The following is a 50,821-nucleotide window of genomic DNA, read 5'->3' on the forward strand; positions in this document are numbered from 1 at the left end:
ACCTATTTTGAGTCAGGGTCAAAGAGCTATAAAACTTTAAAGAACAAACTAAATTCCTCCTTGGACCCTCCTCATTCAACTGAGAGCATTCTAAACAAAGCAGGTTTTCACAGGATTTTACATATTCTTTCTTAGGCCTGATCACCTGGGGAACCTGCCATTTTTAGCACAGAGTTGCACCACCCTGTCATTGTTTCAGGCTTAGGTGGAGCAAGGGAACTAAGGCAACCACGAGATAAGGAGATTTCCTCCCAGACAATGAGAACTCAGGCTATGTCAAAGCCGAGGAGCTAGGGTCCATCACCGCCTTTTGCTGTAGCCCCCAAAGTCCTTCTTTTGGGGGCCTCCCACGTGATCGTGCCAGTCTTAGATTGTTTCCCTCTTGGGGAATCTTACCCATCTTTGGCTAACTGACCAAGCTTTTTGGGGTTTGATTGTGAATGAAGCAGCAGAAGCAGCATTCCTGCCAGGGAGATAAGCTTTTGTCTCTTGCTGGTTTACAGGTCCAAGGGCATTCCCTCAGCCTTAGCCTAGGTGAGGGTTACAACTTCTGATACCAGGCAGGGCAGTTCCCAACAGGTTGCTGGTTAGATTGCCAGTCAGGGCACATGCCTGGGTTGTGGGTTTGGTCCTAGGCTGGACACATATTCAAGGGACACGTTTGAGAGGCAACCAATGTTTCTCTCTCACATGGATGTTTCTTTTCTTCTCATTCTCCCTCTCCTCCCCTCTCTAAAAGTGAAGAAATAAAATCTTAAAAAAACAGCCAGTCTCTATGTACTTGTAAATTTTCTGCTACTCAACTTAGGGCTCAGTCTGTGATTCTTTTCCAGGTCTTTGCTCAAAAGTAACCAACATGCAAAGTCCTTCCCAGACCCATTCTGTCTGAAGTAGGTAAGATTCTGAGGTGGACCCCATGATACTCACCCCCTGGTATACTCTCCTTGTGCAGGTGGAACCTGTGATTTAATGAGAATCTAACTCTCATAATTAGGTTACTAACCCTTGGCTGAGTGGACATTACCCTGGGTGGGCTTGGCATAATCAGAGTAACCCTTAAAGCAGAAGAAGTCGTTACAGACATTGTCCTTCTGCCTCCATGGGTTCCATGCATGCAAGGATGGAATCTGCCAACAAACACATGAGTTTGGAAGAAGATCTCAAGCTTTGAATAGGACTCAGCCCTGGATGACTCTTTGAGTGCAACCTGGTGAGACTTAAACAGAGAACCCAGTGAACACAGGCCTTGATTCTTATCCATGGATAATGTGAGATAATACATTTATGTTGCTTTAAGCCACTAAGTTTGTGGTGGTTTATTATGTAGCAATAGAAAACTAATACAATGTCTAAAATACAGTCTCTAAAACCATTTGCTGTTCCTCTTTCCTGTATTATTTTTCTTCATAACATTTTTTGCTACCTGAGTTTATATTGAGCAGTTATTTCCTTGTTTATTCTGACTGTCCCACTGGATGAAAATCTCCACAAAAGAAGGAGCTCTGACACTTTTACTACTGACTTCCCAGCTCCGGAGAGCACTTCTTGGCACACAGCAGGTGCCAATAAATATTTGGTGAATGAGCTCATAAACAAATATGTGCATATTCAGTGTTTACCTAATTTTAAAAACAATTCTTACAGGTGTACTTCATTTCAAGCACACTTGGCTTAGGGAATCTCCATTTATGTATAAAAAGTTACTTTTGGTTTTTATTTTTTAAAAGAATATAAAATATGAAACAATTTATCAAAAAATGCTACCTAGGAACAATATTTTAGTAGCATATGTATTGCACAAAGTAAGGTAAACCTGGCTATTCAACAGCCTCATCACAGTTTCTTTTAATAAATGTTATTGCATTGTAACATCGAACATATAGGAGCAGGACAGAAGACAGATGATGCTGACAATGTGCACTTATTGAGGGACATCTCAGCTAGAAAAGCATGTTGAGTGGATGGAATGATAAAGTGCTACCAATGCAATTTAATGGCTCAAAATTACTTTAAAAATAGTTAAGTGATGGAAGTGCCCAGAACATTTTAATGAATTGTTTATAATTTTTATAATGGTCAATTGCTTTATGAGTTAAGAGCTCATGTACAAATGTAAATAAACAAAATAAATTTGTTAATACCCAATGCTTACCCCATTTGATCGTTAGTGATGCTTGATGATAAACTGGTATAGTCATTTTCACTTATTTTTTGAGAGGGGAATAAACACATGGCTAAAACTATGAACAAGAGAAAAAAGAGATGTTTGCTGCTCTAAAAAGATTTCCACTGCAGTGGAGCTCAGGGTGGGTGCCTTCCACTGGCCAGCCTGTTATGGCCCTTCCCTTCCTGCTGTGTACCAGCAGCAATGCTGTGACAGTATAGATTTGCCCTGAAATCATGAGACATTTCTCACAATAGAGGTGGGGTTTACAAAAGCACAGATTACAGATGTTGACTTTCAGTCTGACTGCCTGGGCTACTTTGTTTAGCCCATAGCTATGAGTAGGAGGAACATGAGATCTGGCATTTGGGCCACCTGTGGGGTGAGAAAACCATCCATTTCTCATTTATGTCCATGATTAGTAAATAGCTTAAATAAAACATAAGTGATGATATCAACAAAAATATATTCATCATTATTTGTGTCAAATATTGGAATGTCCTAAACTCATCTTAATCTCTTACCCAAAACATTCCCTCAATGTGGTTTTTACTCTGTATGACTTTTATATCTGCTTCTGGCATAATTTTGCTAGAACTCTTACCCTAATCTGTCTAGTTTTTATGCAGTACACAATTGGGTTCATCAGTGGAGGCACAAGGTAAAGAACATTTGCCATGAGAACTTTGAAGAGAGGAGACAAATGCTGGGCAAAGCGATGGACAATGGAAAGAGTGATGATGGCCAGATAGAAGATGATCACTGCACAGATGTGTGAAACACAAGTATTGAGGGCCTTGAGCTGCTCCTTCTGGGATGCAATTCCCAGCACAGTCTTGAGGATCAGGAAGTAAGAGACAGCAATGAGCATAAAGTCTACCATAACACAAAGCGCCACAAAAAAACCATAGATGACATTAATTTTGTTGTCAGAGCAGGCCAACTTCATAACATCTTGGTGGAGACAGTAAGAATGGGATAATTGGTTTTTCTGGCAATATTGCAACCTTCTCAAAGTGAAGGGGAAGGGAAGAACCAGGAGGATGCTCCTAAAGGACAATCCTATTCCTATTTTGGCAACTCTGACAGTAGAGAGAATGGAGCTATATCTCAAGGGGTTGTGGATGGCTAGAAAGCGGTCAAATGACATGATCAGGAGCACTGAGGACTCCAGTACCGTGAATCCATGGATGAAGAATTCCTGGGCAAAGCAGGCATTGGCAGAAATTCCAGGACCATTGAACAAGAAGACCCTCAACATGGTGGGCAGAGAGGATAAGGACAAACCCAAGTCAGACAGGGCCAACATGGACAGGAAATAGTACATGGGCTCATGCAAGGAGGGCTCTGTCTTGATGACAAAAAGGATGGTACAGTTTCCCAGAAGAGCAACAACATACACACTGCAGATGGGGATGGAGATCCAGATGTGTGCATATTCCAGCCCTGGCATCCCAACCAAAAAGAAGGTGGTGACTTCAACCTGTGATGTGTTGATAATAGACATGATGCAGTGAGGGCCCTGAAATGAGAGAGGAAGATGTTGAGTTGACAAAATATGTATATATCTGGAAATTTCACAGGAGGAAAGGCAGTTTTTGACATTTCTGGCCTTATGTAGCACTTTTGACAGGGCAAAGCATTTACATGGGTATCATACTTAGAAAAATACATACCACATTTAGACTAGAATCTTCAGATGTCACAGCTTGAAAAACTACTTCTGGACATGTTTTTTCTTAGAGAATCTATTTTTATTTCCCATTCCAATATGTATTTGCATTCATTTTCTTTTTGTATGGTGTTGACTGTAAAATAATAACCTGAAGTGAACAATATCACAACTTAGGAGAATGTAAATTCTGCTGAAGACTAATTCCCTGAATGGTGAATAGTTCATTCACGTAGTCACTGAAGAGAACAATTTTTCCTAGAGGAGTGACTTCTGAGGTGTTTCTCTGCTCAGTATGAAGCTCTAAGTGGTTGATTGCCGAAAAATAAAAGTAATGTAAAGGACAAATAGATGAGAATATAAGAGTACTTACCAGACAGTGTATACTTTGGAGAGCACTTTTCAAACTGGCTGTATGATTAAGCATAAAATGGCAGAGGTGATTGAGTTTGTCTGCCACCAAAGGCTTCTGCTGATATATGAGGGATTGCATGTGTTTCCTCCTGCAGTCACCTGCTACAGGGACACTAGACTCTCTCGAGATTGCAGCCAGGTTGGATCTGTCCTGGGAATAAGAATAAACATGGACTGATACTGGAAATCCACAGAGACGGTTAATAGTAGGGACCTGAAATAAGTATCTAGTCCTTGAATTAGGGACTGTTTTGGTTAGAGAGAGGTCCTTAATAACAAGGCATGGGAGAGATGTGGCAAATGTTGTGCACAACCTCTGAAACTCAAACATTACTCCCCTGCCTGGGAAATAGTCAATGCACGGATACCATGAGTCTGCGCATTTAAAGAAATGATAAAATCAAACACCCAATGACACATACTTTTAACCTAGACTTTACTCCTCAAGCCTGGATTTATCTTTCCACACTCATCATAAACTAAATATCCCTTTAGATCAACATTTTCTAATTAGATTCCACTTCTGCCTTCTGAAATCTGCCTCTTCTTATGGCCTCTTCATAATAAACTTTTATGCTTAACATTTCACAAGCCAAAAATCTGAGCATTTTAATCTCTTCTTTCCTACATTTTGTACATTTAGATTGCTCTACTTACTGAGGCTTGTTTACTACTAGATGTCGATTTTGAATCATTTAATATTTTGAATAATAGTAAGTATTGTTATTACCTTCATTTAATCAATGAAGAAAAGTGTTTCTCAAGGAGGTCAAATAATCTGTCCAAGATCATATAGGAGATGCATGGTAGAGGAAAGATAGGAATTCAGATCTGTCAGATTCCCAATAACTAAACACATGCTATGCAATCAGGAAGGTCAGTCAATATTTGGGAAGTTACGAACTGAATGGTTGTCTGGAACTCTGTTATTTTCAGCATTCTAAACTGCCTGCCATCTTATTCTTGGATATAACATCATTAATCCTACAGTTCAAAACCTGTGGGACAAGGAAAATAATGCAAATGTTACGAATTTTAAGGAAAAGCTTCTTCAGGAGGAAACAAACACATACTCATCTTTATTTATCAATAGTCTAGTAAAAAGGTGTTAAGTAGACCAAGGAGAGGAAGCATAACAAAGTTATACTATAACCCTTCATCAGGATCTTTTAAACTTTATTATGATTAGTTTAGATTGCTAAAGGGCTACCATTTGCATCCCCCTTGGTGTTAGAGTCAATCATTCAGTCCCATCTACTCTTACTTTGTCTCTGAGGCTTTATATATGTTCTTGTCCTTAAAGAAACAGCTGAGGCACCTTGGTTCTTTTCAATTATTTATTGCTATGGTGTTGTTATGTGTCCTTTGGCTCAATGCTCAACTTTGGGGACTAAGTTCATTTGTTCCAAGCTACACCAGGGCAAGTAGCACATTTATTTTGTTAATATTGATATGTCCAGTCACTAGCACTGTGGAAGGAATATGGCAACTTAGTAAATGTTTATTGAATGAATGGATTGCAGTTTTTAAACTGTCACCATAACATATGTATTATCTTTACCTTTATTATTATTCCCATTTTGCTATGTTTGCTATAGAATAAAAGAACAGATTTTAGACATTGTAGCATGTGCTCATGAATGTTTACATATTAATATAGTATTATACCTATTTTACATGTATTTAACTTACATATTAGATGTTGAAAAATTTTTCTATGCAGATAATGCATGAAAGTTTTTTGCATATAAACCATATTTAAAATACATAATATTAGAGATAGTAAGTTATGTGTGAAATATGATTATTAATAATTTCTCAAATAGATTTTAAGTATTTTCTGTGTAATACAAAAAAAAAAAAAGAAAGAGTCAGTTGATGTTTCTTTGACTACCAGACCCCAATGATAATGAAGATATGGTGTATTATGTAGTTGGGCTTCAGCTAAAAGCAGTACCTCTACAGATCATTTTAGGGTAAGTTAATTTATTAAGAAATAAGAAGAGGTGACCATCTAAAGATATAATTTCAATTTCAGGATGATAATGAAAAGGTGAATTAAGTCAAAAATGCAAAGAAAGGAATAAAATAATAAGATTAGAGATCACTAAGATATATATCTGACATAATTGGAGAAAATCAACAAAGCAGAAACCTGGCCCTTCAAATTTTTATAAAATTTGAGAATTTTATAAAAAAATTTATCTAGATACTATCAAGAATAAATATTAAAATACAAAATTTATATTAATAATGAAGATAGGGAATATTGGTAAAGATATCACCAACAATGAAAAGATACTAAGTACATATGATAAACAACTTTTTTTCTTTTTCCAGTAAAATAATAGATAACTTAGGGGAAATGGACAAATTATTCAAAAGGTACTAGTCTTCATAAAATAAAAAGAAAGGGAAAAGCTGGGTAGTTCTTTATCTGTCAACAAAATTTAATGCACAATTTTTTTTCAAAAACCTCAAAGTAAACTCCAGGTCAGAAAGCCAAATTTGTGATTTATTTTAAGTATTTAACAACAACACAAAGACCAATATTATAACAGTGTCTTGAAGAATAAAACATTTCTTTATCAGTTTCATGTGTTGACATCTAACCAATCACACAGTGAGAAACAGTAAACAATGGTTAATGTACCATGTGATTCTAGGTAAAACATAATAAAAATATCAGGTAGAGCACAGACTACACAAAATATAATATCATAACCAAGAAGAGTTTATCAAAGAATATATATTTTTCAAAAGTCATAGATATACTTCCCAGTGTCATGGAGGAAAAACTACATGATCACTTCAACAGATAAAACATATTTTCATCCTAAAATCTCAGAGTAAAATAGAAATGGGGGGTACTACCTTGAGTTGACAGATTTTATATATATATAACACACACACACACACACACATATATATGTATATATATATATATATATATATACATATATATATAATATGCTATAACTAGCACTGACAGAATGAAAAGATATTGGACATTTTCACTCACTGATAAGTAAAGGTCAGAATGTACCCATGAATACTTCTATTCAAAATTGTATTAGATGTCCAAGACAGTGTAATATAGGGAAGAAAAAAGTATAAAAATTTGAAAAGATAGTATAAAGATGTTAATTCACAAATAGTATGATTGTTTATGTAGAAATTTATAAATATTAATATAAAGATAAGTGAATTTAAAAAGTAAGCCAGGTAAAAAGTAAAAAAGAAACTAAATATCCACATACTTGAAAAAATAATCTGTGTAAATTTAGAATACCATTTACCTCAAACAATCAAGATGTTAATTAGGAACATCAAAAATGTAAAAATAAATATAATATCCATTAAAATATCTAAACTAAAAATTTCAAACTATTGCAGAAAATTTCAAAAGACCTATAGGCCATGTTTATTGAGTAGAGAATTCTATGTTGTTAAGATAACAATTCTTCCCAAAGGAGCATAGTGACAGCACAATTTTACTCACATACTAGTAGGTTTTGTTGTGGAAATTGACAAGTTCATTGTATACTTCATGTGAAAATGCAAGAGGCCTACAATAGGCAAGAAAAGGAAGACATTAGACTACACCACTAGGTCTTAGCACTAACTCTAAAGCAACTTTTATCCAGCAGTGTGGTATTGACACAATGTTGGAGGAGGTAATTGTGAGGTCACGACCTCCAGTGAACCACAAGCTGGACCCACACAATCAGAACCTCCTCACCCCTCCTCTGTCCTTAGAATGTATGGTCTGCCCACAATTCCTACAGTGGGAGTCATTTTCAAGGAGGTATCTCTGAGTGAGTAATGTATTATTGAGACCATCAGGACAGTACACGTGACTGGACCTAGTGAAGGCCTCTATATAAACTTAAGGTTCTTGCAAGCAGGTGTGGAGATACACTGGTCTTGTGGCTGCAAGACAAACCTCATACATGTTCCTTTGCTTTTTAAACCTGCCACCCACCATTCTGAAGTGGTCTGCCTCTTTCTTCTATTGCTCCTTGTCATTTGCATACAGAGGCCATTTCCTGATATTCCCAGGAAATTCCCTCAGGTTGCAAACCAGTACAGAATAGACAAAATGACAATGACAGAATTCAACAGAATTTTTTCAAAAAATGGTGCAATTTATATATAAAATAAGGTAATTACTATTGAGCTTTATCATAAATTGATTTCATTTGGATCATTACCTAAGTATTACATGTAAAAGAAAAAAATGTAGAAGAAAATTATAATAACATGTTCATCACCTTGGATAACCAAGGACATAAAAAGATTAACCCTGAGGTAATGATAATTAATCACTTATAATTAATTAAAAGAAAGAACTTCTATTTAGTGAAACACAGTTTTAAGAAAATGAGAAGACAGACCTCCCCCAAGGAGTAAATATTCTCATTTTACATATCTGCCAGAGAAAATATAGAGAACTCCTACAAACTAGTAGGTAAAATAATAATTTATTTTTTAACTGAAGGAATTTAAAAGAAGATAATCCAGATAATAATCAAAGTTTGGTTAATTTGTATTCTCTGACTGTAAGGAAAAGCTGATGAGAGGTGGGCAAGAAAGAAAAATTTGTGGTAAGCCATATTATTCTCACCTCAGAGCTGATGAGATGGGGTCACTTTAGGAACTCCCTCATGAATGAATATCGATTGTAACGTGAGTTACTCACATTGTTGTTGTAAACATTAGGTATCTTTCAAACTTGTGAAAAGTTCAACAAATCAGAACTGTTGTTCCTGGGATATGTAAAATAAGGTGATGGCATTATTTTTGTATTTATTTATTCACTTAATAAATATTAATAAGCATCCATTAGATACCAGGGACCTACCTGGTCATAAAAGATGTGATCATAAACTAAATAAGACAGACTACTTCTGTTAGTGGAAATTATAAGTGATAAAAATAAAAGATGATCAATAAAGTAAGTAATATACACTTATATAGACTTTTACAGTAGTATTTAATGCTATAAACATTAGCCTAATTCATTTTTTGGTTGCATCCTAAACCTTTTGATTGTTCATTTCCTCTCTACTTATTCTATTGGATACTGGAAAAGGAATCTTGAATTTTTAAAATATATCTGTGGATTTGGCTGTATTTTCTTTCAGTTCTATCAGTTTTCCTTTGTGTAGTTTGGAGCTCCACAGTGATATGCATGGAACATTTAGCATAGTTATGTCTTCTTAAAGAATTGATTCTTTCATCATTATGTAACATCCATCTTTATTTTTGGCAATGTTCCTTATCCTGAATTCTACTATGACTATGTTAATATCACTTCAGTTTTTTAAATACTATTTGCATGACTAATATTTTAACATCTATGAATTTATGTATTTTTAAAGATTTTATTTATTTATTTTTAGAGAAAGGATGGGAGGGAGAAAGAGAGGGAGAGAAACATCAATGTGTGCTTGTTTCTCTCAGGCCCCTACTGGGGACCTGGCCTGCAACCCAGGCATGCACTCTCCTGATTGGGAATTGAACTGGAAATCCTTTGGTTCACAGTCTGGCCCTCAATCCACTGAGCCACATCAACCAGGGCTAAATTTATATTTAAAGTGGGTTTTTGTACACAACCTGTGCTTGGATATTGCTCTTTTATCTGATCTCACTATCTTCATCATGCATGAATGTGTTTAGACCATTTTCATTTGATGTAATTAGTAATATAGAGGGAAGGGAGGGAAAAATAGAGATTTCAAACATAATCCAGAGATCCAGTCCTTTCTTGCTCCTTCCCATTTTCCTTCCTCCATACTTTCCTCCCCTCCCTCCTTCTTTCCCTCCCTCCCCCTCTTCTTTTCTTTTATTGCCTGTATAACCTGCTCTATCCCTGCTGTGTGCTTGCCCTCTAATCAATGGAAGGAAAGAAGAGAGGGGAAGTTTTTTTAGAGAATTGACATGATATAGGTCACATCTTTAAATTTTGACTCCTTGTTTCAAGTTGTCTGATTTTCTAACTTGCTAGGTAGTTGTCTTTGCATTTTGTCCAAGTTTTGTTTTAATGTGTGGGAAAGATTAGTTATAGTAGACTCAATGCATTTTAGCCCAATGGACTGACTACCTTAGAAATCCAAAGTTTTAAGCATAAATATAGGTTAGAGATAAGTGCTAAAGGGGGGACAAAGGAAGGGGAATGAGACAGCTGCTGTATATGTAGTAGAAAGTATATTCACCAGAATATTTAGGGTTGCAGATGATATGTGAGTGGACATTTGAAGACAACAAATTGTTTAACAAGGCAATCCCTGATAAAAGAACATTGTATGGTGAGGAAATAAGAAGGCAAAAGCACTGAGGATTTTACTGTTCTTAAAGTCTGAATGAAATGACTTATTTCACTTAACATAATGCTCTCCAGAAATGAGGAAGCCAGTATAGTTTGAGAATGATATGCAAAGGAAAAAAAGCAGGACAGAAAGTTCAAGGGTATTTCATGCACCCAACATATAGAATACCCAAGTAACACTAATACCTTTGGCTTATAATATGATTAAGAATGGCAGTCATTAGGGATTTTTTAAAATGCATTTTGACAACTTGATTAATGTCTCACATACAACAAAGTAAACACATTTAAATTGCACAGTTTAATATGTTTTGCTATATGTATTCAATGGTGAAACAATTGTCATAATAAAAGGTAATTAACATACCTTTTATCTTCTCAAATCTCCTCAGTTGCCCATGAAAGACATACCTATTGTCCTTCCTTGAAACCCATCCCACCTCTCCCCAGCAATGACTGCTTCTGTTTGTTAGGTTAATATTTTTACAAGTTTACATAGATGTAATCAGAACATATGCTTCTTTTCTTCTGGCATATGCTTTTTTCACTAAGCATAATTACTTAAGGTCCATCCATGTATCAGTTTATTTCTTTAAAATGCTGAATTGTATTGTATTATGTGGATGTGCCTAAATTTGTCTATAGTCATTGCTGATGTATACTTGAGTTGGTTTCTGTTTTCAGGTATTATGAATTTCAGATATTATTATGAATAAAGCACCTATGAATTTTTGGGTACAAGACTTGGTGTGAACATAGGCCTACATTTATCACAAGGAAAACCTAGAAGTAATGAGCAATTTTAGCAATGTTACAGGATACAAAGTTAATATATGAAAGCAGATCTTTTTCTTATACAGCAACAATGAAGTGGAATTTGAAATTAAAGACATAATATAGTTAACATTAGCAATTAAAAAATAAATGTTTGGGTAGAAATTTTTAAAAATATGTAGAGTAGCAATATGAGAAAAACTATAAAACTCTGAGAAAATATATTACAATAATAAGCAAATGGGAAAATATTGTATGTTCATAGGTAGGAAGACAGTATTGTATTGATAATATTGTATTTTTCCCAAACCGATCTATAAATTTAATACAATTCCAATAAAAACACCAGCAAATTATTTGTGAATATTACAAACTGATGTTCAGTTTATGTGGAGAAAAAAGTAGCAAACACAATATTAAAGGAAAAGAATAAAGTTGGAGAACTGACATTGGACTTCAAGGTTTGCTATAAACATACAGTGATTGAGAGAGAATGGTATTGGCAAAAGAATCAACAAATAGATAAATGAAGCAAAAGCCCTGAAACAGACCTATGTAACATAGTCAATAATCTTTGATAAAGCAACAAAAGCAAAACAATGAAGCAAATACTTTTCAACAAGTAATTCTGGAGCAATTGGGTATCTGTGTGCAAAAACCCTAAAGAATTGCATGCCTTTGAAATCTTCTGCCTTGGCTGGTATGACTCAGTGGACTGAATGCTGGCCTGTGAACCAAAGGGTCACTAGTTCAATTCCCAGTCAGGGCACAAGCCCGGGTTGTGGGCCAGGTCCCTAATACTGGTGTGTGAGAGGCAACCACACATTGATGTTTCTCTCTCTCTCTCTCTTTCTCCCTCCTTTCTCCTCTCTCTAAAAATAAGCAAAATCTTAAAAAAAAAGGCAATCTTACTTCCTATCAAACCTCACATAAGTTTTACTACTGGCATGGAAAACATCATTGTCCCACACACATTCAATATTCTCATTACATCCTTTGCTTAGCCCTAAATCTGGTTACATTCAATGAGAAAAAAAAAACAGTTTAATTGATTGAGAGACAAATTATCTAAAGGAGCCACTGAGACTGAGTTTAGAAGATACTAATAAAGGCTGAAGTAGTACCTGAGTGTTCTTTACATAGTCTCAATTTTGCACACCCTGAGAGATGTACAAACTAAAGATTAGCCTGAAAGAATTTATCAGTTTTTAAATACCTTTGGAACACACATTTTTTTTTTAGATTTTATTTGTTTTTAGAGAGAGGGGAAGGGAAGGAGAAAGAGAAGGATAGAAACATCAGTGTGTGGTTACCTCTCACATGCTCTCCACTGGGGATCTGGCCTGCAACTCAGGCATGTGCCATAGACTGGGAATTGAACCAGTGACCCTCTGATTCATGGGGTCAAATTCTGATTCTTGAGACCCATGCTCAATCCACTGAGCTATGCCAGCTAGGACTGGGTCAGACATTCTTTACAAATATTCTTTCAATTTGGTCCTGAATTTGCTTAGTCCTGACCCCATAAGTGACTGGATTTAAACAACAAGGAACAACTATATATAGATGGGCCAGCAGAATGTGAATGTAGCAAGGGACATTTCTACCAAACCTGTGAGTGAGAAAGGAGAAAAACACTGTTGTGTAAAAAGCTAAGATGATGCAGACATGTGAACCCCATGTACTAAGTGCTTTGATTTAGGCATCTCAGGAAAGAAGACAGAGAACAGCTTGTAGCATCTGAACACAGGAGAGGACAATAAAGATTAAGTAAAATATGAGGGCAGCAATGGCAAATAAGCCATAGATGATGTTGACTTTCTTGATTTATCAATAAATTTAAAATAACTTCAATGCTATTAATGGAACCTAAGCAATAAAACAATGGAATGAGTAAAACAGAACCAAAGACTTGGAAATAAAGAACAAACTAACAGTGACTAGAGGGGAGGGGGATAACAAGGGAAAATAGGGGAAGGGGCAAGCCAAGGAACACAAATAGAGGACTCATGGACATGACGATGGGGTAGGTATTGACTGTGAGAGCAGGGGTAGGGGAGAGCAATGGGAGAACAATTGGGAAACGACAATTGAACAACAAAAAAAGAGAAAAAGTTTTCATTTTAAAAATTAAAATGCAAATTCCAGAAAATTGTTGTGGAACTATTATTTAGCAAATGGAGAAGGAAGAAAATGGCAATAAGTTTTATAAAGTTGGTAAACTTGAATTGTAGAGGAGTTTACCAAGGAATACAGGTATCTCCAGAAAATGAAGACAAAGACACATGTTGAGTGTGATAGAAAAAGTGAACATTGGAGAGATGTTTGGTGTGAAGAAGTTAGTGAAATGGTAAATATCATGTGCTAGCCACTAGAAATAGCAAATAAAACCACAGTGTTACAGATAGAAAGGAAAATATCAAAGAGGTAATTGTGAAATTAAATCCACTGGCCTGGAAGACTGAGAATGGCTTGTGATAAAGGTCCATCAGAGATAGAGCTATGACATAGCTGATGGAAGAATTTAGGATTCAGAATACATGGAAGAGGGACATTTAATTAAGATTAAGAGATTATGAGCAGAAATGACAAAAGGTTATGGAGATAACTTCCCTAATACTGCAAATGGAGGAAGAGAAGAATAAATTCTGAAAATAATTGTTCCCAAATTAAAAATGTTTGTTCTAAAGACTAAGAGGTAATGCCATATACATATATGAATGCAATTTGTGATGGACTTAGAGAAAACTAGCATTTTTGCAATTTCCCTTAAATCAGAATTTCAAGACAATGACAATGGTTTTTTAAAATATCAACAATTAGTTATGTATTTATATCTTGTGTGTATACATATAATGTACATATAATTTCCATAATCTTTATATTTTATTTCATATTTGTAGTACTTAGTTATATAATATCAGTTTCATGGTATTTTATGTGAGGGAGATACAAAAAGAAAAAGACACATACATCTCTAATAAAAATATTGTTGTCAAAGGTAACAATAAAAAAACAAAACAGAATAATAAAAATAATTATGCTGATAATACTAATGGCTAATAATTCTTTTGTATCTACTGTTACCAACATGCATGACATTATACTGTAATGCTCTAGAAGCAATTACATAATTAAGCCATCATGCCTTATCTTTAAAATAAAACTATAACTATATTATTAAATTAAAAAATTCATGATCTTTGAAACTTATACATTAAAGACAGAACTAGCACTAAACTGAAGTTTTCTTTAACTGATGAAATCTTATGAAGAAAAACAACAAAGGAAACAACTACAAAATGACCCTAAAAATAAGTTAGAAAGCAGAACAAATGAAAGTAAGAAAACTCTCTAGATTGTAAGTGGTTCCTTTATTTATGTTTGCACCATAGTTTGGTTAGGAAAACATAAATGTATTTGCAACAGACTCTATACAAAAATTTATAATGGATCTGTTTGTAGCTTGTCACCTTCTTTTGATATACAAAATCAATACTTAATCTATGACACAAGTTTGTATGTTTACAATATTTATGATGAAATCACAGGATATTATAATACAGTCATTGAAACAAAAGAAGATTGTTTTCTGATGATAGAGAAGAAAAGAAAAGGAAAACAATAATGAAGGATGAAAGGGTGAAGGAAACAATTACAGAGAGGCTTGGAAACAAAAAAGGAGTGGGAATCATTTAAAACATCCATAAAAATAATAATAATATAAGGTAGCTAATGCACACAAAAAATGTGGCACATTCTATAAATCCTACTTTATATGTACTGAAAATGATAATAAAAATCACATGGAAAAACTTGTAAGTCATAGTTTGTCATACAAATTGGATAACAAAGCTGAAATTTTCATTCTCTGAACTCATTGGTATGCTTAATGAAGGGAGCCAAAGTAAATAAACATTTATGTCAAGCACATTTAAATTTACTTAATTTAATATAACAAGGTATTTTTCTGTTTAAAATTTCCATCTCATACATATTAGGTGCTATTCTTTTTTAACTTCATTTTTTAAATAATATTTTCTTCACATGGTCATAGATCTGCTTAGTTCTGACTCCATATATGACAGGGTTCAGCACTGGTGGCACTATAACATAAAGATTTGCCAGAAGTATGTGGATATAGCGGGGGACATTTCGGCCAAAGCGATGCGTCATGAAGGAAAAGAGGGCTGGTGTATAGAAGGCGAGAATTACACAAACATGTGAACCACATGTGCTGAGAGACTTGAGTCGGGCTTCACGGGAAGGGAAACGGAAAACAGCACAGAGTATCTGAACATAAGAAAGGGCAATGGCTATAATATCAAAAACTAGGATTGAAATAGCACCCAAGCCATAGATGATATTGACCTTGATGCTGGCACAAGACAGACGAGCAAGACCCATGTGTTCACAGTAGGTATGAGGAATGACTTGATTCCCACAGAAGGGCAATCGCAAAATGAGAAATACAAATGGAATAACAGAAAAAAATGACCTCACTAACACACCAAGACCAATCACAGAAACAACCTTGTTGGTGAGGATGGTGCTGTACCGGAGTGGGTTGCAGATGGCCACATAACGGTCATAAGCCATTGCCAAGAGGACTGCTGACTCCATGCAAGTGAAGATGTGGATGAAAAACATCTGGGTGAGGCAGGCATCAAAGATTATCTCCCTAAGACCAAACCAGAAGATCCCAAGCATCTTAGGAATGGTGGCTGTGGAGAGACCCAAGTCAATGGTAGCTAACATGGCCAGGAAGTAGAACATAGGCTGGTGTAGGCTGCTCTCAGTCTGGATGACAAACATAATAGTGAGGTTCCCTGTGAGTGCAATCAGGTACACAGCAAAAAAGGGAAAACCAATCCAGATATGGAGTGTTTCAAGTCCTGGAATGCCCAGCAACAAGAAGGAGGAGGGGTGGAACTGGGTGTTGTTGGGAGAGGGCATCCTGCTAGGTAATGTGTAAGTCCATGTTCCTTACAAATGTATGTTTGCCAATGTGTAGGACACCAGGTAAAACAGCAATGTTTCAAACCTAAATAAAAAAAAAAACACCATACAATTATGAATATTCTCTCTCTTGTTAATTTACATAAAACATAATACATAAGAGCAATGTGTAGAAGTAATTTATCAAAGAAAAGGACTTAAAAGAAGTTATGCAGTAGATTGTAATTAAAAATCTACACATTATATTCATCTTTCTTGGCACCTTTTTTATCTTTCAGAAAAATGGTCTCATTTGCAATGGTCACCTCATTGGTATTATGCTAAGATTTTGCCTTAATACCTACTTCATTAATTAATTACCTTCTCTTATCATCACCAACATAATTTACTTTCAATTTTGACCTCCAAAGGGCTCCATAAACAGTTGTTTTTATTGTTTCCATTTGGTTGGATAGTAACACTCAGGTGTCAACATACAAGATGGCTAGAAAGTTTTGATGAAAACGCAGATTCATTAAGATGTGTTCTCAAATATTAAAGATAAATCTGAAAAATTTGCCCTGGCCAGTGTAACTCAGTTGGTTGGAGAATCATCCCATAAATCAACAATCTGTGGGTTCACTTTCCAGTCAGGGCACATGCCTGAGTTGCACGTTCAGTCCCAGTATGGGGCACATATGAGAGGCCCCCAACTGATGTTTCTCTCTCACATCAATGTTTCTCTCCCTTTCTTTATCCCTCCCCTTCCCTCTTTCTAAAATTCAGTAAGCATGTCCTCAGGTGAGGATAAAACAACTAATCTAAAAGATTAAAATCAACCCACTCATTAATACTTATTCTTTATTATTACAAAATAAGTAGTAAATATAGTGAAAACAGTATTATCAACTACTATTTATTGAGATGCTGTCTACTACTTTCAATGATGCCAAAACCTAGGAAAATATCATGTCTAATCATTATAAACACAGATAGGGAATCATATTGAACTCTGTTTTTATATATGGATCTGAACCTCAAATAGTTTAAATGACTTGCCAAATGCTTCAAAAATGCTTATAGTTAAAGAGCTATAAAAAGGAAGTAGAAAGTGAAGGGGATATAAGTAAATTGCAATGAAAAGAGAATGGAGTCAGATATAAGAAAAAGATAATTCATGCCTCCCTTATGTCATATATACACATCCGCCCTCCTTCATACATATTCATACAAACACAAGCTCTTTTAAGCTCCCATCTATCTGAATAAGAGATGTCAGTGTCTTCATTATGAGTTTGAGGCAATTGTGGTTTTAAGTGTTTACAATACATGGTAAATATTTTGAAGAAGAGACTAGATAGAAACCATATTCTAAACAACTTAAATTGATCACTTTTAATGTTATGTATACTGTTTTTTAAATAATTTCATGTATGTTACTTATAGAATTTGTTAGAGGCATATTTTCAAAGCATTTGACCATTCATTATGTGTAAATGTTTTGTAGTAAAAAATATCTTTTCATCATTTTGTGTCACTGGAGGATTCCAGAGGAGAAATGATAGTTATGATCACAGTTTCAGTAAGACAATCATGGTATTATGAAGACATTGATACATGGGAAGCAAAACCAAGAAAAGTATCCTGTCTATGATAGACAAGTAATAAAAGGAAACTACAAAGTAGATGAGGAAATAGGGAACTCCTAGTAGTAAACGTTGGAAAGGAAAAGAACCTAAGGACACTTAGACACTAAGGACCTAAGGACACTAAGGATCTAAGGATAAATATTTGTGAGAAACACTTTATGAAATATCCAAAAGAATAGTCTTTCTAGTATAATGTTCTTACCTTGTAATGGAACAATGAATACTCCAAAAAGGTGTGACATGGACAACATAAGGAATGACAGTTGGATTCAATTATGGAAGCATAATGTTCTGTGCCTTATCAGTGTAAGTTCCAATGGCAAGTTTTTTTTAGTAAATAAAGTTTTGTATACCTAAGTAACATCTCTGAAGATCACAATTGTAGGCAATAGTCTCTGAAAGTTAGAAAGACAATGTTTTTCTTTTTTCTTCATACCTGCATGCAATAGATTCTCAACACATAAGAAAATTACTCTACCTAATAGGTGCAGAGCCCATTATTAAAGGAGAGAATAAGCTACTTTCCATTTCTGTGAAGTTTTTTAGTTGTTATTGTTCTTACAGGGAAATGGTATTATATTCTGTGATCAAAAATAAAATTATAGGGAATTATATCCATCAATGTAGTTATATTCTGCAATGGGGCCTTGGTGGTTTATTAAGTACAAAGACAGTGATATGAATAACCATAGAAATAATTAGAAGATATATACAGAAAAATGAATTTCTAAAGTTGTTTGTCTTACATCATTATTGTTCAATGAATGGGTTAGATAAAAAATCTGAATATCATCCTCCTCTCCTCCCCAAACAGTGAAGAAATACAACCGATTCTACTTCTCTCATATCTTTAAAATCAGTACATTTGTTTCATTCTAATAGAGCTATTTCAAACCCTCACCATTCCTTGGGTTTATTACAGCACAGTACTTGGCAGTGCTTAAAAGCAGGAGTTCTGCCATCAGACTTGGAACCAACTTCAAGACTTACTCACTCTGTGATTAAAGAAAAGTAAATAATAAGCATTTTATTTATAAAATGCAGATAAGAAAGTTCTTATTTTAAACAGGTAATTCATTTAAAACATTTAGAACCTATTCCAAAAGTACTACGTTATCCAACATTCTTTAGATATCAGCAAATTACTTTTTCTAAAGTACACAAGAAAAGGATTCAGGTAAAATCCAAATGTATTTACTAGTATAATACGGCCCTTCCTAAATGTGGTTCTATTCTTTTCCTAAGTTTCAGCCTTCATCTTCTTTCCCTCAACTTTACCCTGTGTCTCTTCTCTTCCTTTCTTATGCTCCTTCTTTCCCTTCATCCATCACTGTAAAGTAAGGATACATTGTGAGTTGGGACATGGGGAAGACTCACCAGACCAAGCATCAGAAACCCCATCTCTACTTGTCTCAATCTGCCTGGTTTTTATGAGGGCACTGCTCTTTGCCTGGGAGGAGCATCCAATAGAAAAATACCCTAGGGCCAGTTTTGTAAAGGACACAAGGTCTCTGATGACTCCAGTGTCTCACCTGCCTCTGACTCAGTAAGAGAGAGGCATAAGGAGCTCTGGCTTCTGAGGAAATGAAGGCAGAAAAGTGAGGTTTATGGTAGTAAGATGACAGAATAAGAGGTAGTGCTTCTCCTTCCCTGGAAACACCAAGTTAACAACCATTAATGTATGAAAATACCTTTGTGAGATTTTCAGTATCCAGATGAAAGCTTACAGGGCCCTGATGGAACACAGAGGAAGAGGCAGGTGGAAAGGATATGAAGTAAAGTTTTACTCTACCCACATTACCCCTCTTTGACCTGAAACTTCTCTGCTCCAGAGAGATTCCCTTAGCCCATGAGTTCTCCCACGGGAGACAAGAGAGCAAGACACATGTGTTTGTGCATGTGTACTCACATATACTCATATATGTATTCACACAAACACATAGTAAATTCTTATTATTCTTGTTAATGCCCTATAAAGTCACTGTGAGCAATGAATTAGGGAATATGAAACCATTGCTCCTGGGGGAAATGCAAGAATTAGCTTCCTGTAACCTCTTGTCACATTTTTGTCAATCAATGAAAACACAATCATGTTTTATGTGTGTTTCTCCTTAAAGACACCTCATTTATGCATAGTTCTTACAAATAATTAATTGTACAGCCTTGAAATGATTAAAAGCCAAGAGTTTTGGAGTCCACTTGCATTATATGTGCTCATTCACCAATATCCTTACACAATAAGCCAGTCTCATCAGTGTCAAAAACCTGCTCTTCCACAGAATACTTTTCCTGTACCCTTAGCAAAAATTTAAAAAATTCTTCTGTAGCCTCCTGAACCTTAACAGAACCTGCTTTGCCTGAAAGTTTGTTTTTTTAGGGGACCCTAGTGCACTGTTGGTGGGATTGCAGACTGATACAACAACTATGGAAAGCAGTATAGAACTTCCTCAGAAAACTAAAAATGGATCTGCCTTTTGACCCTGCAATTCCACTGCTGGGACCATATCCTAAGAACACTAAAACACCAATACAAAAGAACCTTTGCACCCCGACGTTCATAGCAGCACAATTTACAATAGCCAAGTGCTGGAAGCAATCAAGATGCCCATCAGTAAATGAATGGATCAAAAAACTATGGTACATTTACACAATGGAATTCTATGCAGCAGAAAGAAAGGAGCTCCTATCCTTTGCAACAGCTTGGATGGAGCTGGAAAGTATTATGCTAAGTGAAATAAGCCAGGCAGTGAAAGACAAATGTCATATGATCTCACCTTTAACAGGAACCTAAACAGCAAAACAAAGAAACAAGCAAAATATAACCAAAGACACTGAAATAGAGGACAGACTGACAGTGACCAGAGGGGAGAGAAGAGGGAATTTCAGGGAACAATGGGAAGGGTTCACGGGAACAAATTTAAAGGACCCGTGGACAAAAACTAGGGGGAGGGTGGTAATGGGAGGGAAGTGGGGAGGGTTGGGTGAGTGTGCTAGAATAGGAATAAAAGGGAGAAAACTACTTGAACAATGATTAAAATAAAAAAATAGAAAATAAGAATGAATAATCAATTGACTAAAAAGGTTTGTTTTTTATGCCTTGATGACTTTCAAAATGTGATACATTACTTTTATTGATTCTGGATGATAGTGATATAACTGTAAATATCTTAGATCTTGCAACAAAGCTTCCTACTACACTTATTTTATTAGTTGTCATCTCATGAATCAACTAATTTAGCCTCTTTTTCATCTTTTTCATGCCTTTACTAAACAGTGCAGATATTACTTCAGTATATTCTAGAATGACTTTATGTACAGATAGGCAAATTTCCTTTTCCTCTGTCTGAGTGCACCTTATTTTTGACTTATTAACTTTGAATTCACAATCAACAGTTCTATAATTCATACTTGAAAAAAGCTTGAAAAAGAACACAGTCCATTCTGCCTGCTGACTGAGTTCTAATTCCAAATATGGCAGCTTGCAGCAAACTCAATGCAGAGGTCCAATAATTAGAGCTCACCATTCACTTTGGAAGAGAACAAGGTGTGAATCCACTCTGGGAAGTCCACTTCCTCAAGTGACTCTGAAAACATCAAGACTGTGCCCACTGCCAAGTTAACATACTACAGAGGCAATCAAAAAAGCCTTTAAATAATCCATAATAAAAAATAAATCATAGATCCAAGTGTATAGGTACTCACACAATGAAAACCTGAATTCTTCTGACTCATTATTTGCCATAGAGATATGTAAAAAACTCTGACCCACATCCAGTAGCATCTCTCAGACACCAAATCAGATTATGAGACACAGTCACTGTTCTCAGACAAGTGCTGGCTCCTTGAGATGCTTGGCCAGGAGCAGAAACAGTTGATTGTTCATGATTTACACACCACACAGGGGATCAGTTGGAAAAAGGAAAAGGAGAGTTATCTAATGCCATCTGCCCACTTTTGCTCAGTATCCACACTGTATCAGGTACTCTCAGAGCGCCTATTAATTTCATCTGTGTTCATTTTACCACTGCTATGGAGCACACACTTGCTTGGTTACTTCTCCTCCCAACAATTCAAGACACTAGAAATCTACATAGAAAACCCTGAAAGTTTCATATGATTTTGATCCTAACAAAGGTATTTTTGTAGCTCTCTGGAATAGCAGTGTCTCAGTAGAGAAGAACCTATTTTGTAATTATCTAAAGGGCAAGGAGAAAGGCACTCAAATGATGTCTTCCTTAGAAATGCTGCAGAATGAACCAAGCCACTCAGAATGAAGGAAAGAAATTTACCCTTGGGTGTGTGGTATGACTGTTGTAATTAAAGCATAGAAGTCCTTCCTTTTCTCCTCAGTACAGTTTCACTTATCATTTTTTTTTTAAAGATTTTATTTATTTATTTTTAGAGAGGGAAGGGAGGGAGATAGAGATAGAGGCAGAGAGATAGAGAGAAACATCAATGTGCGGTTGCTGGGGGTTATGGCCTGCAACCCAGGAATGTACCCTGGCTGGGAATCGAACCTGGGACACTTTGGTTCCCAGCCCGCGCTCAATCCACTGAGCTACGCCAGCCAGGGCTCACTTATCATTTTTAATTATCTTTTTAAATATAGAAAACATACTGAGGTAAAAAAAATTAAAAACCCCCCTATCTTTTATGAGCAAAGTCCAACAGAAAGAGAGAGAGAGAGCGCAGGAGCGCGAAGTTGCAGCCAGGTACACTGATGCTTACTTGTATTCCATAAAAATAGACAAGCCGGCCAGTGAAAAAAATGCCTAGCAGAAAGATGATGGCCAAAGCCAAGGCTATTGCACCCCAGATGCTTATTTTGGAACAACAGTAGGAGCCCACTGTCAACAGTAGGTCCTTTCTGGCCTCATGTTTTCCTATTGCCATGAATTGATTTCACCCAGTGCAACTGATAGAGTGATGTTAAATGCCTTGGATATTTCTGGAAGGTTTTAAAGATTATCATATAATCTTTTAAAAAATTCCATATATATCTATATACCTGTGTATCTATATCTGTATATCTATATCTATCTATAATCTATCTATATTTATATCTATACCTATCTGTTTTTCCCTGCCTGTTTATCTCTCTGGTCCAGTTCTCAGACTGCTCTGCCCATGTATCTCTTCATTTCTTCCCACACATATTCACCACAAATCAGCAGCTGATTTAGCTCTTTCTTCCACAGCAGTCGACAGTTACACAAAGCACCAAGTAGCACAGCATGCACTCCTCTTTCTGAGCAAGTGGAGGGCATGTTATATGAGGCTTCTAGCACCTAAGGGACTTTTCTAAGAATACATCCCATTTAATCCCAATTTTACACAGAGCTCGAAGACTGAGTTTGCAGATACTGCTCACAAATTTCTAGATTCTGTTCCAGAAAAAGAAAAGCCCAGGGCATACAGAAGCAAACTAAAGTACGTGAATAGCAGAAGAAAGTGGGGATAAAACACAGTGATTGTCATTTATACGTAACACACGTGAAAATAGATAATTATAGCTCCATGTTAGTAAATATGCAGCCCAAGTCTATAGGTTACTGACCTTCTATGCTGAAAAAACTGGACAATTTAATTTCAAATATCTTAATTAGTGTGGCAGGCCTTTTTGTAGTTTCAAATGTTACTATTTCTCTTTATTGCTTTGAGTTTCTTTGATTAGCATGAAGGACACAGGTCAGTGATGTTTTTCACATCCTTCCTATTCATGAAATTCCTAACACCACTACCTAACACCTAACACCTAACTACCTAACACTTTTGAAATTTGTAAATTTCAAAAGTCCTATTGATATGAATGTAAATTTCAGTCCAACATTATAGTTCTGGTGTCTAATTTTGGTTCTGCTATGTACGATCTAAGTGATTTAGGGTGACTTACATATCATTTCTATTCATCATTTTATTTCACTATAAAATGGAACTCAAAATAGTGTCTTCATCACTGACTAAATTATACATATACATGAAATGTTTCTAAGACATGTAGAAAGTGTCCTATATATACTAAGTGATCAATTTTATTATTATTGTTTTTGCTTATTATTATCATTAGTTTTGGTTTATAAGAATAATTCCATAGATATTATTTATTTAAAAATGATGGAGAAATCATTTATATTCTACTAATTCAACAGTCATTTTTCTTATGAGATCTCCAACAATATTAAATATTTATTTCTCTAATTTGAGTCAATCTGGTGTATATCTTGTGGATCTTACTAAGATGTGATTTTTTAGATTGAAAGAATTAGATCCTTTTATTGTAGAGTATTAATCTCTTTATTAAGTTCTGGGAACTTCCCTAAGACAGTATCTGGCTTAAGAAAGAAGGCATTGAATACAATGTATGAGAAGCAATACAGCATTTCGCTGTGTATAATGTATAGTTTTTTTGCCTGATTTTTTGAGGGAAAAATAATGATGTGCATTATACACTGGTAGTACTAATCCCATATTTATATACATGTTTTTAATTATTTTATTTATGCTCATGCATTAAAAATGTAACTCTAGAAAGCAATAATGATATGCATATACAAAATAATATCCTGAAATGTGATAATTGGTTTTGTTTCGAGGTATAAATAAATAAATAAATAAATAAGTTTAAAAATTAAAACAAAAGATTTTTTTACTGAAAATTTGGGCCCAAAACGTGGGTGTACATTATACATGGGAGTGCATTATACATGGCACAGAATGGTATCATTCATCTGACATTGCCAGCCTTCTCCATCACTCCATGTAAACATTAAAGCTATCTTCTCCAGTAAGCTTACAGTTTTGGTTTTCCTGTACTTATATGCTGAAATATTCATTTGGGTCAAATGAAATCTTTACACATAATTAGAATTAATTTTAAGACATGCAAAACATACATTTTTTTCTCCATGAGTGTGAACTTTGCTGCATTTAATCTTTGTAGCTGCTCAAAAATATCTTGGGTCCATAAAAAGAGCTAAGTTTAAGAGGATCAAGATGAGACACAGAATCTTTAGAGCAAATATTCAAACAAACTTGGTCCCTGGTGACACAGTTATACAAACATCTCTTACGTGAAACCAGACCCACATCTTTACTGTTGCAAGAGCAAATAAATTCCCTGAAATGTCTAAGACAGTTGAATTTTTTTTTTTGTCAGAGACCTATGATGTGAAGTATTCCAACAGATATAGATTTATTACTTGTTTTTTTCCTTTCTGGGAGACCTCCCTCCCAGCAGCCTTAATTCTGCAGCTCCAATCAAAACTCAATACTTTTCATGTGCCCAGCTGGGAATAGCCTATACTTTCTATCCTGTTTGGGGTTCACTGTTCCTCAGACCTCATGTCCTCCCATTCCACAGCTGGCTTTCTAGCTTTCCTGGAACACACCCTATGTACTTTCAAAAGATAGGATAAGTGGGAGATATGTTATGGAACAGTAATTGGGATCCTGCTGCCCACTGATGCCCTGCAGGCAAACCTACAGTGGCAAAGGTTCAGTGATAAAAAAAACAGTGTCTTTATTCAAAAGCAGTCACTTTAGCCTAAGAAGTCAAAGCTTTAATCACTTAAACTTCCTATCATTCCTCCTGTTTTTAGTTATCTATCTTCTATAGGGTTAGTTTTTACAAACTAGAACTACATAATATATGAAAGCTACAAAATTTTGGAAAAATGGCAGATCTCTGCCTCAAAAGTCATCCCCTCTAGGATGCACAAAGAAGAATAACCCTGTACCCCTTTGCCAGGCCAGCCCAGTTTTGTGGTATGATTCTCATTCTAATTTGCCTAGTTTTCACACAGTACAAAATTGGGTTCATCAGTGGAGGCACAAGTAAGAGAATATTTGCCATGAGAATTTTGAAGAGAGGAGACATGCTGGGCAAAGCGATGGACAATGGAAAGAGTGATGATGGCCAGATAGAAGATGAGAACTGCACAGATGTGTGAAACACAAGTATTGAGGGCCTTGAGCTGCTCCTTCTGGGATGCAATTCCCAGCACAGTCTTGAGGATCAGGAAGTAAGAGACAGCAATGAGCATAAAGTCTACCATAACACAAAGTGCTCCAAAAAAGCCATAGATGACATTAATTTTGTTGTCAGAACAGGCCAACTTCATAACATCTTGGTGGAGACAGTAAGAATGGGATAATTGGCTTTTCTGGCAATATTGCAACCTTCTCAAAGTGAAGGGGAAGGGAAGAACCAGGAGGATGCTTCTAAAGGACAACACTATTCCTATTTTGGCAACTCTGACAGTAGTAAGAATGGAGCTATATCTCAGGGGGTTGTGGACGGCTAGAAAGTGGTCAAATGACATGATCAGCAGCACTGAGGACTCCGGTGCTGTAAATCCATGGATGAAGAATTCCTGGGCAAAGCAGGCATTGGCAGAAATTCCAGGAGCATTGAACAAGAAGATCCTCAACATGGTGGGCAGAGAGGATAAGGACAAACCCAAGTCAGACAGGGCCAACATGAACAGGAAATAGTACATGGGCTCATGCAAGGAGGGCTCTGTCTTGATGACAAAAAGGATGGTACAGTTTCCCAGAAGAGCAACAACATACACACTGCAGATGGGGATGGAGATCCAGATGTGTGCATATTCCAGCCCTGGCATCCCAACCAAAAAGAAGGTGGTGACTTCAACCTGTGATGTGTTGATAATAGACATGATGCAGTGAGGGCCCTGAAATGAAAGACAGAGATGTTCAGTTGACAAAAGTATATATATCTCAAAATTTTACAGGAGGAAATGCAGTTTTTGACATTTCTGGCCTTATGTAGCACTTTCGACAGGGCAAAACATTTACACGGCTATCATACATAGAAAAATATGTACCACATTAGACTAGAATCTTTAGATGTTACAGCTTGAAAAAACTACTTCTGGCCATGTTTTTCCTTGGAGAAACTATTTTTATATCACACTCCAATATGTATCTGTATTAATTTTCTTTTTGTATGGTGTTGACTAAAGAAGAATAACCTGAAGTGGACAATATCGCAGCTTAGGAGAATTTAAATTCTGCTGAAGACCAATTCCCTGAATGGTGAATAGTTCATTCATATAGCCACTGAAAAGAACAATTTTTCCTAGAGGAGTGACTTCTGAGGTGTTTCTCTGCTTGATGTGAAGCTCTAAGTGGTTGATTGCCAAAGAATAAAAGTAATGTAAAAGCCAAATAGATTAGAATATCAAAGTACTTACCAGACAGTGTATACTTTGGAGAGCACTTTTCAAACTGGCTGTATGATTAAGCATAAAATGGCAGAGGTGATTGAGCTTGCCTGCCACCAAAGGCTTCTGCTGATATATGAGGGATTGCATGTGTTTCCTCCTGCAGTCACCTGCTACAGGGACACTGGACTCTCTCGAGATTGCAGCCAGGTTGGATCTGTCCTGGGAATAAGAATAAACATGGACTGATATTGCAAATGCACAGAGACAGTTAGTACTAGGGACATGAAATAAGTATCTAGTCCTTGAATTAGGGACTGTTTTGGTTAGAGAGAGGTCCTTAGTAACAAGGCATGGGAGAGAAGTGGTAAATGTTGTGCACAGTCTCTGACACTCTGATGGGCTCAGACATTGCTCCTCTGCCTGAGACACAGTCAATGCATGGATACTATGAGTCTGTGCATTTAAAGAAGTGATAAAATCAAACACCTGATGACACATACTTTTATCCTAGACTTTTCTCCTCAAGCCTGGATTTATCTTTCCACACTCATCATAAACTAAATATCCCTTTAGACCAACTTGTTCAAACTAGATTTCTTTTCTTCCTTCTGAAATCTGCTTCTTCTTAGGGTGTCTTCATAATAAACTTTTATGCTTAACATTTCACAAGCCAAAAATCTGAGCGTTTTAATCTCTTCTTTTCTACATTTTGTACAGTTAGATTGCTCTACTTACTGAGACTTGTTTACTACTAGATGTCGATTTTGAATCATTTAATATTTTGAACAGTAGTAAGTATTGTTATTACCTTCATTTAATCAATGAAGAAAAGTGTTCCTCAAGGAGGTCAAATAATCTCTCCAAGATCATATAGGAGTTGCATGGTAGAGGTAAGATAGGAATTCAGATCTGCCAGATTCCTAATAACTAAACATATGCTGGCATAGAGGAAAAACTACATGATCACTTCAACAGATAAAATATATTTTCATCATAAAACCTCTCAGTAAAATAGAAATATGGGGTACTAGCTTGAATTGACAAATTTTATATATATATAACATGCATATAAATAATATGCTATAACTAGCATTGAAAAAATGAAAAGCTATAGATATTTTCACTCACTACCAAGTAAATGTCAGAATGTACCCATGAATATTTTTTTTAGCTTTTTTTTTAAGATTGTATTTATTTATGTTTAGAGAGGGAAGGGAGGAAGATAGAGAGAGAGAGAGAGAGAAACATCAATGTGCATTTGCTGGGGGTTATGGCCTGCAACCCAGGCATGTATCCTGGCTGGGAATTGAACCTGGGACACTTTGGTTCCCAGACTGCGCTCAATCCACTGAGCTACGCCAGCCAGCCATGAGTATTTCTATTCAAAATTGCATTAGATGTCTAAGACAGTGTAATATAGGGAAGAAAAGAGAAAAGTGTAACAATTTGAAAGGATAGTGGAAAGATGTTTACTCACAAATGATATGGTTGTTTATGTGAAAATTTATAAATAGTAATATAAAGAATAAGTAAATTTTTTAAAAAGTAAGCTAAGCAAAAAATAAAAAAGGAAATGAATCCCCACATCCTTGAAAAAATAATTTGCATAAATTTAGAACACCATTTACAATAAACAATCAAGATGTTTAATTAGGAACATCAAAAATGTAAAAATAAGCATAAAATACTTTAAAAATATTTAAACTGGAAATTTCAAAATATTGCAGAAAATTTCAAAAGACTGATAGACCATGTTCATTGATGAGAGAATTCTATGTTGTTAAGATAACAATTCTTTCCAAAGGAGCATAGTGACAGCACAATTTTACTCACATTCTAGTAGGTTTTGTTGTGGAAATTGACAAGTTGATTGTATACTTTATGTGAAAATGCAAAAGGCCTACAATAGGCAAGACAAGGAACACATTAGGCTGCACCACTAGGACTTAGGGCTAACTCTAAAGCAACTTTTATCCAGCAGTGTGGTATTGACACAATGTTGGAGGAGGTAATTGTGAGGTTATGACCTCCAGTGAACCACAAGCTGGACCCATGCAATCAGACCCTCCTCATCCCTCCTCTGTCCTTAGAATGTATGGTCTGCCCACCATTCCTACAGTGGAAGTCATTTTCAAGGAGGTGTCCTTGAGAGAGAGATGTATTATTGAGACCATCAGGACAGTACATGTGACTGGACCTAGTGAAGGCCTCTGTATAAACTTAAGATTCTTGCAAGTGGGTGTGGAGATATACTGGTCTTGTGGCCCCAAGACAGACCTCCCACCATTCTGAAGTGGTCTACCTCTTTCTTCTGTTGCTCCTTGTCATTTGCATACAGAGGCCAGTTCCTGATATTCCCAGGAAATACTCTGAGGTTGCAAACCAGTACAGAAAGGACAAAATGAGCAATTTATATATAAAAATAAATCAAATAATATTGAGCTTTATCATAAATCAATTTCATTTGGATCATAGACCTACATATTTTCAATAAGTGGAACAATTTATATATAAAAAATGAATTAATTACTATTGAGCTTTATCATAAATTGATTTCATGTCGATCAAAGATCTAAGTATTTCATGTAAAAGAAAAAAATATGTAGAAGAAAATTATGATAACATGTTCATGACCTTGGATAATCAAGGCCATACAAAAGATTAACCTTGAGGTAATGATAATTAATCACTTATCATTAATTAAAAGAAAGAGCTTCTATTTATTGAAACACACTTTTAAGAGAAGGAAGAAAGAATCCATCCCCAGAAGTAAATATTCTCACTTTACATATCTGCCAGAGGAAATACAGAGAAGTACTACAAACTAGTCGGTAAAATAATAAAAAATGGGCAAGGTATCCAAACTGGCACTGTCCAACTTGCATTTGTGAAAATGAAAATTAACATCACAATTGTCAAAGGGTACAGCCAAGAAGGGGCCTCCAAGTAGGAATTTGGAATGGGGTCCAGAACTCAGGGTGTCTAGGAAATATTAGAAAGATATACAGGATGTCCTCACCCCTTTCGCCCCACCCCCGACATGCATGAGTTACGGGAAGGGACACAGGAGCAGAGCCATTGAGAGCTGTTTTGCATAGCAACAGCTTTGCAACTAACTTCTGGCATAGTCATTTAACATATCTATAACGTTTAACTGGTTGCATAGATATGTTAAGTAGCTGTGGCCATGCCTTGACCCAGGGGGATGGAAGTAACTTCCACCCAAGACATAACTGGGAGGCAACTGCCCCTGGTTACAGCTCCTGTGTGAGAGCTTGTAGAGAATTGGCTCCACGCCACGGGGCCACACCTGCCCAGACCCACTAAGACAACCCAGGAAAGCTGGAAGGATGTAGGAGTGCTGGCAAGTGTGGCCAACTGTGGGCGGAGTTGGAAATGGGGCTGCAGAGGAAGATGGGTGTGGGGATTTAAACCCAGACCTGGCAGCCATTGGAGGGAGAACCACACGGTTTTGGCTGAGTGGGGACTCCCATGGCCGTTGTGCAGAGAGGACTACTCGGCTGTGCCAATAGAAAGGAGAACCATGTGGCTTTACCAGAGTGTGGACCCCCACAGCTTTAGCAGGGGGAACCACCACCCGGCTTTAGCAGAGATCCCAGAGGCACTGCTGATGGTGCCAGGAATGGAAGGAGGCCTACCAGCCAAGATGGATTACTGGGAAGAACAGGGGGCTGCCTGAGCCATGGACTTCTGTTTCTTTCCCTAAGATACAGTACCCTAGAGTGGGCAAAGGGGGAAGGAAGAACTGTGTGTGTTTGTGGGTGTTTTAAGGGACTTTGGTATTTTGATGAAGACATTAGGTCACTACTTGAAGTCTGTACAGCATTAAATAAACATTTCCTTTCCTTTTCTTGAATCTCTGACATTGAGAGACATCTTTCCTCTGGCGGTGGAAGTAACAAGCCTGGGGGATTTCATTTGGTAATAGTATATTGCCTTGACCCCCTTAGGTCCCACCTTGTTGTTCTGTAACAATACAGTACCCCAAATTAGGGCAGAGGGAGAAGGAAGGATTGCATGAATCTGTGGGCATCCTAAGGGACTTTGATATCTTAATGAAAACATTAGGTCACTACTTTAAGTCTATATAGCTTTAAATAAACATTTCCTTTCCTTTTCAAAAATCTCTGGCATTGAGAGATGTTGTTTCTCTGGCGGCAGACAATGAAAACCTAGTGGAAGGTCCTTTCGGTAATAGTATAGCGTACTCCCCTGGTGCATGTTCTGTAACACAATGAGATACTGTATGATAGCATAACTGGAACTGCCACAAGTAAACACATCTCTAAGAGTATCTATAGAAACTGTATTTGTAACAGTCAAAATTTGAAACTACTTCAATATTAGTAGGGAATGGTTAAAATAATTTTATATTCTAATTTAATTGGCTTGTAATGTTACCTTATTACCCAGACATTGAAATGCTGCTCAAGTAATTCAATTGTCTTGCCAAGATTGAAAAGAGGGCTTTCCAAGCGCTGTAGAGATGCTATCAATTAAAACAATATACATCTAGGTACCTGCCTGTCTTCTTAAACATAGCATTCTGTAGATGACTTACTCTTTCATGACAATTTGCACTACCTACTCAGTACATTGGTTCCTAATTCTTGCTGTAATAGCATGATGTATGTATTTTCTAAGAACTTCCAATAAAATACCTATAGGCCACTCTATGGGTTGATTTCTTATGTATCCTTTAATAATTACTTTGAGTTGTATTTTAATAGCATTTCTCACTGATGTCATTCTGTCATCTTTGGCATTCTTGGTAAATAACTTCTGTTTTTGTTTCTATTACTTTTAACTAAAGATTGAAGTAGTTAATTAGACATTCTAATTATTCCATTGCCTTTTTAACACTTAAATTGACCTTAAGATTTTCTTTTACCTAAAAATTACCTGAAATACCAGGGTACCTGCTTCGTTTTCATCACAGAAATGAGGAACCTATGTATGAAAAGTTACAAGTTGACAAGAGGCAACACAGTAAACTTGCTTTCTTCCCTCATGATCTCTGCTTATTCTGGGATCTTGTTACAGATGAACATTTGAGTGATAGCAGGGTATAGTTGGGAATTTTTAGGTGTTTAAATCTAGACATTTATCAATCACTTAGAGAAAAAGATGAGAAGTTTAGAGCAGAACCACATCAATATTTTATATTTGTTTAACTATGTTTACTATTCTGGGTAATGAACACACTGCTTTCTCTCCTTATTCAAATTGGGCAACAATTTGAGAATTAAACGTGATAGAAGTTTACAACTGTAGAGTACTTCTGATGTGGTAAAGGGATATTAGTATTATATTAAATTAAGAAAAACTTTGCTTTCTACTAAATAAATTATTAAATTCCTTGGGAAAATAATGTCTTTTTTCTATGTCATGAACAGAAACTGAAGGAAATATTGGACTAATCACCTATAATACTAACTTTAATTTAATCCTGGCCAAAGAGGAAAGTTAACCACCATCCTTTCTTTTCATGGCCAGGCCACTTCTTTATATTTCAGTCAATATCTTTTCATTTCCAGAATGCAATTGTTGTTTCAAATCTCTTGTTTTTCCAAATGCTACAAATGCTGCATGAGATGTATTCTTTTGTCCTTGTCCATCTTTGTTCTAACACTAAATTAGGTACCCTACTTTTTGAAAGAACTTTTCTGCTACTCTCCACAGTGTCCTACAGCAAGATGGCGAATGCTTTGGTCAATGCCTTCCGGTAACTTGGCATGTTTGTCTCATTAGTTATGGTTCATTCATTTGACATCTGTTCCTCCAACTTCACTAATCTCTGTGAAGTCAGGGTGTATTTTATATTTCTTTCATTCTCTCATGATTCTCACAGTACTTTTGGTTATCATTAAATATTTGTTACACAAATATAAACTGTCTTTGTGACACAGAGGCTAAAAAATGCAGAAGAGAAAAGAGATAAATAAGAATAATCACTGGCAAGCTCTCACATTTACGTTCTTGAGAGAATAATTCCTTCCAGACAGTCACTGTCAGTGTACAAGTAGAAAAACATGAGGAGTAAATTAAGATATGTGCATTTTACCATAACCAGCATCTGGCTGCTGTTTTAATCTGACACAAAACAATTATATGAAAGAAAATTGTTCATAATAGTGAAACAAAGCCCATTACTCTTCCCAATTGTTAAAAGATAAATGAAAATAAATATAAGATTAAGATGTGTGTTTTGCATTCACAATACATTAAAACTAGACAATTGATCTTCTTCCATGAAGGGCATCTAGCAAAGTCACATTATGCTGCCTCATTCTCTTTCCTGTACTCTTTCCCTCATGTATGTTGCAAGGGGCCTGTAGATAACTTTTGTATATGATCAGGGAAGAGATTTACTGTTGTTGGCACTCTTTCCCATATATGCTTATGCTCTCATACTCCCTTTCTCTATTTCCCTTTTTCCTGAACATAACATTTTGTCTATGTCTTTCTCTTTCTCTCATATATTTTTTTTCATTTGAAGATTCACAGTTAATACACTGCAATATAATCATGCTGTGTCCCTGAGCTGCTACTTCTGTGTTCATATGATCCTATTCTTATGCTTCTGAGTTGCTTTCCTTGGATTGAATTCCTTGTTCCATTAGATGTTTCTGTTTAGACTGCCTGTAAACAGTTTAATAATAATCACATCAATAGCAGTAAGGTTTTCAAATAGGAGGGTTAAAGGAATAATAGGGTTCCTAGAGGAAAGGACAAGACAATTTCTAGACGCAATTAACAAGGAGGAATACAGTTAAAACCTTATAAAATTAATGAATAGTTATGACATTCCCTCTTGGAAGGTGCTCACCATTAACATCAAAACGGCCATATGTATGCATAGTTGTCACAAAATGCCTTTGTGCCAGGTGCTAACTTTATCTTCCTTTAACATTAATTTGATCATTTTGCCCTTCCTTAAGAAAAGTCAGTACCCTCAAATGTCAAATTAGCCTCGTAGTTTCTCCCATCAGGCTATACATGTTTCCAGCCTCTGAACATTGCGACTACCCCACTGAAGTCCTCTGTTTCTGCCAGGTGGGTCTTTGCCTCCATACACACAACACAAAGCTTTGTGCTTTCACACTACTGCTTCAAAAGATGATCCAAAATGAAGGAGTGCAGTGATCAATGGACAGCAGTTGTTTGTTGAAAGGATATGTGTTTTCATATAATGGTGTATGTACTTTCCTTTAAGATAAGTAAACCTAGGACAGAATTTGACAACTTCAATATTATAAAACTTATGAAACATCTGTAATCCCTACTGTTTGCAATGGTGTTTTGTTACTATTGTTTTGTTTTCTTTTAACAACGCCTACCTAGCAAACACAAATTAATCCTCAAATTGTTGGTCAAGGATCAGTAGTAACCCAGTGCAAAGTGCGTTCCTATTGATTACAGCACTGCCTTTCCTGCTGCCTCTAGTTTCATAGGAGCCCATGGAAGCAGATGTCATCTTGATACCCACTGACAAACACTGAATGAGTGAAAAGGCATAGCTTCATCCAGGAGGGCTGTGTTTTTCAAATAAATAACACTTATACAAACATCCTTTACAATTACTTAAAACCCATCATTTGAAAATGAGTTTCTTTTGGTTAAAGTTATGACTTGACTTTCTTGTTTATCAAGATTTAAACCTAATCACAAGTATACAGAGTTAGGACAGATTGAGGACTAAGACAGCTAGTGGTCACAATTTGTTTCTCTCATGCCTCATTGAAGCTCAGTGGATGTACATAACCACACCAAGAAACAACATGTACTCTCATGTAAGGGGATAACTCTAACACTCAGCAAAGTGTGTCACAGAAATCCCAAGTCGGTATTCCTTTCTTTTCATTTCTTTCTGTGTTTGGGCTATGATTCAAACCTACCTATGAGTTGATTCTCATGGGTTAGCCAAACTGAACTGCCACCTCTGCATTTCCATGAATTGTTGAACATTTTAGAGCTGGGCTATTGCCATTTATCCTAAAGACCAGGAGCCACAGTCACACATGGCAATGATGGCTTGTTTTAATTGATAAAAAGAAAATGGCGATGTGAATGTCAGGAAACATACCAGCAAGGAGCCTATCAAACCAATCAATGTCAAATAAATGAATATTTTGATTTTCAAATAAACACATTGAATATTATTTAATGAAGGAGAGGATGGAAAGCATGTTGTCATGGCTTAATTGTTTCCTTCTCCCAAATTCATATATATTTAAGTCTTAACTTTCAGCTCTTGAGAATGTGACCATATTTGGAAATAGGGTCTTTAAGAAGTCAGTAAGGTCAAATGAAATCATTAGAATAGGCCCTAATGCAACATGACTGTTATCTGGATAAGGAAAGGAATTTGGACACAGAGACACATAAGGGGAAGTCAATATGAAGAGTGACAAAAGCTCTGTCTTCACCAAATACCAGCATGGATTCTATCAACTCAAAGCTGTATCTCTGCATAAGGATGCCTATTTCTCTTAAAATGTGTGCTTGAGAAAGGTCAGCCTTCATAAAAGAATTTACCGATTATCTCAGCCCAGACCTAACTATTGGCCCCTGTTCTGCCTTTTCTTTAGAAACTTTGCAATTGCAAATCCTTTGTCTGTCTCTTTGAGAAGTGACTTCTATACTCTCAGAAATGCCTTTCTCAAGGACCTGGGAACCATCCCTTTAAAGTTCAATCACCATGAAAGATACGGACCCTGTTTCCTAGTCTCTGTGAGAGGGTAGAAGCTTAACTTCAATAAGCACTCTTAAACACAGGTGACCCAATCACATTGGCCAAGTCACTCCTTACTCTAATGTCTTTCAATACTTTTCCTTCCAAATGCCCTAGCATTTCAAGTTTCTCACCTATTGTTTCAAAAGAGCTGAGCTCAGTTGTATACTGAAGTTTCTCTCCCTGACTCCAGCAGTCTGAATAAAACCTGCACTGCAGTTTTAACAAATGTCCAGTGCAAAACCTTTCTCTTATAGGAGATGCAGAAAGAAGATGACCATCTTCAAGGCCAGGAAAAAAAGCCTGGAAAAGATCCTCCTTAGGGTCCTCAGAAGCTGCAACCTGTGTCAACACTTTGATGTCAGAGTTCTAGCCTTCAGAATTGTGAGAAAATAAATTTCTGATGTTTAAGCCACCCAGTCTGTGTTAATGGGCATGGCAGCCCTAGGAAACTAACACATATTTTGGAATAAGAGTGTGGGGTGTTGCTGTAACAAATACCTAAAATTTTGGGAGTGAATTTGGAGCTAGTTAATGAGTAGAAGGTAAAAGAAAGTTGAGGTCCTTATTAGAAAAAGCTAGAATGTCTTGAAGTGTCTTTTGCCAGAAATACGGACATAAAAGTAATATAGGTGAAGACCAAAAAGAAAAAAGGAGAGAAGAAGAGGAATTACCTATTGTCTTAGGGAATTTTGATACATGTATGATCATGAAGAGAATGTTGGAAGAATATAAGCATTAAAGGTTATCTGGTGAGGTCTCAGGGAAACAATGAAAATGTTATTGGAAAATGGAAAAAAGATGATTCTTGACATTAAATGCCTGAGAACTTGGCTGAATTGTGTTCTAGAGTTGTGTGGAAAGTGGAATTTGTCAATGATTAACTTACACTTTATCTGAGGAGATTTCTAAGTGTTGAAGGTACAGTCTATTTTCCCCTTGCTACTGAGAGTAAACTGTGAGAAAGATGAATTGAGAAGAAATTGTTAAACCAAAAGAAAATACAACTTGAAGATTTGGAAAATTCTCAGCCTATCCATTTGCAAAAAATGAAAAAAAAAAGGGTCTTCTATAGATAGCATCAAGGGTTGGCTGGACAACCTCTTGCTAAAGGATTATCGGTGTGACTCCTGCATCTATCATCCACTTTAGCAAAGGTTGCTTTGAGATGTAGTTATCTAGAGAGTATCTGTAGAGGACCTTCCTGGCTGATGACTTAGAACACTGTGAGGTGCATTGAGGCCAAAAGGCTTTTTGAGGAGTATATTCCAGCAAAAATATTGTCAGTTCCTACCAATTGGGATGGAAATAGGACAGAAGGAAGGAGAAGTGTCAAACTTCTGGAAGGGTACAGGTCTAGCCAGTGGAGCTACTAAGCTGTGAACATAAGTTATCCTTCAAAAAAGGGAAGAATGAACCCAAAGTTTGTTCAGAGATTGGCAGTGCTGCCAAGGCTAGCAAGGGCCCAGAGAGCAAAGGTTTTGGGCAAAGGGCTCTTTCCTCTTTGGTTTCAAAGGGCAGAGTCACTTCCTTGATTTCAGTGGAACAGTCTGCCAATACCTAGGGTTGAAGCAACATGGGCCCAAAATGCAATAATGACACACTGGTAGGCCTGGAGAACAAAACATCAAGCAAAAGAGGAACATTATGAAGCTTTAAAATCTTACAAAATTTTCCATGCTGAGTTCTGGATTTGCTTGTCATCTGTGACCTCTTGCTTTTCAATTTATTTTTAATTGGAATGGGAATGTCTATCCTATGCAAGCTTCATCATTGTGTTTCTGAAGCAGGTAACTCATTGTCTGTACTCACAGGTCCACTGTGAAACTTTTACATGGGTTATGCACTCAAGACACAGATCAATTTGTAGTCCTGCATGGTGACAGGATTTCCTGTTATAAGATAACATTGTGGAAACAGATGCAGTCTTGAATACAAAAGCTGAAATATAGCCAACACAGTACTACCATGGGGTATAAAAGAAAATTGTGAATCCTAGCTTTTAATTTCTTGTCTGTGTGTAGTTCATGGAATTAATTACTTAGAGCCTCAATATCTTTAACTGAAAAAAGAGACAGGAATATTTTATATAAAGTCAGGTTATTATTAAAGCAAAACAAAAATATGGTTGAAAATGCAAGAAGCACACATTGTCTATCAGAGTTTCAAAAACCACATTTATGTCTATAAAAAGCTTTTATTAATCCAGAGGTACGTTCTAGTCATGGGCTAATTATTAATTATTAGGCATTTGACACTTACAGAATTTGCTTCCTGATTTAACTGAAGACATGAATATAGGACACAAGAATGGCTCTGATTTGTGGAAAAGACATGTCAATAAGTGGGCATAAGAAAAGATTAAAATTTTGATCTATGATTTGCAAGGTTTCGACATTATATTAGGAAGGTAAATTGAACTTTATGTCACCCGTCAAAACCCAGACAATAAATTCCTCCTTAATCCCATATTATATTTTCTTCTTTTAAAATCTTTGAACATTTGTGTTATGCCTACCTTTGTAATAACACTTAAGAAAATTGTATTACATCTGTATAGAGTATTTCTGAACTTTTCAACAATTTCCTTTTCCCCAAATATGGTCTTATTATACATTCCCTCAATAATAATTACTTATTTGTATTTCATTCAATAAAAATTATTTATTGGAGGTTATTTACTGGGGTTAATATGCAAGACATTAGGTACAAAGAGATAAGTAAAATAGATAAAGTTTACCCTTATTGATTATGTACCTTATTCGGAAAGTAAAGGGAAAATGAAATAAACAAATTATATCTGTCACTGTAAATAATAATAAAAAGAAAACATATAAACTAACTATAAAAGAGATTTTTAAAAGAAGGACCTGGAGAACATTATGGGAAGTGAAATAAACAAGTTAGAGAAAGACAAATAATATATTTCACTCATATGATAAATCTAATGAACAATCTGAACTAACAAGGAAAATGAGAACAGACTCATACATGGAGAACAGGATGACAGCTCATGGCGGGGGGATACGGGTGCAGTGGTTGAGCAAAAAGGAAAAAGGACTCATGGACATGGACAACAGTGTTGTAATCGAGGTGGGGAGGGAAGTATAAAGAGACTAAATGGTAATGGAAAAGTACAATAAAGATTAAATTTTTAAAGAGAGGATCATAATTAGAACTGAGGATCTAGGGTTGTATTCCACAGTGAAATATAATAAAAACTTAATAAAACAATGGATAAAAGTGAGTATGAAAAGAAGTCATAAGAAAAGAGATCAGATGAGAAAATTCCCAGGAAGCAAAGAGATCTCTGAATCCCCCAAATACACAAAGGTCAAAGGGAGTGGAATTTAATAATTAATTATGTTGATGATGTAGAGAATATCCACTAAGTGTATGGTTTTATAGTATGTACTTCATTGCTTTGGTTTTATTCTCAAAAAATAAAGAGTTATATGTGCAAGAGACATCATGTCATCTAATTTTCATTTTGAAGACACAACTATTGCCTGGAATAATTAGAAAGTAGCAAGAGCAGATATGTAGAAACTTAGGAGGTAACAGAAATATTTGACTTAAGAAGTGCTGATGACACACAGGTGGGGCAAAACCAGGTTTACAGTCAGGATGGAAAGTAATACAATAATTAATAATTAATAATAAAAATATAGTATAAGAATGAACTGTGTTTGCATATATACACCTGTAAACCTATCTTTACCCCACTCTGTGTACTAGGGTGGCTGAATTAAGATAGTGAGAAGATGAAATACATATAGATGGAATTCACCTGAAGAATGAGGAAGCCACTTCTGTAAGCAGAATATACATTACCATTTTTTTGCTCTTATCATAGACACATTATAAAACAATTATTTTTATCCTGACAACTGACTTTTCCCTATACCCCTTAATGGAGAGAACTCAAGATATATACTGCTTGTTACCCTTTCTATCTATATCTTGCTCAGTATTACTTGTGAATGAAATAAATCTGATAATAATGACAAAAATAATATTAATGAGTCTTTTCTATCAAATTTTAGGTTCTTTGAAACCACATTGATACCTTCACTAACACAACCTGTCACTTTGTGTCTTATTATACATCAGTTTATACCTACTTCTGACATAACTTAGATACAACTCTGACTCTAATTTGCTTAGTTTTCACACAGTACACAATTGGGTTCATCAGTGGAGGCACAAGTAAGAGAACATTTGCCATGAGAACTTTGAAGAGAGGAGACACATGCTGGGCAAAGCGATGGACAATGGCAAGACTGATGATGGGTAGATAGAAGATGAGAACTGCACAGATGTGTGAAACACAAGTATTGAGGGCCTTGAGCTGCTCCTTCTGGGATGCAATTCCCAGCACAGTCTTGAGGATCAGGAAGTAAGAGACAGCAGATAGAGCATAAAGTCTACCATAACACAAAGTGCTCCAAAAAAGCCATAGATGACATTAATTTTGTTGTCAGAACAGGCCAACTTCATAACATCTTGGTGGAGACAGTAAGAATGGGATAATTGGCTTTTCTGGCAATATTGCAACCTTCTCAAAGTGAAGGGGAAGGGAAGAACCAGGAGGATGCTTCTAAAGGACAATCCTATTCCTATTTTGGCAACTCTGACAGTAGTAAGAATGGAGCTATATCTCAGGGGGTTGTGGATGGCTAGAAAGCGGTCAAAAGACATGATCAGGAGCACTGAGGACTCCAGTAGCATGAATCCATGGATGAAGAATTCCTGGGCAAAGCAGGCATTGGCAGAAATTCCAGGAGCATTGAACAAGAAGATCCTCAACATGGTGGGCAGAGAGGATAAGGACAAACCCAAGTCAGACAGGGCCAACATGGACAGGAAATAGTACATGGGCTCATGCAAGGAGGGCTCTGTCTTGATGACAAAAAGGATGGTACAGTTTCCCAGAAGAGCAACAACATACACGCTGCAGATTGGGATAGAGATCCAGATGTGTGCATATTCCAGCCCTGGCATCCCAACCAAAAAGAAGGTGGTGACTTCAACCTGTGATGTGTTGATAATAGACATGATGCAGTGAGGGCCCTGCAATGAAAGAGAGAGATGTTCAGTTGAGAAAATAGATAAAGCTGGAAATTTCAGAGGAGGAAAAGCAGTTTTTGACGTTTCTGGCATTATGCAGAACTTTCAACAGGACAAAGCATTTACGTGGCTGACATACATAGAAAAATACATACCACATTAGAATAGAATCTTCAGATGTTACAGCTTGAAAAAACCACTTATGGCCATGTGTTTTCTTGAAGAAACTATTTTTATTTCACATTCAAATATGTATCTAAATTCATTTTTCCTGTAAAGTTTGGGCTACCTACAGTCAGTCATCCTTGAGTCCTCCTGCTGTCTTGCTTTCACACCCTACATACGATGATGGGTAAAATATATGATTTCTAGCTTGACACTAAAGAAAGAGAAAAGAATTTCACACCCAGTTTCTTTCTAACTTTTGGAAATTCCACAAATGTATGATTTACTAAAAACAAACTCTTTGGTTTCATATCCTTCAACTTGAAAATTGTCTGTATAAACATCCTTCAGTGATATTCATGACTTTTAATTAATTATTTATATATTAATAAGAATAGTTACAGCGGAAATTACTGACAGATCATATGTTATTTTCTCCTTGCTTGGAATTTGTGACCACTTGTATGGTGTTGACTGGAGAATAATAACCTGAAGTGGACAATATCACAACTTAGGAGAATTTAAATTCTGCTGAAAACTAATTCCCTGAATGGTGAATAGTTCATTCATATAGTCACTAAAAAGAACAATTTTCCTAGAGGTGACTTCTGAGGTGTTTCTCTGCTTGATGTGAAGCTCTAAGTGGTTGATTGCCCAAAAATAAAAGTAATGTAAAAGGCAAATAGATTAGAATATCAGAATACTTATCAGACGATGTATACTTTGGAGAGCACTTTTCAAACTGCCTGCAGGATTAAGCATAAAATGGCAGAGGTGGTTGAGTTTGCCTGCCACCAAAGGCTTCTGCTGATATATGAGGGTTTGCATGTGTTTCCTCCTTCACTCACCTGCTACAGGGACACTGGACTCTCTGGAGATTGCAGCCAGGTTGGGTCTGTCCTGGGAATAAGAATAAACATGGATTGATACTGCCAATCCACAGAGACAGCAACACTAAGGACAGGAAATAAGTATCTAGTCCTTGAATTAGGGACTGTTTTGGTTAGAGAGAGGTCCTTAGAAACAAGGCATGGGAGAGAAGTGGTAAATGTTGTGCACAACCTCTGACACTCTGATGGGCTCAGACATTGCTCCCTGCCTGGGATAGAGTCAATGCATGGATACCATGAGTCTGTGCGTTTAAAGAAGTGATAAAATCAAACACCTGATGACACATACTTTTATCCTAGACTTTTCTCCTCAAGCCCGGACTTATCTTTGCACACTCATCATAAACTAAGTATCCTTTTAGAACAACTTGTCCAAATTAGATTTCTTTTCTGCCTTCTGAAATCTGCTTCTTCTTAGGGTGTCTTCATAATAAACTTTTATGCTTAACATTTCACAAGCCAAAAATCTGAGCATTTTAATCTCTTCTTTCCTACATTTTGTACAGTTAGATTGCTCTACTTACTGAGGCTTGTTTACTACTAGATGTCGATTTTGAATCATTTAATATTTTGAATAGTATTAAGTATTATTATTACCTTCATTTAATCAATGAAGAAAAGTGTTTCTCAAGGAGGTCAAATAATCTGTCCAAGATCATATAGGAGTTGCATGGTAGAGGTAAGATAGGAATTCAGATCTGTCAGATTCCCAATAACTAAACATATGCTATGCAAACAGGAAGGTCAATCAATACTTGGGAAGTTATGAACTGAATGGTCGTCTGGAACTCTGTTATTTTCAGCATTCTAAACTGCCTGCCATCTTATTCTTGGAGATAACATCATTAATCCCACAGTTCAAAACCTTTGCGACAAAGAAAATAATGCAAATATTATGAATTTTAAGGAAAAGCTTCTTGAGGAGAAAACAAACACATACTCATCCTCATTTATCAATGGTCTAGTAAAAAAGTGTTAAGTAGACCAAGGAGAGGAAACATAACAAAGTTTTACTCTAACCCTCCATCATGAAGTCTTTTAAACTTTATTATGATTACTTTTATATGGCTAAAGGGCTACCATTTGCCTTCCCCTTGGTTGTAGAGTCAATCATTTAGTCCCATCTACTCTTACTTTCTCTCTGAGGTTTTGTATAGGTTCTTGTCCTTAAAGAAACAGCTGAGGCACCTTGGTTCTTTTCAATTATATATTGCTATGGTGTTGTTATATGTCCTTTGGCTCAATGCTCAACTTTGGGGACTAAATTCATTTGTTCCAAGCTACACCAGGGCAAGTAGCACATTTATTTTGTTAATATTGATATGTCCAGTCACTAGCACTGTGGAGGGAATATGGCAGCTTAGTAAATATTTATTGAATGAATGGATTGCATTTTTTAAACTGTCACCATAACATATGTACTATTTGACCTTTGTTATTGTTCCCATTTTGCTGTGTTTGCTGCAGAATAAAAGAACAGATTTTAGACATTGTAGGATCTTCTCATGAATGTTTATGGATTAACATAGTATTATTCCTATTTTTACATATGTTTAACTTACATATTAGATGTTGAAAATTTTTTCTATGCAGACAATGCATAAAAGTTTTTTGCATATAAAACATTGAAATACATATTACAAATATAAAAATTGAATGATGTGTTAAATATAATTATTAACATTTTCTCAAAAAGATTTGAAGTATTTTTTCTATAACAGAAAAAAAAAGAGTCGGTATATATTTTTTTTGACTCCCAGACCCCAATGATGATGAAGATATGGCATATAAAGTAGGTGGGAGTCAGCTAAAAGCTGTGTCTCCATAGACAATTTTAGGATAAGTTAATTTATTAAGAAATAATAATATGTGACCATCCAAAGACATAATTTCCATGTCAGGGCGATAGTGAAAATATAAATTAAGTAAAAAAGGCAAAGAAAAGAATAAAAATGGTAAGATCAGGGATCACTAAAATACCTACCTGACATAATTGGAGAAAATCAACAAAGCAGCAACCTGGCCCTGTAAAATTTGAGAATTTCATTAAAAAAATTTATCCACATGCTATCAAGAGTGAGAACACAAAATTTATATTAATAATGAAGGCAGGGAATATTACTAAAAATATTATCAACAATGTAAAAGATATTAAGCACATATGATAAACAACTTTTTTCCAATAAAATAGTTAACTTAGGGAAAATGGACACATTATTCAAAAGACACTAATCTTCATAAAATAACAGGAAAGAAAAAAGATGGGTAGTTCTTTATCTGTCAATAAAATTTAATACACAAGTTTTAAAAAAAACCTGAAAGTATTATGCTAAGTGAAACAAGCCAGGCAGTGAAAGACAAATATCACATGATATCACCTTTAACAGGAATCTAAACAACAACACAAAACAAAACAAAAAACTAGCAAAATATAACCAAAGACACTGAAATAGGGAATAGTCTGACAGTGGCCAGAGGTGAGAGAAGAGGGAATTTCAGGGGGGAATGGGTAGGGATTACAGGAACAAATTTGGAGGACACATGGACAAAAACTAGGGGTGGGGGGTAATGGGGGGAAGGGGGGAGGGTTGGGTGGATGGGCTGGAACGGGAGTAGGGGGGAGAAAACTGTACTTGAACAATGATTGAAATTAAAAAAAAAAAAAAAAAAAAACCTGAAAGTAAACTCCAGGTCAGAAGGCCAAATGTGTGATTTACTTTAAGTATTTTTGCTGGGGACCACCCTGCCTGGTCTCAGGAAGCTGTAACCCCCCGTGACTTACGCTGAATGAGAGGCCTCCAGATCAGGAGCTACTAAGGAGACAAAACTTATTTCCCTGGCATGAACGTTCCCTCTTCTGTGCCCGACCTCCTAAGCTTGATCAGTTAGCCAATGATGGGTAAGATTTCCCAAGAGGGGAATTGCCTAAGACAGGCATGATCACGTAGAGGCTTCTGGGAAGAGATTCAGGGCTGTGGAAATGAAGGGGTGGTGGACAACCACCCCTGCCCCCTTGGCTTTGTCAAAGCCTGAGTCCTTCCTTGTTCTAAGATGTGAGAAATCCAAGTCTCCTGGCTGCTTTTATCTTCTCTGTTAACTCAGGCCTGCAGAAATAGCAGGGGTGGTGCAGCCCAGACCAGAAATGGTGGACTCCTGGGGTAATCAGGCCTGGGACATAGAATATGCAAGATCCTGTAAGATCTGTTTGCTGGAGGATGTTATTAGGTTAGAATTTGAAGGCACAGACAGGAAACCAAAACTAGCCCTTGAGCCCTGTTAGACCTTTCACATGATAAAATTCCAAGCTCTGCCCAGAATCATAGCGGAGGTTCTGTCTGCACCTTTGTAAGTCACCTACTTCTTTTGATCTTTTCTGCCAGACTGTGAATCCACAAACTAAGTCTGTATTCTCAATAAAAATCTGCTTGGGAATGGACATGGCACGCTCTCCACTAGAGAGAGTGGCCATTCTGTCCCTATTCCCCCACAGGACCTGGTTGTCTCTGTGTATGTTTTTCTCGTGTTTTCGACAAGCATCCACAGCAGAGATGGATACTGCTGGCTGGTATCTGCCACACATTTTACAACAACAAAAAAGACCAATATTATAACAGTCCATTGAAGAATAAAACACTTTTTCATCAGTTTCATGTGTTGCTGTCTAACCAATCACACAGTGAGAAACAGTGAACAATGGTCAATGTACCATGTGAGTGTAGGTACAAACATAATAAAAATATCAAGTAGAGCATGGAATGTACCAAAATATAATATTATAACCAAGTAGAGTTTAACCTAGAATAAACATTTTTCAAAAATCATATATATGCTTCCCAGTGACATGGAGGAAAAACTGCATGATCACTTCAGCAGATAAAATATATTCATCATAAACCTCTGAGTAAAGATACTCAGAGTAAAGTATAAATGGGGGGTACTACCTTGAATTGAAAGATTTTATATATGTGTAACACATATATATGTATAATATGCTATAGCTAGCATTGAAAAAATAAAAAGACATTAGACATTTTCACTCACTACCAAGTAAAGGTCAGAATGTACCCATGATTATTTCTATTCAAAATTTTCTTAGATGTCCAAGACAATGTAATATAGGGAACATTACAGGGTAAAAAGGGAATATGGGGAAAAAAAGGAAAATGCATAAAAATTTGAAAGGATAGTGTAAAGATGGTTATTCACAAATGATATGATTGTTTATTTAGAAATTTATAAATACTAATATAAAGAATAAGTGAATTTAAGAAAAGTAAGCCAGGTTAAAAAAATAAAAAAGAAAATGAATCCCTACATGCTTGAAAAAACAATTTGTGTAAATTTAGAATACCATTTACATCAAACAATCAAGATGTTTAATTAGGAACATCAAAAATGTAAAAATAAACATAAAATACTTATGAAATATCAAAACTGAAAATTTCAAAACATTGCAGAAAATTTCAAAAGACCTGTAGACCGTGTTCATTGAGTAGAGTATTCTATGTTGTTAAGATAACAATTCTTCCCAAAGGAGCATGTTGACAGCACAATTTTACTGACATCCTAGTAGGTTTTATTGTGGAAATTGACAAGTTGATTGTATACTTTATGTGAAAATGCAAAAGGCCTGCAATGGGCAAGATGAGGAAGACATTAGACTACACCACTAGGACTTAGGACTAACTCTAAAGCAACTTTTATCCAGCAGTGTGGTATTGACACAATGTTGGAGGAGGTAATTGTGAGGTCATAATCTCCAGTGAACCACAAGCTGGACCCACACAATTAGAACCTCCTTACCCTTCCTCTGTCCTTAGAATGTATGGTCTGCCCACCATTCCTACAGTGGAAGTCATTTTCAAGGAGGTGTCCTTGAGTGAGAAATGTATTATTGAGACCATCAGGACAGTACATATGACTGGACCTAGTGAAGGCCTCTGTATAAACTTAAGATTCTTGCAAGCAGGTATGGAGATATACTGGTCTTGTGGCCCCAAGACAAACCTCACCCACCCATATGTTCCCTGCCACCCACCATTCTGAAGTGGCCTGCCTCTTGCTTCTGTTGCTCCTTGTCGTTTGCATACAGAGGCCAGTTCCTGATATTCCCAGGAAATTGCCTGAGGTTGCAGTACAGAATAGACAAAAGGAGCAATTTATATATAAAAATAAATTAAATACTATTGAGCTTTATCATAAATCAATTTCATTTGGATCATAGACTTAAGTATTTTCAATAAGTGGAGGAATTTATATATAAAAACAAATTAATTACTGTTGAGCTTTATCATAAATTGATTTTATGTGGATCATAGATCTAAGTAGTACATGTAAAAGAAAAAATGTGTAGAAGAAATTTATGATAACATGTTCATGACCTTGGATAGCCAAGGATAATAAACATTAACCCTGAGATAGTGGTAATTAATCACTTAAAATTAATTAAAAGATCATCTATTTATTAAACCACACTTTTAAGAGAAGGAGAAGACAATCCATCCCCCAGGAGGAAATGTCCTCACTTTACATATCTGCCAAAGGAAATATAGAGAACTCCTACAAATTAGTAGGTAAAATAATAAAAAATGGACAAGGTACCCAAACTGGCACTGTCCAACTTGCATTTTGGAAAATGAAAATTAACATCACAATGAGATACTATACTATAGCACAACAACTAGAACTGCCACAAGCAAACACATCTCTAAGAATATCTATAGAAATTGTATTCAAAATAGTCAAAATTTGAAACAACTTCAATATGAATCAGAGATTGGTTAAAATAACTTTATATTCTGATTTAATTGGCTTGTGATGTTACCTTATTACCCAGACATTGAAATGCTCCTCAAGTAATTCAATTGCCTTGCCAAGGTTGAAAAGAGGGCTTTCCATGCCTCCTTTAGAAATGCTATCAGATAAAATGATATATATCTAGGTACCTGTCTGTCTTCTTAAACATAGCATTCTGTAGATGATTTACCATTTCATGATAATTTGCACTACCTACTCAGTACATTGGTTCCTAATTCTTGCTGTAATAGCATGATGTATGTATTTTCTAAAAACTTCCAAAAAATACCTACAGGCCACTCTATGGGTTGATTTTCTATGTATCCTTTAATAATTACTTTGAGTTGTATTTTAATAGCATTTCTCACTGATGTCATTCAGCCATCTTTGGCATTCTTAGTAGACAACTCCTGATTTGTTTCTTTTACTTGATTTGATTTGTTTTGATTTGTTTCTTCTTTCTAAGTGCCATTTCTTCAGCCCTTCTAGGAAGAAAAAGCCCCCCTTTTATTTATTACAGTTGCAGTGATTGTAGCAGCACCATAACTCACTTTTGCTAATCACAATGCATGTACACCCATGGGTATATTGATCAAGTGTGTAGTTTTCAGCCCTTTCTCTAGATCTCTGAAGTGGAGCTCATATAGTGAAAGTCCACTCTCTTCTCTGTTAGTTGAGGTGTAAGAAGTGTCACCACTACCTACCCATTCTACCAGCTTACAACCACTTACCACACCATATTGGTGCTTCATTCAGAACACTGACAGAAGCAAAGAAGAGAGGTGAAGAGAGTGAGTGGGTGGTGCTAATATCTTCTAGAACATGATAATAGTCCTAGGTTCCTGAAACTTTTGCTTCCTATCTGTAAACCATTGTAATGTTCTACCTAAGGGTGTTAAGTTTGTTTAATGTGATATGATTTGGTTTACTGTCACTAGCAATGGACTGTATATTATAATAATACAATCTTTATAATTTTTAGAGTTTAGTGTGGATTAAATATAGTAGTGTTTATTAGATGTGGGACTAAATTCAGTCAGTAACTTTTAGTGAGAACCCGACTATATCTTATTTCTATACATGAGATTACTTCACTTATTTTTTGATTTTTAAATCCTTTTTATGCTTGTTTTTATTTTACTGCTTGTCCCAGGTAATTAACTTGTAGAACAAGTAAACTCCATATTAATGGGCATTTTCAGACATACTCTAACAGATTCTTTGGTTTTCTTATTATGCATTATATTCATGTCTTCAAAATTTGCTAGGATTGCTATGCTTTTAACAAACATACAATAAGCCACTCGTATTTTCTATGCACTTTGCTTGACACTGACAAAGAGAGAAATTAAAATAGTCTACTTCAATCACCTACACATCGATGTAGGATATAGACAATTAAGAAATAATACCCTTATATAGGCCTATAACTGGCATAAAGAGGGGGTTATACAGGCTTGGATAAGGAGCAGCTCACCCAATATGCATACCAAAAAAGGAAATTTATTAAATATATTACAAACACTTTAAAATATAAATGAAAGAAATATTTGCTCATCTATTAGGTTCTTACAGTTAAGGCATGTTTCACAGTACTAAAACAAAAGCCCTTTTATTAAAATTGTTGATGAACTATGCTCAAAATCACACATACATTTCCCACAACACACACACATCAAGTGAGCTGTGTTCAGGAGATGCCGCTAGCATATGTGTGTGTTTGTGTGTATGACCAATCTTGCACTTCATTTTAGTCATTACTGATCATGCCTGAGTTCATTAGAATCACATTTGCTTTTTTCCTAAATACTTTTTGCTGTTTTAGAATAATATATTGAAATTTCATTAAATCAAATTAAGATAGTACGTATATAGCTGTTATTGATAAAATCATATAGCTGATTGTGTGAAGGGATAGAGGAGAGAGAGGAAGTAAGAAATGCAGTTATCAGCATATTCTAACCCCAAGCCATCTAGTATGTTGTTGCTGTTAAACCAATAACTTGAAATTTGATGGGGCAGCTGAGTATATACAGTACATATTCATGTCAATATCTATTACTTCATTGCAATTCTTTATTCCCATTTTTGTTTGAAAATTGTCAAGTGAGCTTGGCATTTGCTGCAAGAAATACCCCATCAAACCTGTTTGTCACATAATTTCCGAGGATCCAATTTCTAATGTGCTGAGTCATCACAGAGTACACACTGAAATTCATTAGTGTAGGAACCAGAAGGACAATATCAGCTATGAGGACCCTAATAACTGGTGAAACATTTTTGGCAAGTCAGTGAATAATAACTAAGGTGACAATAAGTGCATAGAAAATGAATACTTACAAATATGGGAGAAGCAAGTGTTGACAACCTTGAGGCGGCCTTTGTGTGAGACTGTGACCAATACGATTTTCAAGATCAGCATGTAAGACACAGAAATACACACCAACTGTAACATAGCTGTTAGAGCCACAAACAGGCCACAGATAAAATTGACCCTGTTGTCAGAACAAGCCAACTTCATGATACCCTGGTGGAAGCAATAGAAGTGAAATAGAAGGTGTTTCTTGTAGAATCTACGCCTGTTTAGAATAAAGGGAAGAGGCAATACCAATAACATGCTTTGTATAGCAAATACAAAGGCCAATTTTAATGAGTCTGTCACCGGTCAGGTTGGAGGTGTAGCTCACAGAGTGTGGATGGCTATAAAGTGATCCATTGACATAAGAAGAAGAAATGATGACTCCATAGCTGTGAATCCATGAATGAAAAACTCTTGTGCAAAGCAGGCATCAGATGAAATTCCAGTGGCATTGAACAAGAAGATTCTCAGCATAGTTGGAAGCGAGGAGAAGGACTGTCCGAGGTCAGAAAAGTCTAACATGGACAGAAAATAGTACATAGGCTCATGCAGAGAGGTCTCCATTTTTATGAAAAGAGGACGATGCAGTTCCCCAGGACGGCAATGAGATATGTAAGGCAAATGGGGATGGAGACCCAAATGTGAGCATGTTCTAT

At 36.0% G+C, this 50,821-nt stretch overlaps 3 protein-coding genes and 2 pseudogenes across 3 annotated transcripts; all 5 read right to left on the bottom strand.

The window, feature by feature from the left end:
- Positions 1-2,729: 2,729 nt before the first annotated feature.
- LOC114500384 (olfactory receptor 51A4-like) lies at positions 2,730-4,378 on the bottom strand. The gene is made up of 2 exons (XM_028517062.2): positions 4,210-4,378; positions 2,730-3,686 (listed from the first exon to the last, which is right to left on the bottom strand). The coding sequence occupies exons 1-2, from the start codon at positions 4,327-4,329 to the stop codon at positions 2,730-2,732; spliced, it is 1,077 nt and encodes a 358-aa protein (XP_028372863.2). The 5' UTR covers positions 4,330-4,378.
- Positions 4,379-14,344: 9,966 nt separating this feature from the next.
- LOC114500121 (olfactory receptor 52E2-like) lies at positions 14,345-16,395 on the bottom strand. Its single transcript, XM_028516718.2, has one exon. The coding sequence runs from the start codon at positions 16,309-16,311 to the stop codon at positions 15,376-15,378; it is 936 nt and encodes a 311-aa protein (XP_028372519.1). The 5' UTR covers positions 16,312-16,395; the 3' UTR covers positions 14,345-15,375.
- Positions 16,396-25,729: 9,334 nt separating this feature from the next.
- On the bottom strand, positions 25,730-26,869 carry LOC114500479 (olfactory receptor 51A4-like). The gene is made up of 2 exons (XM_028517183.2): positions 26,789-26,869; positions 25,730-26,635 (listed from the first exon to the last, which is right to left on the bottom strand). The coding sequence occupies exon 2, from the start codon at positions 26,618-26,620 to the stop codon at positions 25,730-25,732; it is 891 nt and encodes a 296-aa protein (XP_028372984.1). The 5' UTR covers positions 26,621-26,635; positions 26,789-26,869.
- Positions 26,870-40,005: 13,136 nt separating this feature from the next.
- On the bottom strand, positions 40,006-40,962 carry LOC114500310 (annotated as a pseudogene).
- Positions 40,963-49,908: 8,946 nt separating this feature from the next.
- LOC114498883 overlaps positions 49,909-50,821 on the bottom strand; it is a 976-nt pseudogene continuing 63 nt past the window's right edge.

This window comes from Phyllostomus discolor, chromosome 6 (assembly GCF_004126475.2).
Source record: "Phyllostomus discolor isolate MPI-MPIP mPhyDis1 chromosome 6, mPhyDis1.pri.v3, whole genome shotgun sequence".
Taxonomy (NCBI): Eukaryota; Metazoa; Chordata; class Mammalia; order Chiroptera; family Phyllostomidae; genus Phyllostomus; species Phyllostomus discolor.

Bases quoted from the DNA above. Each gene is read 5' to 3' on its own strand.
- LOC114500121 (XM_028516718.2), bottom strand. From the start codon at position 16,311: ATGCCCTCTCCCAACAACACCCAGTTCCACCCCTCCTCCTTCTTGTTG.
- LOC114500384 (XM_028517062.2), bottom strand. From the start codon at position 4,329: ATGCAATCCCTCATATATCAGCAGAAGCCTTTGGTGGCAGACAAACTC. The intron at 3,687-4,209 runs GTAAGTACTCTT...CTCTCATTTCAG, and splicing joins TCCAAAGTATACACTGTCTG to GGCCCTCACTGCATCATGTC.
- LOC114500479 (XM_028517183.2), bottom strand. From the start codon at position 26,620: ATGTCTATTATCAACACATCACAGGTTGAAGTCACCACCTTCTTTTTG.